We start from the raw sequence: 71,606 nt of genomic DNA, 5'->3' as shown, positions 1-71,606 counted from the left end.
CAATTTATGTATTTGTTTTCTGTGATCTGGTGCGACCAATTTTGTTGAATATCGAGATGTTGCTCGTTTGCTTTGGCGCAGAGTATTTAGCCAAGTAAGTTTTTGAAATGTTTTTGATTGTAATTGTATCTGTCTTGCCTGCTTTTCTGTGAATTTACTGAGGACAGGTATTTGGACGTGGCCTGCGTTGTCGTACCGCAATCACTGTTCTAACTTCTAACCGATCCCTCTCGCCCGCCCGTCTCTTAGTTCGGCCGGCCGCGCTCGCCGCCCATCTCGTCCCTGCTCGAATCAGACATCTCGGGCTCGCCGTCTGCCAACTCCATCTGGTCGACGACCCCCACCCGGCCGGCCAACGCCTTCGACGACCCGGCCATCATGTCGGTGGGCCGTCCGCGCGCGCCGCCGCCGGCCGCCCGGCTGCCGCTGCCCGCCGCCGCCAAGGTGCGCACCGTCGAGGAGCTCGAGCACGACCTGCTGGCGCGCTCGCCGGCGCGTCCCCCGCCGCCGCCGGGCTTCGGCCGCGGGCTGCCGCCGCCGCCGCCGGCCGGGCCGCCGCCCATGGACTTCAGCCGGCCGCCGCCGATGCGCGCGCCGCCGCCGCCGCCGGGGGAGCAGTTCCGGCTGCCCAACACCCACCTGCCGCCGCCCAGCGTCACCTCCATCCTGCCGCCGCAGCTCATGAACAAAGGTGAGACGCGGGGGGGGGGGCTAATAGGGGGGACTAAGGACGCTGTCTGACAGTCTATGTAGATCCTGATAATGCTGATGGGTGCAAGTTGCGATCGTGACGTCGATCATTATAATGCGAGCAGCATTCTTTACTAGGAATTGTTGAATCTGATTACCTTTTCAGTTTTCTTTCTTCAGTTTACTTACTACTACTTTAGATGTTTCAGTTTGTTTCGCTTCATATTTTGTCACTTGCATCTTTCCGTACCATCCCACCATCCCGGTCGCAGTTGGTGACACCGATGATGCGTCCACAGACCGGGGCAGCGGCGGCGCGGGTCGCGGGCTCCCGGCCGGCCGCGGCGCTCCCTCCCACCACCAGCACCAACACCAGCACCAGCGGCAGCACCAGCAGCCGCACCAGCAGCCGCAGTGGCGCCAGGACCAGGAGCGGCGCCGCCAGGACCCGTACGCCGGCCTGATGACCTCGCGCGAGCGGCAGTGGCTGCTTAACATCCAGCGCATGCAGATCAAGGGCAACTCCGACTACTACTTCCAGGTGAGAGCCTGGGCTCGAGGACGTGAGGGGAACGCGCGAACGGTCATCGTCTAACGGCTGTTTGTTGATAATGCAGGAGTGTTTTTTTCGTCCAGGCAAAGGTGTTGCTAGAATCTGGTGACCGAAAGAGAGTAATGACTATGCTTTTTCATTGATGACTTACCGGAACATGGCCTTAAGAATGTCTACATAGTGATCTGAATGTTTCATATTACAGTTCGACATAAATTCAATGAAAATGATTCGGTGGTTGCGAAGTACTTTCTTTTAGAGTCGCTGCAGCTACTCACATTTTTGCCTCCTCCCAGTAAACATGCCCAGGGCACCGTGTTGACACCCCTCCCTATGTCGCAGCACTTCAACTCTCGGAAGCTGAGCCAGGGCCGTCGCGACTCGCGCGGTGGCCACGGTCGGGACCAACACAAAGACCGGGACGACAAGCATACCGACCATCGGCTCTACAAGCCGCCAGAGATGGAGAACTCGCTCGGAAAACTGCAGGTCCGTGCCTGACCGACGACTGATGATTGATGGGTTTGAGGGCGGCCGCTGTATTCGGTATGCATGTCAGTGCAGACTGCAGAGGCGGGATGTGTTCCTGAAATTGTGCTTGCTGGATTTTTGTCCACCATGCAGCAGACGCTATCATTTCTGAGCTCTGCCATGTATCACCCTGTAATTTTCTGACCGTTACGTGGCTGATGTAAACTGGCACCGCTAACCTTTCCAGCGATCCCACAGGACTTCTAGTCAGAACGTGGCATGGTGCAACTATGTTGCAACTGCAAACATTTCCACCGCTAACTTGTATGACCTATGGGCCCCATGTCACTCCTACCGCCTACTTGGCCATCGATTTTGCATTATTATGAGTTTGCATAGCCCACTGCTTGCTTTTACAAAGTTGATTTATTGCTGCCTCAAAACCCTGGTTAGCTGTGCCTCTGCTGACCTGGCTACCTCACGTATGTCGTACAACTATGACTTGACAAAGAAAGTATTATTTATGCTGTTTGCTAGCTGACCTGTCATTTCCCATTTTCAACTAATCTGTTTTTTTTCTGGGTTCCTGTGTTGTATCCTCCAATCTTTTTCTCCCATTCTACCCTTATGTTACCATGAACCCGCTCCCCTGTTGACTGACCGTCCCCACCCGTTTAGGTGGCCAGTGTGACGGCGCCGCGGAAGATAATCGATCTGGGCGTCATCACTCAGGAGTCCGCTGACGGCTCACGCGACCACAAGGAGGCCAAGCGCGACCGGCAGACGCTGCTGCTCATTGAACAGGTGGGGGCGACGGCCGATCGGTCCGTTGTATGGTACACGCCCGGATAACGATGGGGATGCACAGTCGGTGTCGTTGTTGCTCGCTGAAGTTGGGCTCACGCTAGAAGCAGAGTTGGGTGTCTCTAAAGTCGCTGAGAATTATGCGAATCGGGACAAAGCTGTCGCGAGGTCTTGTGGGGTTAAAGGTGATAGCACTGCAAGTGCAACCAGACATGTGTATGCAGTGCATTGCTGGCTACTGTCATAGGTTTTTCAAGATAAACTTCAATTAAATTAATGCAATCATGAAAATTAAGCGTTTGCTGCTACTGCAGAGCTGTGCTCGTGTCTTTGACCCGTTGTCTTCTGTGCTAGCCGATTGATGAATGATTGTCGTGGTAGACTTACCTCCCTTGTCCCTCCCGCTATTCCAGCTGTACCACCAGGTAATGCTGGTGTCAGTCCCTGACATCTCTGTCCCCATTACAGCTGTACCACCAGGTGATGCTGGTGGAGGGCGCCGACCGGCAGTTGATAATTTAGCTGTCCCTCTCCCTATTACAGCTGTACCACCAGGTAATGCTGGTGTCAGTCCCTGACCTCTCTGTCCCCATTACAGCTGTACCATCAGGTGATGCTGGTGGAGGGCGCCGACCGGCAGGCGGCCGGGGAGCCGGAGTCGGAGGCCGAGTCCGCCGAGCCGGCCGGACCACGCCTCTCGCCTGAGGAGGTGCGAGCCGCCGCCAGCGGCCGGCTCTGGTCGGCCCTCAGCCGCGAGCAGCAGCTCGTCCACATACTCGCCATCAGAAAGGGCAAGGTGAGGCGGACGGATGCCTGAACACAGGGTTATGTCTCAAACTACGTGCGAGAAAATAGAGATTTGAATTGTTCTTGTTAACATAGAAACTGCAAACGAAAATTCAAAAGTTTCTTGTTTCGGCGTTTGTTTGTTTGTTTTACCTTTTGACATTGCATTTTATCGTCGCTATTTTTTACATGTCGGAACTCGGCACAGGTCCACACTTGCTAGTTGCTATTCGATGCCATCAACTTCTTGGTCTGACACGCGCCCCTCCGGCTGTCTCCGTCGCAGGGTCTGGTGCTGCGCTGTCTGCCAATCCTCAGCAGCCAGCAGTACTACCAGATCGCACTGACGCTGCTCAAGCACCTGGCGGTCGTCCTGCACAAGGACAAGCTGGACAACATGCTGCACAAGTTCTACGTGTGCATGCAGATGGTAAGTCGAAAGGTCTCCGCGGACTCCACGGCTCAGTACCTGTGTAAGACGTAATGGAGTTTCATGGTGCGCTACCAATGGAGTTCCTCGAAGGTATTGCGACTGTGTGGCAGCATAATTGGAGTGCCGATGGTACAGCCGAGCTCCCAACGGGAATGAATGCCTAGTGTCTGGCGGCTGGCTCAGTCGGAATGCTCATTGTCCAGATCTTAACTATTACCATATTTATCCAATGCGACCTTCCTTATATTTATTTTCTAATTTGCAGACTGTCTTGTTTTAATGACGCTTTCCGGGTATAATATCGCTCCCTTTATTTTGCATCAGACGCCATGAACACGGCACAACCCTGGCGACACTGTATCGTATAGCGGTCTGCCAGCGAGGCTATCACTGTCCTAATGTAATGGATTAAATTGAGCGGCGCCCGGCCCGTGGTGAACGTGACAGGACGGCTGAGCGAGTCTGGAAGTCAGCGGGCTGTCCGTACCGGGTCAGGGGGTGCGAACGGCCCGCGGTCCCAGTGACAACAGCTGGGTGGGCGGTAAAGTAATTGGACGACACCAGCAAATGGTTGCGTCGGCTCGAAGTGTGTTATCAATATTGTGTTTCTGATTCCTCATTTGTTCTACTCGGGAAACCATTGGACTAGCTGAACATTGCTTACAGAGGAGTTGCCTACAGTCATGAATGTCCTAAAGCACTAGTTTTTTTATTAGGTATTATTCATTGCCTTTTATGACGCTTGCCTTGGTTTGGACTGTTTCAGTCGCCTCATGCTGCTGGTCATTGTGACCCCCGCTGACCGCTCTTCCCCGCCCACAGGTGGTCAGTTATAGTGACCTGGCCCAGATCTGAGATCACCGAGCTGACGGGTTCCCTCTCACTGTCTTTACCCACAGGTGGTCAGTTATAGTGACCTGGCCCAGATCTGAGATCACCGAGCTGACGGGTTCCCTCTCACTGTCTTTACCCACAGGTGGTCAGTTAGTGACCTGGCCCAGGTCTGAGATCACCGAGCTGACGGGTTCTCTCTCACTGACTGTTTGTCCTTACCCACAGGTGGTCAGTAACAGTGACCTGGCGCAGATCACGGAGTGGCTCTCACTGACTGTTTGTCTTTACTCACAGCCCACAGGTGGTCAGTAACAGTGACCTGGCGCAGAGCACGGAGCGGCTCTCACTGACTGTACCCACAGGTGGTCAGTAACAGTGACCTGGCGCAGATCACGGAGTGGCTCTCACTGACTGTTTGTCCTTACCCACAGGTGGTCAGTGACCTGGCGCAGATCAGTGACCTGGCGCAGATCACGGAGTGGCTCTCACTGACTGTTTGTCCTTACCCACAGGTGGTCAGTGACCTGGCGCAGATCAGTGACCTGGCGCAGATCACGGAGTGGCTCTCACTGACTGTTTGTCTGTACCCACAGGTGGTCAGTAACAGTGACCTGGCGCAGATCACGGAGTGGCTCTCACTGTCTGTCTTTACCCACAGGTGGTCAGTAACAGTGACCTGGCCCATATCACGGAGTGGCTCTCACTGACTGTACTCACAGGTGGTCAGTAACAGTGACCTGGCGCAGATCACAGAGTGGCTCTCACTGACTGTTTGTCCTTACCCACAGGTGGTCAGTAACAGTGACCTGGCCCAGATCACCGAGCTGACGGCGGCCCTCACTGCCTCCACGGATCTGGACTCTGCGACGCCGGCCAAAACGCCGCTCCAGCTGGTCGCCTGCTCACCCGTGAGTAGCGTCTCTCCCGGCTCCGTCCCGCTGTCCTATCTGACAGTGACAGTTACCCCAGCCCATTGGTCAAGCTCTGACCATGGTTTGGTTAGGAAAGGGTGAATCAAGATAATCTTGTATTGAATGGCCGCTAGCTGTTTCCCCATTGCCTTCTTCAAACATGACGCCGCCAAAGTCTTGCTTTTTTTTTTTTGTTCGTTTCTTCCCCGGATGGTTGACTATCTGCTAAACCTTGGCGGACTTATGAACCGAAATATGTGAGTGAAATTATTTGCGGTTACTAACGTGAACCTACTAGAAATGTTAGCTAAACGGTCCAGTCGTACCATTTTTGTCGAGCTGTCGGCGGTGCGTATTGCACTCGCGATGCTGCCCATATAACCCCGCATTTGGCCTCTAATGCGTTTCTTCCAATGGACGTTGTTCCGACTGTGCCCGTCCTCTGACCGACCTCGTATGACGCGCCGTACCCCGTCTAACATCTGCCCCTCGACTCATGTAACCGGCCCACGCCATTTAGCCTTCTTGCCCAGACTGACCAACTGCTCCCCTCTCGTCCCTGACAGTTCGGAGTCTCCGTGGCGCTGCTGCTGCTACTGCGGGGTGACCAGCTGTGTCAGCAGCAGCCGACCTCCGGCGCCGCCGAGCGCTGGCGGCCCCTGGCGGCCGGCCTGACGCGCTGTCTGTCGGCGCTGCCGCAGCTGGCGCCCCCGCTGGAGCCTGTGCCGGCCGCGCTGCTGGCCAAACACGTGCCAGAGCCGCGCCTGGTGGCCCGCCTCGTCGGGGACGTCGGAGCCACGTGAGCGCCGCCCGGCCGGCTGTGAGACGAGTGACGGGGCGGCCGGTGTCGCGCGCGGCCGCCCGCCCTACTCCTGCTTTGTTACCGAGCGTTTTATATGGCGAGTGAGCGAGCCGGCCGACGCCGGAGCTGCGGTCGGCCGGCGGTGGCGACACCCGCGAGGGAATCCGTATCTACAGAGAGGAGGAGCGTTTTGTTTGCCGACACGGCGTGTGCCCGTGGCCGGTGCTACTGGTTGTCGGCGGGCCTTGCCGTTCAGTTCCGTGCGGCGGCCGGCGCCGGGCCGGGCGGGCCGCCGACAGCGACAGCCGGGTCCGGCGCCGGCCGCCACCACCGTTCCGCGCGTCCGTGGCCGCGTCGGCCGGCGGTCGGCGCGGCCGGGCTGTATTGGTTTGGCTCCTGGCGGCCGTCATTGGTTTAGGCCGTACACGCGGACACGCTGGCAATAAATGGGTCGATGGATGGATAGCGCGCTGCTCTGGAGGGACGAAGGTGGCGGGGAAGCGTGGCGGTCACCGTAAAGGCTTAGGAGAAAAGACTAGGAAGAGTTTAGAGATGTCAATCGGATACCAACTTTTTGGTATACCGATACCAAACCGATACCAACTTGGTATTTGGTATTTCAATCGTAATGTGTTTGGTATTTTGTTGGTATCATGATCCCTCACTAATGTATAAGAGGCTAAGAAATCGGTAAAAAGTTGGTATTTCCCTCATTTTCCTAAGTTGGTTTGGTTTCGGTATTTTCCTATGGTTTTGGTTGGTATTTGGTTTGGTATCGGTATTCCGATTTTCCGTAATTGACATCACTAGAAGAGTTCACATCGAAAAGACGACCCTGGGAGGCAGAACTCGCTGGATTCTGGCCACCGTTGGAGTGTCACGGTTCAAGGGGAAAGATTATCAGGCAGGATGCGAAGAAACTGGTCAAAGACTGGGTTTAGGTCAAGGATAGGTCAGTCGGCGTCGCAATGTCGTCCGCTTGTGAGAACGTGGATGCGATGGTGCAATAACGCTATAATGTGGACACTGTTGAAACGGTTCTGGATAGCTATTAGCTGGGCTAGTATGTTATTCCAAACATCTGGTATCGACGGCATTGGGATCGGCTATTCGTAGTCTGTGAATAGTGGAATAGAGGCTAATGTGCATTGGTTAAAATCTTTGACTGACTTTTGCAAAACGATTACTCTATTGAGCATCGCTATGATAAAGTGGGTGTCCATTACTGTCTGCCCGTTTTGCGCTCCCATTATCGGAGACTAACTGAGTCTTGTGGAGCCCGTTCCGACCACCGTACCACCCCGTGCGGTCTGCTCGGTCTGCGTGCCGTGCTGCGTTGCTACACGCGGTCAGCGGGGCGGGCCGCTGTGGTACGCAGCACGAACCGTGCCCAGGTGCGGGACGGGCCGTGCCATATCAGCGGGCTGGGGTGGCCCACTCCCACCGGCCCCCGCAGCTGCGGGGTACCTCTGCGGTCACTAATCGACACGCAACAGCGGTCAGTGAGGTGTGTGCTTCACACAGGTCAGGGCTGAGAAAGTTCAGTGCACAGGTTTGTGATTCATGCGAGTGGAGTGTCCGGTTGCGTCGCGGGAGAAAGGGCTCGATGCTGCGTGGTGTGAAAAGGTCACTGGTCTAAATTAGATCGCTCGAGTCGAGTGGCTGGCTGGGAAAGTCTAGGAAAGACTGAGAGCTCGAGATAGATTTGATCTCAGGAACTTCCCGCTACGGGAGTGTGAATCGTGATAGCGTACTTTACTGAACTCTGTTGATGTTTCGCGCAAACTTGTATTATCCACCACATCGATAAGTCATGTCCTGCTTAAAACTGGCTTGGATTGCTTCACCGCCCATGCGTAACAACAATGCAAAACAACAAATACTCTAGGCCATTCTTCAGCAGGCTCCACTGCTATTCGTGCAGTCACGCAAGTATTTTGCTGCGAATGCATTCCTGGTACCCTTCTAGACATGCCATAGTTTGTAGTTTTCCTGCGCCCGTTCTTCGGACTGTGAACGCATTGGTCGCATTTTCCTCGTGCCTTCATAGACCCATTCGTCACACAATTTTGCCCGAGGAAAGCGTCTCGTATTGCATAGCGTATGAGATTGGTATCCCCCGGCACGCAATAAGTTCAACGCACCCTCTTATTGACTGGAGAGTGGCGCATTTCGGCCGCGGACGGCCCCCGCCGACCAATTTGTCTGACCTTCGCTCCCGGATTTGTTGATGTGATTGAAGCATCGAGCGCTGACCGGCCGGATTAGGAGCCGAAGATTGAAAACCGGTCGTCTCGGTGATTGTTGTTCAGATGAGGGGAGTGTTGGTGAAGCCAAGCCGTCGCCGCCGGCTGGTGGCAGCAGTCTCCTGTCGAGATGACCTTGTCACCGTTCGCACTGTTCGCAGTGATATGACTTATCACTGCCGGTGAGACCGGTGCCGCCTGTGACTCGCCGCGGCTGAAAAACGCACGCACCGTGACGAGCTCTGTAAACCGGCCTTGCCGATCGTTGGGCTCATTATTTCCGCGCTGTCTGCACCGGGCTGTATCTGTACCGCCGCGGTCTCGGCAGCGGTCGTTAGATCGGCGGTCAGCCGGACCGGACCGGCGACTACACGACGGCTCCCGAGCTCCCGAGCCGCCTCCTCCGCGGCCTTGAGGGCAGCTCGGCAGCCGCAGAACGCCGAGCTCCGTCCGTCGAGCTCCGTCCGCGGCCGGCCCTGTTCGCCTTGATGGAGGCAGACTCCGCAGAGCTGCGCCGCGGGGCGGGGCGGCTCCTCTGCCGCACGGGTCTGACCAACACATGACCTTCGGCACGACACCGGCCGCTCCGCCGGCGGACTGCTGCATCCCTTCACCCCGCTGATGACAGTCATTACGAGCCGCACCTTCCAGCGGCGAGGCCGTCCGCGTGCCAGCGTGCAGGCAATGACGGATGCCGTGGTGCTGTGTACCTACGTCCGACCGGTCGCTTCTACCGGGTGGTCTGCCGCAAGATGCATACTGCGGTGTCAGGAAGCCACGGAGGTCAAATCATGAATGACTGTTTTTCAGTGTAATGGCCGTTGTAATTGATGTTTGAAGGTGTTTGAGATTTAGCATCTTTGTTGCTTCACAATAGATTTATGGGTACATAATCAAGACCATTTATCACAACGGGTCTGCAGCAATGCGCCGTGTTCCCGATGCAGACCTGTTTACTGCAACAAACACCTTTACAAATTGCCGCAAACTGAAATAACTCATGTAAGATGTGGCGGTCATTGTTGCATCACCTCCTGCAAGCGTGCCGGTTTCTTTAGTGGATCTCTCTGACGAACCAGGAACCATTTCGTGGTGTCCTCGAGATCTCGCTGTCTCTGTCGTCCGCCAGTCATATGTCCCTGATCTGGGACTTTACGGCCCCTCTGGCGGCCAGGTCTGTCCCGTGTGTGTCTGTCCGCCTGTCCGTCCGCCCACAGCCCACGGCGGTGGCCGATATCAGGGCCCTGTTTCACCGGTGATAGCAGCAAGCTGCTATCACGTTTCGCGAGCTGACGTCATGTCGTGACGCCATACTGTTGTCGTAATGGGTAGTTCCGGCGCACGATTGCCGCGACCTTGGCGGCGGCATTAAGTGACGTATGAGCCTAAAAGTAAGAGTTTACGCAGTCATGATAGTATATATATTTTTGATATATATTTTTTTCAATATGATGTATTTAAAAGAAGTTGGGTTTAGGAAAATTTTTTACATTAACTTCGAACATTTAGCTGATGACGTAAAACAATATTGCGGCAATCGTGCGCCAGAATTGCCCCTTACGTCAGCAGTATGACGTCATCACATTACGTCAGCTCGCGCAATTTGATAGTAGCTTGCTGCTATCACCGGTGAAACAGGGCCTAGGTCTACTCGGTGGCGCAGTGGAGGTAATATCGGCTATTCCGTCCGGATATAGCTGGAGACGGCCACCGCCTCCCCGAGCTCCGGCAGCGGCCGATACCTGACCCTCCCCTCCCCTCTACTCTCTCGGTCTCCGCGCTGATTGCTCTGTCCGCGCCAGGCGGGGCCGGCTGACGGAGCGGGTCCACGGCGCGGGTCGGCACGACCTCGCCACCGGGAAGTCAGGTCGGCTCTCTGTGTTTACCGGACACGGGCCGTGCCATTGTTTTATGGAAGTGGGCCAGCACGGTCACGGTCTCGTGGACGCCAACGCTCTATAAGCCGTGTGAGGTTTAGTTAGTCATTCTTACCCTTATACGCTGCACGCCTGTTCATGGCCTCAGTGCATGACTGGTTGGGGAGAAATTGGTCACTGTGCATTTCCGAGAACGCCAGTCGCCAACAAATTCTGCAGAAGGTCGTGAAGTCATACATCATTGAGGTTTGGTAGAGATAACGCGGCGGATTAGGGTCGAAATAGGAATGACCTGCCGGGAAGGTTCAGTGACCCGAGGAACTCCGCAGTCCCTCAGACACGGCGGTCGCCGCGCGGAACACGGAATTGATGCGTTATCCGCCTCCCGAGCAACCTCCAGACTTCCTTCCCTGAGTTCCCACACAACCACAGCGGCCGCCATGCCCCGTCACCGCAGACGGCACGCAGACGTTCGGATAGGGAGGAGCATCCCCGGTGCGGCCGTCCTCTGCCTCTCTCCCCTTCTCTCCCCGCCAGCTGACCAATCGCCAGACAACCGGAACCGGCCACAATCGCATCCTGTCGCCGCCACACGTGCGCTCCCTCCGCCACCCCTCTCTCCCTCCCTCCGCCACCCCTCTCCCTTCGCACAGCAGACAACACGCGACTCTCTGAGCCACCCCAGCCGCCGGCAACCCTCCCTGTGGCCTGTGTGACGTCATGGATGAGAGACGTCAGACGTGGATGTGTGACGTCATCCGGGGGCGGGTTCTGTGTATCTGCACTGTCCAAGTGATGACTCGCCGCTGGCTGGGGTGAATTCAGTGAACTTCAGCCGCGGCTTTCCTGCAGTCCCGCTAGCTGAGAGCGGGCGCCAGGTCCAGCGGCGCAGTGAGCGGCCGGAAAACGGGCAGATACCGGTGTCCTCGACGGGGGATTAGCGCGTCTCCGCCGCCGCGCACCTCTGCAGAACGCCTTTTTAACGATCGTGCCGCGTCCGCCGGTCGGCGCTGGCGTGACTCCCCGACAGCAGCGGTTCACATGGCAAAAATCCGCGGCTGTGCGGACGCACCCCGTTCCGTGCAACAGGCTGCGTCCGCCCGCCGAGCGGTGCGCTGGAATGAAGAACCGTTTTCTCAGCGGCGAGGGCAGCTATTCGAATCGAGTCGCTGCTATCATACCTCACACACAGCACAGGGGTATATGCTCCGTCCTGTATTGAATACAAGGAGGAAGGGCGACCGGGGCGCGGCCTCAGGCCACTCCCACGGCCCACGAAACATGTACAAACGGCGCATCTGATACACATGGACACACACTCGATACACGGGATGGTACGGGTGAGATACAGGGCGATACGGGGCGATACAGCTCGATACGGAGCGATACAGGGCGATACAGGGCGATGGTGTGTCGCGCTTGACACCAGGAATAAAACCCGGCAACGAAATATACATACGGAGGACTCACAACAAACCAAGCTCGAGATCGTGACTGGGCACCGCCGCCCTCCCCCTGACTAGACCTTGGCATGCTTCGCAATCAGCCAGGGGCGCACAGCCGACACTCCCAAACAAAGATCAACGACAGCGGGAGACAGAGCCGCGCTGCACCTTCCACCGCTACGCGCGGGATAAAAACGTCCGGCCACGGCCCGGGCCGGGGAACATCCGCGTGACTCACTTCCGTACTCGGCCCGCTCCATCACTGCCCGCGCGACTGACTCACAAAGCACTCATGCGGAGCGGCCGCGGGGGCGCCGGCCGCGCCGCGCGCCAATCGTGACGGCCGCGTCACTGTGCGTCCCGTCACGGCGGCGTCACGCGGCATCACACACCGGTCTCCTCCTCGGGCGGCCACTGGCAGCGCTCGAGGTCGAGTCGCTCGGCGGCGCACCGTCCTCCCAGTACAAGCCGCCGCAGCCGCTCGCCATCGGCCGATGACGTCATGTCCGTGACGTCACACTCGGTAACGTCACACAGGTCCGGCTCGCTGGTCAGATCGGAGCGCGATGCGGCCAGCGAGGGCGGCGGGAAGTCGGTCTGGGTGCAGCCGTCCACCAGCTGGGCCGGCGGACCGGGCGACTGAGGGACCGATCCCGTGGAGCCCAGCGGCGAGTAGCCGTGCCGGCCCACCTGCAGCGAGAACGTGCTGCCGCGCAGCTTGTCGAGCAGGCCGCGAGAGCCGGACCGGCTGCGGTAGCGGCGCAGCACCTCCTGCAGGCTGCCGGCAGAGGTGGCCGGCAGGAACCGGGCGGCGCCGCGCCGGGCCCGCGGCCGCTCCGCCGCCACCGCCGCCGCAGCCTCCGCCGGCGCGACGCTCTGGTATCCTTCACCCTCGGCGCCAGCCCCGCGCCGAGTGTCACCACCCGCGCAGACGTCACACGCGTCATCGTAGTCGACGACGACGGCAGAGTCGGGCGTGATGTCGTCCGAGGTGGCGTCGGCGGCGGCGGGCCGGCGCAGCGGCAGCGAGAAAGCGGCGCCGCGCTGCCGCCGCGGCGAGCCGTCCAGAGACGGGTCGCTGGCGCCGCGCGACAGCACGCCCGCCTCGCTGCACTCGCGCGAGTCGCTCAGGTTGGGCTGCGACGTCGAGCCGCTGGTCGACACGTCCGTCAGGAAGTTGACGGCCGCGTCGGAGCCGACAGAGCCGAGCCCGGCGTCGGAGGCGTCGTCGGGCGGCAGCGGGCAGCTGAGCCGGTGTCGGGCAGCGCGCGGACAGGTGGCCGGACCGGCGGCCGGCGCGCCCGGCGCCGCCCTCGGCCGCGGCCGGCCTGGCCCGTCCACGGTCCGGTACAGACGCACCGTGAAGCTGTGCGCCGCGCTCTCCGAGCTGCACGTGCTCGCCTGGCGGCAGAGCGCGCGCGACGGCGTGGGCGCCGCCGAGCTCAGCTCGTCCGTGTCCAAACTGGGCCGGCCGCCGACCGGCAGGCAGTAGGTGGCACAGACGTCTGTGTACTCCTCGCTGGTCTGAGTGCCGCTGGAGCGCAGTGTGCTGGAGGCGGGTCCGGCGGCGCGACCCGGCTCGGCGGCCGCCGCGCGCAGTACCGGCTGGTAGGTTGTCTCCACGTGCGGCGGCTCGGGCGGCGGCGGCGGCACGAGGGGCGGCGCCGGCTGCAGCAGCGAGGAGGGCCGGGAGCCGGCCGGAGCGCTGGTCCGGTCCGCAGAGGCCGACCGGCGCATGGTGCGCCGCTGCGGCAGCGACACCGAGATGGCGTGTCCGCCGGCCAGCGGCAGCCGGTCCGTGTAGGCCAGCCGGCCGTCCTGACTGGCACTCTGCAAAACACACACAGACAGCACGGTCAGAGCGGGGCCGAGCGGCGAACAGGGGGCAGTACACGGCATACAACTCCCGTACCTGCGGAGTGTTTGATAGTTTCATGGGTTACACGCGTACTCCTAGACACTTTTCTACAGCTCTGACTACACCAACCGCACATGGGGAGAACAATCACCAACCGCACATGGGGTCACACGCGTAATCGCAGACACTTTTCTGCAACTTTGACAACACCAACTGGACACATGCAATGGGGAAAACAATGCAAGGAACTGGTGACGAAGGCAAGGAAACCACGATACAAAGGGAAACGCAGGTTCAGACGTTTTCCTCCTATTACGCAACGTTACGATGGGAGAATGGACATTCAAACGCCGCTTTGAAGTGAGACAATACGACAGGCTCGTCATTCAACAAATTGGCCGATCGAAGCGGCCGCATTTCATCGCTTATGCGTCATCGTCCCCCGCGGCCACACCGCGACTGCAGGGCCTCTGCAATCAGGGCCTGCGCCTCGGCTCCCCTCGTCTCGCGGGGTACATTCTCGTCCCGCGTCTCCGCGGCACTTTACGAGCCAACTTGGTGTGGCCGCGCCGCCGGGGCCGTCCGCCTCTGATGAGCCGGCGCCGACGGGTCACAGGATCCCCGTCCACTCCCGGGGGACCCACCAGACCCGTCTGGAGGCGTCGGCCGGCCCGGGGCGGCCTGACCTGGCGGCGCAGAGCTGCCCGGCAGAGGCCGGGAACATCGATCGACCACGGAGAGGTGTGAGAGCGCCGCGAGCGAGACGTCGACTGACGAGTTTCGGGAACGATCCCAGCTTCGACCGTCAATGGCTGTATAAAGGCGGCGGCGGCGGCGCGGTGGCTTATTCCCTACCGAGAATAAACTACGCTGAACGCAGCCTGCCAGGGGCGACACTTTCCGAAAATTATTGGTAGGGCTCTAATGTAAATTTTTGCCAATTCAAAGCGATTCTTTCCACGCAACGCCATAGGCATAATGTTAAATTTCCAAAATTATTGGTAGGGCTCGGGCCCTACCACGCCTATACAAAACGACACCCATGCAGCCTGCTCTCCATATCCGTCTCCGTCTCGCTCTCAGTCTCCGTCTCCGTCTCCGTCTCCGTCTCCGTCTCCGTATCCACCTGATCCCCCCCCCCCCCCTCCGCTAGCCGCTCTGCCGGTAACGCTAATTAGCTCTGGCCGCTGGCGGACCGGCTCCGGCAGAGCGGCAGCAATTAGTGTTTTGCGCGCCTGACGTGATCCATTGGCCGTAATCGCCTGAAGGGCGGCCACCGGAGCGCACCGCGATATCGGCAGGCTCGTTTGGCGCTCCAGAACGCGGCCGTCCCGATCTAAAACCGGAGCACGTCTCAATTGGCCCGTCTGCCGCCGGTAGCGGCGTCGTCACCGCCAGACAGGAATGGACGGATATAAAGACAAGGTCATAGCCACAAATAGAAAACAATACCAGACGCTTTTTGCGTCAGCGAACAGTCTGGTGAATGACAAAAAGAGCATACCCATTTGCTTGATTGCATAGCGGCACCCCTGTAACAGAGACAACTGAACAACCGCTCCAAGCGACCAGCTGTCACGACATGACCTTGTCTGCTCGGGGGCAATATTTTGGAGCCGACTGGCGCGTCCTGTCAACGCCTCGCATGCGCCCGGCGACCCCTGGACACTTTGCTGATTGCCACCCAACCCAACAACAGCTATCTCTTTGCTACAGCTGAGTTCAATCATAGGTTAGGCCGCCATTATGGCTATGAAACCCATAACACGGCTCTTGAAATGGCCCCACCATTATGTTATTACAGCCGTTCCGTAACGATTGCAGAGTATATCATAGCCCATCATAGCCGACATACGTCATTTCAGCTACCGGTCGTAACGCGGCGTAACCTGAGAGGGCGGTTCCGACCGGCCTCAACCGTTCACCGGCAACCGAGCAGGCTTCAATTGCCACGACCCCGCCCACGGCACGACGGCAGAAGCAACGTCCCGGAACGGGCCTCTCCACACTAACGGCGCAGTCAGCCGGCCGCAGTGAACCCACAGCTCACACCCCACTGCGCCCCGCTCCTAGTCCGACACCCACTAATCCCTGCAATGGGTGCATAATTAGCCCGCTGTTGACGCGCCCTAAAAGCCCGATCATTCCGTCCCCATCCGCTCCCCACTCTCTGAGATTTCTCTAACCCTCACCCCGTTCCTCCCTAAGCACATATCTAACCCACTCCCGCCCTGCCCGTTAGTCTCACCTGGACCACCTGGTTTCGGCTGCAGACGGCCGGGTAGTAGTCCAGCTCGGCGGCCGCGCGGCCCGCCTGCTGCGGCTTGGGTCGCAGCAGCCGCGGCCGGCCCGCGCACGACCCGGTACACAGCGCAAACACAGCACAGGCGGGCCGCCGGCGCGGCTCGTGGTACCTCAGCGGCTGAGAGCCCACGTACAGCAGCAGGCCGGCCAGCAGCAGCTCGACGGCGCGCGACAGCGTCTGGTAGCACCACCAGGCCCAGGGCTGCGGGCCGCCGGCGCGCGCGCTGAACACGCCGAACGCGTCGTACACCCAGACCATGCCGTAGGCCTGTAGCACGGCCAGCAACAGGCCCAGCACGGAGACGATCACCGTCAGCCGGACGGCCAGGCCCAGCGTGGGCCGCGGCAGCCGGCGCGGCATCACGCTGCCCTCGATCTGCAGCTTGGTGACGGTGGTGCGCAGCGCCTCGGCCTGACGGCGCACGGCCGCCCGGTACAGCGTGCCGAATATGTACCAGTAGGTCACGCTGAGAGCCAGGCCCCAGCAGATGAACATCAGCTGGCAGAGCGCCAGCAGGAACCGGCCCTCGAACTGCAGGCCCACGATCAGATCCGTGCCCACGCTGAAGGCGAAGTGGAAGGCGATGACGGAGGCGAGCGCGCCGGCCGACTGGACGCGCGGCCGCATCATCTGCACCTGGGTGGCGCTCAGCAGGGCCATGAACAGGATCGAGAAGGCCGACGTCAGGCACGGCACGGGCAGGTTGAAGAGCAGGTAGTTGACGGGCGCCGCGTACAGTCCTCCGGCGTTGTAGGCGTCTGTAAGCAGGTAGGCGGCGCGCAGAGCGGACAGCACCAGCACCATGGCCGTCAGCGTCATGAAGTACGGCTTGGAGAGCAGGTGCGGGAAGGCGGCCACGCGCAGCAGCGCCACTAGCGCCAGCGCGGCCAGCAGCGCAAACAGGCCGCCCAGCGCGTACACGTGCACCGGCCAGGCCAGGCCCCAGGCGGCGCGCGCCCGGTCCCACTCGGGCATCGGCTCGGCAAACGGCTCCAGATCGTGGCCGCCCATCCCCGACACCAGCACCGGGCCCGTCGGCTCCGGCTCGGCGCCCGGCTCCGGCTCCGGCTCCCCACCAGGCTCCGGCACAGGCTCCGCCACGGGCTCCGGCTTAGACGCTGGCTCGGGTACTTCTGGCACCGACTCTAGTACTGGCCCTGATTCCGGTTCCGGCACTGGTTCATATTCCGGTTCCGGTACCGGTTCATATTCCGGCTCCGGCACCGGTTCATATTCTGGCTCTGGTTCTGGCTCTGGCTCTGGCTCCGGCTCTGGCTCTGGCTCTGGCTCCGGCTCCGGCTCCGGCTCCGGCTCTGGCTCCGGTTCTGGCTCTGGCTCCGGTTCCGGTTCCGGTTTTGGCGCTGGCTCCGCCTCTGGTTGCGGTTCCGCTTGAGGTTCTGGCTCAGCTTCTGGTTCAGCCTTTGGTTCTGGTTTTGGTTCCGGCTCTGGCTCAGGCACCGGCATCAGTGGTTTCCAGTGTTTCTTTTTGGGCGGCGTGAGGTCGCTGGGGATACTCGGCACATACACAGTCGGCGGTTCGAAGCGGGCCGGCGGCGGCGCCGAGCTCGAGAACGGGTAGGTGGGAGGCTCGAGCCGGGTGGCCGGCGGCTGGTGCTGAACCCGGGTCGGCCGCTCCGTTCCCCCGGGCCCCGCGGGGCTCTCAGTTCGGACCGGCGGGCGAGGCGTGGTGGTCAGCCGCGGCCGCGGCGGCCACCGGCGGCCGTAGCCCGAGAACGGCGACTGCGTGGGGAAGTGGATGCGGTGGCCGCCCAGCCGTTGCTCGAACCAGTTCAGTCCGCGGTTGGGAGTCAGAGTCGGGAAGTGTATCCGGTCCGCGGAGAGCGCCGGCCGCTGGTAGATGAATCCGCCGGCCACCGAGCGGCGCGTCGTCGGACCGTACCGCGGCCAGTAGACGAGCCCGGAGGTCGGCGTCACCGGCGACTGCTGTGTGGGCTGAGGCTGCGGCTGTAGATCCGCCTTCATCTGGTGTCTCCCTCGCGACCCTGACCGCGCAATCACTCCCACAGTTCTCTCCGTCGAGACATCGAGCTCGTACTCGACATGATCACCCCCGGGTCCGGCCCCGCGGCCGTCCCCTGCACCATCCACCGGCACCACTGTCACCACCGGCTGCTCGGTGCCGTCACTACCGTCACCAGCGGGGGCGGGAGTGTTCACTGTCGGTGACCCGTCGCTCCGCGGTCCGTGCCGCCCCTGCCCGGCGGCGGGCGCGGAGGCCACGGTCGGTGTCGGTGTCAGCTGTGCCGGCTGCGGCGCGGACAGTCTCAGCGTAGCGGTAGTCAGCTCCTCGTCATCCCTCGCCCGGCCGCCGCCCGCCGACGCTCCGGGTGTGGCCGCCGGCCGGCCGACCCCTGACCTCAGGTCGGCGGCGCCATGACCCGCTGCGCCGCCCGCCGCCCCCGGCCGCCACTCGGGCGGCCGCGCCGTCTGGCCGGCGGCGAGCGCGACGCATGCGACGAGCAGCAGCGCACTCCGTCGACCCGGCGTCATGACGGCGTCACCATGTCGCCATCGACGGCAGCGCTGCAGGTCGGCGGGAGGAGAGTCGCTCCGTCAGAGACGCACCCGGCGGGGTGACGATAAAACAGCGGCCACCTGAAACACACAAACAACAGCGTCAGGCTCAGACCGGCCGGCAAACGGAACGGGTTTCTGCGCGGCACCAAACCAAGGTTCGGACGACTTCCCCGAAAACACAGGCATGTCAACAACACTGAGAATGAGCGGCGTGCTACCACACCGACAAAAACACTTCAACAGAGCTGCCGCGGTGTTAGCGACGCCACCAAACACGGGGAGACATTGACGGCGCCTGGGAGAGTCGTCCGCAGCGTCAGACGCGAGAAAAAGCTGCCGTCCTTCGGCCAACAGGCGGCAACCCGGTGTGGGGCTGCTCCCCAGTGCACCGAGGCCCTAAGCTACAGCCGCTCCCTCAGGGAGTGGGGACAGGCACTCCCCGAGATGATAGCCGCTCCCCGCTGGCAGCGGGCCTCCGACAGAGGTCGACACAATTAGCATATGCCACTGGGTGTTTATCGCATTGTAACCGCACCCAGACATGACTTCGCACCATTGTAAAACAGCACGTTACACGATATATCCATATTACTTTACGCTGATGGGTACCTGATAATTCGTGCGCAGGCTAAAACGAGATAATTCTTGCTGATCTCGTTTCTATCATTATTAACCGTTTTATTTTAAATGTACAAGTTTAACTTAACTTGTTCATCTCACCAGGGGCGGATCCAGCATTTTGCCAAGGGAGGGGCTATTCCGAATCGGGGGCCCCCCATCGATGGGGGCCCTACCTACCCCCAAAAGTTTAAGCCTGGATTTCGTCCACTTTATTTTTGGGGGCCCCCTATCATGCTTTTTTTTGCAAAAAAAAAAAGAAAATGAGAAAGTCGCCCGGGGGGCGCTATAGTCCCTATCGCCCCCTCTGGATCCGCCCCTGCTAGGAGGCCTTGTATGTGAACTAGGAAGCCCTCTGTGATAGCTAGGAGGCCCTCTGTGCAGATGCGAGCGCAGGCCCTCAGTACAGACTTGGAGACCCTTTGTGTGGATGCGAGTGGAGGCCCTCTGTGGAGATTAAGAGGTCCTGTGTTGGCGAAGAGGATATCTGTGCAGGCTTGGAGTCCCTCTGTGCAGGATAGGAGACCTTCTGTGTGAGTTAGGAGGCCCTCTGTGTTGGCTAGGAGGCCCTTTGTTCGGATGCGAGTGGAGGCCTCTGTGTAGGCTAAGAGATTTTGTGTTTGTTAGGACATCTGTGCAGGCTTGGAGGCTCTCTGTGCAGGTTAGGAGGCCCTGTAAAAGTGGTCATCTCTGTGAGTATAAGAGACCTCCAAGTTATGAAAAGCTTTACCAATCTTCTAACAAAGAAGTCTTCTCAGCTAGTCTTCTAAGAAATAACTAAGTGGGTAGGTTAAAAAAAAAACTCATCGGATTTCGGCCACTTTATTTTCAGGAGGCCCCCTTTTCAGCTTTTTAACTTTTTATTTTATTTTTGAAAAAAATCGGCCAAGGGGGGGGGGGCCATGGCCCCCATGGCCCCCCCCCCTTGTATCCGCGCCTGCATCTCACTGAAAAATGATACCTTCCACAGTTTTCCGAGAGGTCCCTTCTAAAAATGACCAAACACTGTGTGAGGCGACATTCTCAGGAATCGCAAGTCGCAGGTGCCTTCACAATGCCTGCTCGCGGTCAGCGTGTAACTACATGAAACCCATCTGCCACTGTCACAACTCGGCCAAATACCGCACGTATTATCCACAAAGCCTCGAACAGAGAAGCCCTGCAACGTATTACGACCGCCAATCCCCACCCGGCGACCGAGTCTAATCCCGAAATAAAACGAAACTCCACTCTGAAGCATGCCGGTGTGAGAGGGTGCCTACATTGCCCACATTTTCTGTCGCCAGCAAAGCCTGCTGATAATTGGGCCAGCGGTCAGGAGAGCCGGGCATTATGAAACCGGCGGCCGTAGGATACGCCCGATAGGTATACCGGTCAGTCCACCCTCACTGGCCCGCATTGGCCCATGCCGGATTAGGGTGACAATCATTTTACGACGGACTGACCGAGTGCGCCCCTGTTGGTCCACTCACCCCTCAGACTGAGTCAGTGTCAGCCAGAGTCACAGTCACAGTAACAAGTCACAGTCACAGTCCCATCGGCAGAGTGACAGGAGAGGACATTGGACGAGTCACGGGTGACCGGCGACGCGACGCACCACCGGTTCCAGACCAAATGGGACCATTTTCCGCCTCCATCCGCCCATTTATTACACTATCTCGACGAAAATTAACCCCGGCCGCTCGGCAAGCTCCGGTATAACTTTCGGCGGCGGCGGTGGCACCGCGGCCGCGACAGTAAATTGAAAATCCGGGGCCGCGTCATCGGTCCGCTGCCGACATACGGCGGCGCCGCGATCCCTCCGGAGATGGGCCGTACCGCCACAAATTCCCCGCCGCCCGTCCCGAGACGACGGCAAAATATGGCACCGCTCGTCAAACGAATTTTCTTTAATATGGCACGATGAATCACAGCTCGGGAGGGTCGCTCGCGAGCGTCTATAGACCGTCTGCCGCCAGCGGCTGTCCGCCGCCCGCCGACCGTCGTGGAGACCATTCAGTGGGCACCACAGGAGGTGGGACGTACCGGCAGCTCACCGCTGTGTGCACGGGGTATAGTGAGCAGCTGGTCCCTCACAGACGTGCTGGGGGCATCCCTCGCTGCACCGCGCTGCCGCTCGGACCCGCGCGGGTCGGTGGCATGGTGTACCGCGCGCGCGGACCACCGATCGATGCGCGGTCTGAAGAGCCGCGTCCGAGCGTCAGCCGCACGTTCTGCGTTCGCCGGCTCTCCGCGGCGGTCGGTCGGCCCCGGCCCCGAGCGATGGCAGGTCAATGTGCGGCAGATGGGCCGACAGAATGGCCCGGGCCGCCCGGCCGACAGCCGCATAGGAATGGCAATCACCGCCGCCGCCGTACGCATGAAAGTGGGGAATTTTCCTGTCGCTCGGACGTGCTTTACCGCCCGCGTGCAGTTGACCCCGAGAGCAATGAACTGTGGAACCAAGAACCGAAGAAGTCCGCTGTCACGCACCAAACATAGAGACGGAACAGTAAGTTTCGCCCGGGATGCGACGGCGCCGCTGATTTCAAGGTCGTCGCGGCCGACTGCGACGGTGATTACCCACGATTAGGTCTGATTGTGCCGCTGATCTTTACGGATAATCTGAGGCAGACGATGGATAAAACGGACGCCTAATTACGGGGTGGATCGTACACGCAGACCTCACGACACGCGAAACCGTTGGTCCACGGAGCGTAAACCGTTGTGAGGTCGCAGGGCGACTCGCGCGTACGGACCTGGCTGCGGGCTTACACCACTCGTGCGCCCAGTCCCACGACCCTTACGCAGGTGCTACCTCAAGCCCACGACTCTTTCACCGTCTGACGCTCGGTCACACGACCTCCGACCCCTTGAGTGTGGACAGAGGCGCGCTTCTAGGAGTGTCGCTAACACCTCGGTGTGTTACTCTCCACAACTCAATGGATCATCTTTGCTGTGACAGGTTCCCATTGCCACACGCACCACTTTTAACCACTCCAGCCACTCCACGTCACCACCCCACGTTTACACTGACACAGCACCTTCATCGCCCGCCGCCGTGCTGACAGGGGGAGCCCACAGGCCACAATACCACTGTGTGCTGTATCAGCTGGTCAGCAGGGCGGGACGCTGCACGGAGCCATAAACAGCGACCCGACACAGCCGCCGCGCGGCCCACGGCCCGTGACAAACACCAACTTTGCGGGCGCCGCACCGCCGCCGCCGCCGCCGCCGCGACTCCGCCACCGCCGCTGCTGCAGCAGCAACTTAGTGGGTGGTCGGCACAATACTCAATCGGGCAAGTTGTGTACCGGGGCGGGGGAGGCCGAGTTGGAGACGGGGGGGGGGGGGGGAGGGGCTCGTTAGCGAAGACGAACTCGACGCACCGCGCGGCTCTCGGGCGGCATCGTTAGGCGCAGTGCAGTGGGCAATCAGGAGCACCGCAAACGGGGAGAGCGCCTCCTTCTTCCCCGCTCCGCTCCCTCCCCGTCGTCGTGGAGAAGCCTGGGATACCGACTACCGAGAAGCCAGCCGGACAGATGCCCTGATTACGGTCAACAAGAGTAAAAACACGGGCACTGGTACCGGCAAGAAAGGCATTGGCAAACGACCAGTGTGGTTGGTAGATAACGAAGATAGGCGTATTGAGGCAATCGACCGGAAGCTGCACGGCAAAAGGAGGACAAACCCGTATCGGTCAGAGGTGACGATTACAAAAGGAAAACAACAACCAACATTGTATCTATCGTAAATGAAACATCAAAGGTTCCAGGATAACAAGATAACGCGAGGGACAGAGCTGAGATATACGTGTAAATCTCGCCCATTCAATACATTGCCCAATCTGCAGCGTTGCCCTTGACCGGCGGACCGTGGGTGGGTCGTGGTTGGCCCGTAGTCGATGACGTCACCAGTCACCGGCCGGGCATGGCCCCATCGCAGGTGGGCGGCCGACCGTGTCCAGAAATGCGACTCGAACGTGTGTACGCTGCACCGCGCCGAGCAGATGTGCATTGTGCACGTACCGTGACCATTCCTCTCCGAGAGGACAGAGTTCTGACGCACGAGAGGAGCAGATAACTGACGCACGAGGGGGTCGGTAGATCTGGGACAAGTGCTTTGCTAGCCGCCTGCCTGCGTCATTCCAGCGAGACGATAAAGGGTGGCCCTGGAATGGTATCTCCTTCGTTACTCAACGGCTAATAGGACAGGGTTGCCTCAGACGGGGAGGGTGTGAGAGGGGCAGGAGAGGGTGGAGTGTCGTCTGCGGCACCCACTTTGGCTATACGGCCCATAGAGCGCCGAGAGGCCACTGGTGCCCAATGAGGCGGACGTGGGTCGGTGACCTGCGTCACGCCCTGCCCCAGTGCCCTCCACCGTCTGCCGCGCGCCGTCCGCCCCCGGGAGCGGCTCGCTCCGGCCGACGCGGAGCCAATCAGTCCGGCGGCCGCCGCAACTGCAAAGTGCCGCGCAATCCCAGCTCCGGAGCGCAGCTGGCGACCGGAGTCCGGAGGCCGAGAGCGCCGGGCCGCGGCCCAGCGGGCACTCAGCTCAGGCCGGCACACGGTGCAAACGGACGAGCGACTGACCTCAGAGGCCAGGTCGATACGAGCCGCTGCAACATCCGCCGGTGCGCAGCGGGGGCGACATTGAGTGAGCGACACCTTCTTAGAGAGATTGACCATTGCTCTTGTTTCCGGGCGGTCAAATGGTCCAAAAGCTCTCCATCTAAAGCAATTGGCGCTTCGGCGAGGGTTTATTGCGTAAGTTTCCGCATCACGGTTGCCCAAGTTTCAAAGCGGTCACCAGAAGGCTCTCGTTGGGGCCGCGATTTTCTGCTCCAGTCAGCATCAGCACAATCCGTTTTCAGCGACAGCATGCGGCTCAATCAGGGGCGCTTCCTGTCGATTGGACGAGCTTTGATCTCGGTGTGGAGCGCTCATCAATGACACGCGGCTCGGCCCACCGCCCCGGGTCCGACCGGCCGGCGGCAGGACCTGCCTGCCTCCGAGCGCTGACGAGCTTCAACAGACTGCAGGTGACATTAACACAACGTGGAGTCTGTTGCCAGTCTTGAGAATTCGGTCCACATAGCCAGCGGAAATAACGAAATGGTAACCTGAACAACTATTGCACATAAGGCTGAACCGTAACAAAGTGATTGCGTCACCGACTGCGAGCATTCCGGGGCGTATCCTTTGTCCATATAAAATGTTCCAGCTCATTTTTTTGCGCGCACCTTTCACAGCCAAGGGCTGGCGGTCTGTGTCCGTGCGTAGGGAAACTGGATACACTACACCAAACAATCTGAGACAGGGACACTGAACCCTCCACACCACTTCGGAGAATGCCGACACCGCGTGGACGGTCAACTGAACATGCGGGAAAATATTAGGCCGATACAAGTCCAGACCAACACGTTTTTAATAAGCTACCTATATTGAACAGGAATACCTCCATAAATCGACATCGACAACAAATCGACAAGGCATTGACTATAACGATGAGTTGCTATGTCATTCAAAGGGGAGCCACAAACCGGCCGCTTTTAGATATCCTATCATCCCTTTTATCATTAAGGTGAGACCGGAATCAACGGGAATATCGTGTATCCATATGACTGTTCGAGTCGACCGTTGAAAAAGGAAATCTGCAGATGTTCAAACTTCCCAACACAACCACACCTGACTCAGTTTTCAGTCACCTTTGCGAGGGATGCGAGATTTCTAAAAATAATAATGATGCACCGTAAAAACTGTGAGGTGCTAACGACCGCACTGCAGCGACCAACGAACCACTGCTCGGAACAAACAAGTCTCCGCACATCTTGTTTGATAAACAAAGACAAATTAACACGAATTACGAGTCATACGAGATTCTGGAAAGTTTCCGAAGGAAACGACATGCAGTTCTGGCTCTAAGCAGAAGCTTTTCTGCACTGCTTTTTACTAGAGAGACAGGCAAGATCATTGTTTGCCCGTCGGAGATAAAACAATGACGGCAGATGCATTTCCGTAACATTGTCGTACCTTAGGAATAAGTGTCAAATGCGCATTCCAAATAAAAAACATCAAATGGGGTTTACGATCAAATGCCTCTATTTGCAGCGTGGGAAAATAATGCAAGTCCTTGGGCAGTGGTGGAAGACATTCGTTGGTGCGTCATATATGGTATAAGGCTAAGGCTTTAGCAGAAACACGGATGTGCAAGAGATTGGTACATGAAGTAAATCCCAGACCCACAAAATGTCAACTTCCGAGAACATCCCTCTGACACAGATGATTGGTGTGACCGGCTTAAAACGACAAAGGCGACGAAGATGCCAAAGTATGTCACGACAATCTCGGTTCCGATATCATGCCGTTTATAGGCAAAGAATACCGGTTCAAACTACGGTAAATGCCAAATAACCATGCATTGTCTGTACCACAGCTCACTGCCAGTCTGTAAATACAACGTTTAATAAGCACTTAATTAGCTCATACGCCTTGTTTGTTTGAGCCGGTTACGATATCAATTTAATTTGAGATCACGATACGGCACAAGTCACGAGGAAGATCCTGCAGCCGACGAGCACGACCGTCCAACTCATAATGACATATCGTGGTCATCTCGTCATAGGCTTTGTCCTATTTTTGCCACCGCCACCGAGCTTTGGGGACAAAGCGGTCGTTTGCTGGCATTGTCTAGTGCACTATGATGGCATTCGGAGAACTGCGTTTTCCTGGAGTGTCCCATCAAAGTCATCCGTATGCTGTTTTTCACTGGCCAGCAGGAAAACTGGGAAACAATGCGCGGTGAACTTTACACTTAAAATCAGTGCAAGAGACCGTGCCACTAGCCTAGCTCGTGTCTCTGCGTCATCCGTGATTCTAGAAAGACCTGCCCTTGTCCTGACCCGGACTGAGAGACGAGTCAGTCCGGCTGCCGCTGACTGGACCAGTCGGGTGCGCTCGCCCTTGGTGCAGTACGTCGTATAGTCACACACCGTCTCTCGCCAGCGTCAGACCACCATTGGCCGCGCTCACGGTCGCTGGGTCCGACTATGCGCCGTAAGCCAACAAGTGGTCTCTGACCGGATCAGAGGAGACACGGCACGCCGACCGGTGCCATCTGACCCGCGATAAAGCCCGATTCGCCCACTAAAAACGCCGTCCACGCCACGGCTCAGCGGGGCGAGGACAACGCGCAGTGGCCGTGTGCAGTGCCCCGGAAAATGCTGCCCACTCGACTCCAAAGCGTCGTTCGGTACTTGCTGCTATTCCCACTGCACAGTGATTGTGCTTCGATCCGGAAAAAACCTGACGTCGGTCCGTGTGTGTAGCCGTCACGCAACCGGTAACGTCGCAAGAAAGCCGATCCGCACATTTTTTAATCCAGCTTCAGAGCATACGGATGGCTGCAAGCAACGCACAGCAAAAACGCAGAGCATGGTACGCAAGGAGTTTGACAGTTCATACTTTTGAAACGCACCAAGTTGCAGGCTGGAAAACCAGTTCCCAGTCAGGTCTCTGTGAAGCCTGAACGTCCGGCAGTGGTCGTTAGGTCAATGCATGCAGCACAGAGGCCCCTCGCGGCCTCCTAACCCGTTCACGGCTTTAACTAATTCGCCACCGGGTCAGGACGGTAGCTCGTCTCACCAGACGCTACCAGCGGCGTGAACATTGAGCATCTCATGCATGCATAGTAGAACCCATTGCCCTCGAATGGCGGCCGCGTATATCGCAGTCGCACGGCCTAATATGTGCGCCGGTACGGTCCAATTCCAACCGGGCACCGGAGGGTCCTCAAAGGGTGATGTATGCGACTTTTCATAGCATTATTCCGGAACAAAGCGATCGCGTTCGACTTCAATAGGCCCAAGCCGGCACATAATATGGTCCCCTGGTCCCATCGCAGGCCGCCCATCTGCGCGAGCGATACGATACTTTCTACACACTCCGCTTGCTCAACTGCAGGTTCGCACTTGCAGCTTAAATAGTTCGAAACAACATGCCATCAACGGACTAGCAACCCGTGGGTTAGTTTGTCCTCTGAACCTTTTCTTGTTTTGTTCAACAAGATTCAGACTTTTAGAGCAGTCATCCAATGACGGACGGAAAGTGGAAACCTGATGCGTCACGTAAAGAGGCAGTTCCACTTAGCACGCAGGACCTCCGTCCCTGTAAATGTGGCCTGCCGACGAAGACCAACACTTCACTCGGCCATCCAATCCCGCGCGTCCACTACAGGGGCTCACCCGGATCAGCCTACCGCTGAGAACACTTCCTTCCCGTCATGTCAGCAGGGTGACACGCGGCACGTGCGCCGGTCACCGACTCGGCGCCGGCCGCACCCAGGTCACGTACTCGACTCTCACGGTCACTGTCGGCGCGCGCGGACGCCTCTGTCGGAAATAAACTGGACAGTGGGCGGCGGCGGTCGCCAGTCGGCCGGCCGGTCACGCCCAGTCGGGGTGGGGTCATCGGTCGACCCGGCTGACCTCGGCGCGACCCGGTGGCCTTCCGGTCCCGGTGACCCCACACCGATCGACTGGTCGGCGCCGGAAGGTCTGGGCGATAGGTTGGATTAGCTGTGTTTGTGGCCGGGTCCCGCTATGTCATGTGACCGTTCAATAATGCCTGACGGAAACGGGTGTCTTGTGACCAGTAGTACGCAGACTTGTGATCAGCTCAGTTGAGCCGGCTCAAAAATCAGCTCAGCTCATGAGCCGGCTCAACATTTTGCCAAATTGTTGAGCTGTGAGCTGAGCCGGCTCTGTAATGCATTGAGCTGAGCTGCTGTCTGAGCTGAGCTGAATGAGCTTGAGCTGAGCTGAGCTGAATGAGCTTGAGCTGAGCTGAGCTGAGCTGAGCTGAGCGAGCTGAGCTGAGCTGATTGAGCTGAGCGAGCTGAGCTGAGCTGAGCTGAGCTGAGCTGAGCTGATTGAGCTGAGCTGAGCTGATTGAGCTGAGCTGAGCTGATTGAGCTGAGCTGATTGAGCTGAGCTGAGCTGAGCTGAGCTGAGCTGATTGAGCTGAGCTGATTTAGCTGAGCTGAGCTGATCCAGTTCTAATTCTTTTCAGTTCATGCTTGGAAATTAACTCAGGATTTGATGCTTCAGCTATGAGCTAGCTATGGAGTGAGCAATTACACTGCCTTCGTGATCGCACTTAAAAATATCAAAACTCTAAAGAAATCAATATTAATCACTAATCAAGCTTAATTTATTTCATCCATGTTGCATGGAAATTGGAAGACCAGGGTCTTGGCCAATTTACAGGCTAATACAGCCAGTCTCAAGTTTCAAGTCTGACTGCAAGATGAATACCTACTGTCAGGCTTTGATGCTTCGCCTTGACACTCTGCTCCGCAATGTACAATTCAGCATTCTTCACTTTGTTATTTAAGCAGTTATTTAAATTGATTTTATCGATAAGGGTTCTTACCTCTGCATAAAATATTTACAATTAGGAATTAGCAAATGTTCCTCTTCGTTGGTTGAATGTGGGCTAAGCAACCATATCCTATTGAAAGTGGGGTGGGGCAGAGGCGCTAACTGGAACTCTCACCTTCTGATGTCCATAATATGGGAAAAGCTCCCTTATTCACACGCCGACTATGAATTCTAATTGTGTTGACATTGCCTTGGTTGAGATCAGGGTGGTGTTTGGTTTCACTCAAGGTTTCACTGATAACAGCACGCTGCTATCACACGTGTCAAATGGGGTTTCCATGGAGATATAAACAAACTCTTATCTCCAAGTTCCAACACTACCCCAAAATGTAACGTCAGCTCCTGGCAGGGTGCCAAGAGCGGATGGCGGCGTGGGCGTGCTGCTCTCGGCCGTGAAACACCGCCTAGTTGAGATGATTCCATGGCGTTTTTTTCGTCTAGCAGATTTTCGTCCGACTTTTCTTCGTCTGGCATTTTTTCGTCTGTACATTTTTTCGTCTGTAAACTTTTTCGTCCAGACTTTTTTCGTTCGTATATTTTGAACTTATATGTTATGTTAACATCGCGGGTGCACACTCTGATAACATGTGATAACACTGCCAAGAACAGTCCATTTCATGTACCTAACTATAGTCTGAGTCCAAGTAGACGCACGACTCGCAAAGTCTCAAGGTCTTAATGAGCTTATCTCTTTTGCCCATTGTGTAAGTTGCCTCGCTCCTTGTTAGAGGAGACTTACTTATGCGCCAAGAGTTGGTCTGTTTTTTAACCCTCGCCCGTATTGGTGTTTTTCCAGCCGCGAACGTATAAGGGGGCGGGGGTCCGTTGGACCCCCCCTTGCCGTTTCGTCCCTGATCGAGCTAGAGCTTCGCGGAAAAAACGAGCGTGCTGCCCGCGACGAGAGGAAGCCGATGATACCCAATTTTAAGGTCCTAGGTTATCGGTTGACCTTCCAGGTCAGGTCAATGACCCAAAAGTCGGGAAAATCGGGACCTGTTAGAACGTCGTAAAACGTGGCTGCTATGGGGTTTTTCGGGGTGCTGATCACGAATATCATGTTAGTTATGATCACTGATGATGTCTTTATGCATTGAGGCCAGGTCGGGTCAGGTCAGGTCAACCAGTAAGGATTTTGCCGGGTATTCGTAGTAGCCTCTGACAGCTTCGAAACATGTTACCAAGGCACCAAAACTGCTTCGTAAATGTTCAAATGGTTGCTAAATTCGAATTCAGCTCCAAAAACTAGCCTAGAAACATGTAAAACTCGAAAAAGTGAACCGAGGTCATCAAAGGTCAATGACCTGACCTGACCTTCCGGTGACCTTGACACCCACCCTAATGCATGGGAGCAACATCATATGCCATGTTTGAACACTTGAAACCACAAAAAGACTGCTAACGCGCGGCTAATGCGAGCCGACATACGCCGAATCGCGATTCCGGCCAAACATGGTCTCGAAAAGTAGGTCACAGGTCAAAGGTCATTAGGGTCAGGGTCATGAAATTTTCAGGATAGGTGTAAAATTGATTATCGCGAGGGTACTGAAAGTTTCGTCGCGATCGGCCGCTTTTTACGCGAGTTATTCGCGAAAAACAGAGGGGGGTCCGTTCGACCCCCCCCCCCCCCTATACGGGCGAGGGTTAAGCATGTCCGATTTAAAAAGAACGACTGAGCGATCTAAGCGTGAATTTAACTGAGCGGAAACTGAGCTAAGCTGAATTGAGCGGAAACTGAGCTGAGCGGAAACTGAGCTGAGCTGAGCTGAGCGGAAACTGAGCTGAGCTGAGCTGAGCGGAAGCTGAGCTGAGCTGAGCTGAGCGGAAACTGAGCTGAGCTGAGCTGAGCGGAAACTGAGCTGAGCTGAGCTGAGCGGAAACTGAGCTGAGCTGAGCTGAGCGTGAGCGGAGCACAGCCGGTTTGAGCGGAGCGTGAGCTGAGCTGAGCCGTGTTAAACTGAGCGGGAGCTGAGCGGGAGCGGATAAAACGGAGTTGAGCTGAGCGAGCTCACTTTTTTCTTGAGCTGTCACAAGTCTGGTAGTACGAGTATATAAAGAAAGAACCAGTACATTCTTTGCAGCGCATAAGCTGTTCTGAAACCCAGACAGGCATCACGAGTCGCCAGACGGTCGCGCCGCCAGTTGTTTATCGAGCGACACTGCCATGGACTTACTGTGACATAGGAGCGCACTGGGAGCGAAACCACAGCGCTGTGGCTCATAAAAATCCCCCGGAACGATTTTCAGCGGTGCCGTTAGCTGCCGGCTGGCAGTGTGGAGGCTCGTGATATTGATTGACCGTCTGCCAGAGAGCCGCCGGCGGCTGTCTGCGGGGCCGGGGATCGTGACTGAGCCGAGACTCCCCGGCTGCAGCGGCAACAAACGGCCGCGCCGCGCCGCGCTGAGCTACGGCCAGCCAGTGCTGAACTACGGCCGGCCCGCGCTGACTGAGAACTGTGCACGGTGCAGCCACCCGGCCGCTCACTGCGCTATCTGATCTCAGACCGAATGATTGTCGGGCGGAGCGATCCATCGTCAGCGGCTCTGGCCACCCTGCGCCGGATCAGACCCCGTCCGTGACCCGGGTCACCGGAAGGTTACTCCACCGGCGGGAATCCAGCGCCCGGCCGGCACGCCCAGTGTCGCAATGACAGAGCGCTGAAACAGAATCGGAAGGCACCGGACGTAAACTAGGCACCGGCGGCCGGCAGGTCTAATCTCGGGAAATCCGAGCCGATTGGAGCTGACGGCTGACCTGCAGTAACTCCCGGAGGCCGGAGCGGCCATGTCGCGGGGCCGGCGGAGACGGAAGCTCAGATAGCACTCGTGGAAGGACACGCCACTGCCCACCCCCCTCGTCACGCACTGCTGTGTGCTCCCATGGCCAGTGGCCGGACAGCGCCGTGCAAACTGTGCCAGGCACGCGAGGGGACGATCAGCCGCCTGGGCCTCCAAAGCAGAGAGAGCCACGGGCAACAAGGATTCTCTTCTCTGAAATCACAACCAGTCGGACGCTGTCCTGAGCTGACATCCCACGACTCATCAAAGACCAACCGTAACCATCTGCGTCGTGGTTCCGAGGGTACCATGCCGGCCGTTCCACCCAGCCGTCGTGACCTACAGGGCCAAACCCCTGCCATGCACGCGCTAACTCGTGGCCGAGGATGGTCGTGTCACGTGCCGTCAGCACTGGATCGGATCGTGACCCGGGTGATATCGTTGGGGTGAAAATGACCGACTGACGGCTCTAGCCGTACGTACATACATACGTGGTGCATTGTTCGTATATATGGTGCATGACACAGGCAGTAGGCACCTCGCGATATGGGACCGAACGCGTGCACCGGTGCAGGGCCACACCGCAAGTGGCAAAAAAGGTGTGCGAGATATCTTGATAAGGGTGACAAAGAAGGCGTGCAAATTCCTTGCCAAGTACGGAATCACGGTGAAACAGATGGAGAAGAGGCCGAAGAGGACATAAATCAAGGAGGAATCGATGTTGGCCTTTCAGAGGGGCGACAAGTGCAATCAGCGGAGAAGTGCTGGTGTTATCACCTCTGCTGTAACTACCCGGCCTAATTCCTGTTTACTCTGATTCTTGTGGGCAACTCCATATGCCGTGACAGTCTGATCAGACTCAGACAGAGCGTGACATTTTGGTCAGACTCGTCACGGTGCACTTAGCACGGGGCACACCGCAGTCAACACCGCTGACCGCACCCACAGTCGCACCCCGCTGAGAATCTCACGGCATCCAGTTACCGAGATCCTGGAGAGCCGAAACTCCAGCTGGAGTGGACAAGCCGTCTCCAGCAGAGATCGCCAGCCACTGAGAATGAGATCACAGCCAGTCTGGTAGAGCGGGGATGGGGTACCCCAGGGGATAATAAATGCGTCATGAACCGGTGAAGACGGTGGTCCGACGGGAAGGGGGTAGTGTTGCGGGAAAATACAGGCTATATCAGAGAGGCCTGAAGGGTTCAGTGAGCTGGAGCGAGTGGGCGGATGGTGGGTGGAAAGGCCGACATTGTGTCCTGACCGCCACCGGAGAACGCGAGATCGGGAGAGCTGAGGAGAGCCGGGACGTGGCCTTTTACTGAGCTGTGAGCATCGCGGCCTGTCCTGTCCCCGCTGGTCAGCAATTGATATCGTATGCTGTCCCAACTAACCAGTCAGTGCGGGCTGCTTGACCTGTTGGCTGAATGTTACCACTGACCGGTCAGTTGGGGACTTTCCCAATGACCAGTCAGTAGCGTGTGACCGTCATATCTAACGATGACAGGAAGCAGCCTTAGTTAACACTGCCCCTGCGCCGAGTGCAGAGCTGCACGCCTTGTGCAATGCAATATTGCATGCCGAAGTTCGAGCGCACCGGCAAAGCTAAAAATGGACACAACAATGAAGTAATCCATGGTGAAACGTGACTCTAATCCGTAAACATTTGCATTGTGCACTTGCATGAACATGCAAGCGATTGAGTATCGTGCATGCATGACCACACAGGCTGTTAAATCAGTGTTATCATTCAAGAATGAAAAAGTCACGTTTTATTCATTTCGTATGTTGAATTTAGCGCATTAGAGCATACCGAGCATACCTACCCCAACAGTCAAGGAGTAGGTATTTAATTCCCAAAGCATTCTAAAAATAAATAAATAAATAAATAAAACAACTAAATAGAAAAAAAACAATGGCCACCCGATATTGACTCTCATGATTCGTTGTAGGCTGGAACTCAAGGAAAGTTTCCCAGGGTTTTTAAAATATCCGAACAAAGATTACCCAATTGCTTCGATACCATCGATTAATTACGGAAAGGATCGTGCCTTGTAGCTTAGAAACCGAAACACCTATCAAATATTGCATTTATCAACATCAAGAAAGACAGCGGCCTTAATTATCCAGAAAATCGCATTCGGAAAACAAACTACTACGCTGAGACATTTGTCGGAGCCATCCATTATCTGTATCTCGATCAGAACCAATCGGACCATTGGCAGAGGCCACGTCAGACGAGTGAGTCACCGAGTAGGTAGCCGCAGTCGAGAGGCCGCTCCAGACCGGAGTGAAATGACTGGACAAATTCCCACGGACTTCCTGCGTCGTGCGCTAATCGGGCCGTCTTTCCCAGCCGAGCGCCGATTTTGAACGGCGAGCCTACAGCTAAACAGTCTCGTTTGTCTGTGATGGAAAACCACGAACCAAGAAATGAAGCAAAGGCCAAGGGAAAACATCGTAGGAATCATGAAAACGCTATTCCAACTTGCCAATTATTAGTCACGTACTCTCGCTGTTGAAAACAATTTTACATAATAAACGAATTGAGATAATTAAAAAAAAAATCCTTTTCCAATTTCAATTGTTCTTATTTCTGCTTGCACAAAACGATATTGATATACCCGTGCCTATGCATGGCAACCTTATATTATATATCAAACCGTGAGTAGGTATAGAACACATCTTTTAAATGTCGAGCCGATAGGCGAGACGTTTAAAAGATTTTTCTACCTACGAGCGGTTTAGGTAATGATTTTATCCCGTACCGTACCGCCGATATGTTTCGGGCGCTTAAAGGTAAAAAAATACATTTTATATAAAAAAATACGACATAATTCAGACTAGACGAAATATCTACTAGACATTTAGCAGTTTGTTAACCGTCTAGACGTTTAACAAAGCAGTTAAACGACATCTGATAATTTTCTCTCTTTGCACGTGAAACAATTGTAAACACTGTCTACGGTGCGGGATAATCAACTATCAATTATCTGAAATTATCCCGCACCGTAGACAGGTTTACTATTGCTTCACGTGCAAAGAGAGAAAATTATCAGATGTCGTTTAAATGATTTGTTAAACGTCTAGGCGTTTAACAAACTGTTAAACGTCTAGTAGACATTTTGTCTAGTCTGCAATATGTCGTATTTTTACATGAAACGTATTTTTTACCTTTAAGCGCCCGCAAGATACCGGCGTAACGGGATAAAATCATTAAACCGCTCGTAGGTAGAACAAATTTTTCAAACGTCTCGCCTATCGGCTCGACGTTTAAAAGAATTCTTCTACCTACTCGCCGTTTAATACCTAAATAATGTCCCGTAACAAAACGTCCTATACGCAATATGTTCGCATATAAAGTCGCTCCTTTTAACATATACATAAATAGACATCTTATGTCGAAAGTTGTTATACAAGCCCGAGCGGCAGGCGTGCATCAACATGAAAGTTCACGATATTTTGATCCGTTGGAATACCTGTGATAACAATTAGCATGCTTCATCACTTGTACCCAAGGATATAAAGGATTGGCACAACTGCAGAGTCTCCGACCAATTGACTCCCCTTCAAATCTCTGACACGTTCGATCCCATACCTGCCATGCCAATGCATCACCCGCTAAGTCGAAAGAAACATCCGACTCCCGACTGGAAAAAATGCCTCCACTACGCTGAAGTTCTCGGCGGAGGTGATGCGCCGAAATTTCGGCGCAAGGGTTTATGCGCCGAAATTATTTTACCAAGCCATGCTTCATGCGCCGAAAATTTTCAAGGCTTACTGATGGCTGCAGGCTGTAGCCACGCACTTTTCATCGAGGGGGGGGGATGGCGTGTGTGTGTGACTGTCTTCCAGTGACTACTGTCTACAGACGGTTGTTGGCACGGTCGACGGGATCGGGCAGACAAAAGACATCAGCAGGCCATGCGGGACCGAGCACCAGGGTTCGCTATCACAAAATATCCTGACTCACAAACTCACTGGCATGTTCCATAACGTAACCTTTATTTTGTTGCTCGGCTCTGATCAGCAGTAGTGCCCAGCCGGTGACTGACGCCTGACGGGGCCTTCAACAGGCGTGGTGCAAGCACGGCCGATGGGATCGGGCAGATACCAGGCCACGCGGGACCGATTGCCAGCGTCCGCTCACAAACCACACGCCGGAAATACAGGAATCACAACGGTCAATACGCACACGATAGCATACGTTATCTGAACTAGGGGATCCGACAATCCATAACCTCACTCTGGATCGTTGAACTGTTCCCGCCGTGGGAGAGTCGCAATCAGGTTCACTGAACATGACTTAAATACCCTGAGACGAGCACGAGACAAGATAAGTGATATTTAAGATGTTTAACTCCCGAAGACATTTAACCCTCGCCGGCCGAGGGGGGATTGGTGCCACCCCCCGGACGTTTTTTTCGCGATTTACGCCGAAGTACGCCGAAAATTTCGGCGCAAGCCGTCGATTTACGCCGAAGTACGCCGAAAATTTTCGGCGCAAACACCCAACTACGCTCGAGTTCTCGACGAGAGCGTGCATTTTTTCCAGTCGGGACATCCGTGACGAGCGCGGTGCGCCCGACTCACCTTTCTCAGTGTCCTCTCTCTGATGAGCCTCCTGCGGGGACCAATCCGGCTGTATCTGTGCAGCTCTCAGCCCGTCAGGAGACGGCAGTCGGTTATCCTCGCAGACCGGCAGCCGACACGCACCCCACGGAACGAACGCCACCGACCAACTGCCGCCGCCGGACACTGGAGTCGGTGGCGGACACACTGCGCATGCGCCCCGGCTCCTCGACTGCCGGCGCAGGCGGAGGCCCACGGAGACGAGCGGTGGGGTAAAGGGCGGCACAGCTGGACGAGAGGAGAGGGGTGATTTTAGAGACGCCGCGGAGAACGGAGACGACACCGTTCACAGGGCGGATGGCAGTGATGGCACACAGACACATGGGGAGATGGAGGGTTCGTTTGCCGGATACACACAACACATTGCCGGATACATACCCCCTGTGTCACACAGACACAGGGGGTATGGAGGGGATAGTTTACCGGACGGGATGACACACAACACATTGACACACGTCTGAACTCCTCCGACACAGTCATAACAGAAGAGTACCCCCAGGCGAGGAGGGCGGCAATGCTCAGCTGAGCGGTCGCGGTATAAAAAACATCAAACAAACAACGCATCGTGTCTGCTATACGCGAGGCTACAACTCCAAATAGTCATCAGTCGTCACAATATTATTTTGCAAAGCAGAACAGTACGGTAGGCCGAGCATGTGATGGCACTTCAAAATGCCGACACGCCAACCCGGCGACGTCAGAAAAAATAGACTGTGTTTGTGTGGCTTGGAGGTGACCGGTGATAAAATGGAAACGGGTGAGGGCAGTAACAAAGCAAAACGTTATTCGCGATAGAGCAACCATCATATAGGTGGGTCTTGGTAAGAGATGCATAATGCAAATAAAATAAAACAATATCAATTGGTAATATAAAAATGGCGCAGCCATGGGTAAGTAAGCTGTTAGCCTACCTAAAGGAAGCATATGAACGGACAAAGCTGAAGAAGATTTTACAAGTTGACACCCTACGTAGGTAGAACACTGAAACTTTTGCGCATTGCCCTCGTGTTCCCATGAACATTGGCCTCTCGGCAGAAAATATGATCACCGCGCTAAGCCGGTCATCTGAAGCGGCCTCTCGCATCTGGCCATCCTATCTCTGAGGTGCGGACAAAAAAAAACGTCATAATGAACGGGATTAGCGCCCTCGGGCGGCGCCTGCCCGTGAAAGAGGACCCCTCTCCGCGGCGCCCCCCCCCCCCTTCCGGCGCAGTCGCGAGGGGACAGGCGGGGACGGGGTGCGAGGGATGGGGGGGGGGGGTGACTAGTGCCCGCTCCGATTATCCTGACGCCGTTACCGGCCCGTTGTCGCCGCCTTTGTTCGCAGAGATGCGATCATGAGTCGTGAAGCGGGACGGGAGAGGGGCGGTACTCTGGGGAGGCACGCGTGAGGGGCTTTTTGTTGGGCATCGACTGTGCTATAAATTAGTTTGGTAAATAATTTACCGTCAATGATTTAGGATTGGCATAACTTCGTCGAACTACGCCTGCCACTGGCCTATTCACTATGAGCAACTGTATTGCTTTTTATAAAAGAGTGCATTTTATATTCCTCTATGCAGAATAGCCCAAAACCAGAGTGGATTACAGCAAGAGTTGAGCATGAACAGATTGAGCGCTCCACAGTGTATATAAATAGAGCGCTCGTTTTTCGCTCCTAATAGGATAAATAGGTGACATGAAGTGTTGCCGACAAATTGCACCTATGCAAGGCAGTACGGGCGAGAGACTCAGCGCTGCTGAGCCGAACCGCCGCCGCGCCGCCGAGCCGAGCGCCGTCCGCGGTCGCGGGACGCTGGCGTCCCCTCTGACCCGGCTGGCCGGCCGGCGCGGCAGGGCGGCTCCCTGTTTGCGTAGGACCGGCCCAGGTCCGGGCCATTGTGTGGGGCACGCACGTGCGCGCCCGGCGTGTGTGTCTTCCGGGTGGCTGATCGTCCTCAACGCGTCTTATTTTCACCCCCTGTCGCCGTATATAAACTAGCTGTAAACACCCCCGGCCCTCACTTCACCTTTCGACTTCGACGGGGACACTGCGCTGCCCCTAGCTCTCTTCCCGGTACGTTTCGCTGCCTTGTCCGCCAAATATAGTGAACTAGAAGACAAAGTGTGTGAGAAGCCCGAGTGAGAAGTGAAACAGTGCGCGGTCTATACACAGATGAGATATTCGACGGAGATGCGGCAGGCGTATCGGTTCCGGTGACCAGGTCTACTGACTATCCTTTTTTCATCCTAAAACATTCCTTAACCCGCGAGTTGCTGGGGGGGGGGGGCGTTAAACGCCCCCACTTTTTTCGCCGGGACATAGCATAAAAACGGCGCGCCGCAGGCGCGCCAAATTTTGGGTACCTGTAGGGAATTTATTGACGTTTATTGTGACAAAGTTTCAAAAAAATCGGTCGGAAAATTTTTGAGATATCGAGGTTTTAGTGACGTCATGATTTCTGAGTTTTCGACCAAAAACGGCATATGTTCAAAAAATCATATAAAATCACAGAATAGACATACAGACATGCCGTAAACGCCATTAGACTGCCAATACCATGATCAATCAAATGGCTATCTTCGATTATTGATTATCGTTCCGCATTTTCCATAATCTTGAACTGAATCGTGGCAATTTTTCGTGACTACTTCACGACCATGATACATGCATTTCTTAAATTGAACTTTTTGAGCCAAACACGTACACATATGATAAAATGAATGTCACCATCGTGTTCTACGCCCCAAATTACCTATAAAACATGTGTCACAGGCTGCGAATATCAGTTTTGATTTTCGGGGATATGTGCCTACCCGGTTGACCTGACCTTGACCCTGACCTATGCTTGACTGACCCCTACATGGAGCTGACACTCTTGTAGGCCTTATATGATGGATTGTGCACCGTTTGGACAGAGTTAATGACGAGAGGCGCCCATTGCGAAGTCCTGAAGTCCATGCTACTGAAAGCCCGATTTCAGGTGTTTGACCTGACCTTGACCCGACCTGTGACCTCAAAATTCAACTTTAAAGTACTCGTCTGAAGCGTCTCGTCGCGCTCTTTCGTTTGCCGCCTCGTGCGTTTCGCTGCGCCTATTGGTTCTCGAGTTATCGGCTGGGGGCGTTTAACGCCCCCCCCCCCCCCCCAGCAAACGGTGGGTGGCGAAATACCCCAGCAACTGCCGGGTTAAACTCTCTAAGAAGGGGGTTCCTTTGTCGTCGGCATCCGGCGCTCTATATTTAGGCCCTAACACACTCCCTGAGAGGGGGGTTCCTTTGACGTCGGTATCCGGCGCTCTCTTATTTAGGCCCTAACATAAACCCTAAGAAGGGGGTTCCTTTGCCGCCGGTATCCGGCGCTCTTTTATTAGGTCCAAATATACTTCCTAAGAAGGAGGTTCCTTAGTCGTCGGCATCCGGCGCTCTATCCTGTATCCAATATTTAGTTGGATCTTAACTAGGCTAACGTGATAGGTTATAACATTTATTTTCCCAATTTTCCAATTTAACCATTTTCCTCCTGGATCTCGGTCACCAAACAACCGAATGCTGTGCGATGCGCGATTAAATACAGTCCACACCATGAAAGGAGATTCGAACGAAAGCGTCGCCAACATGAAGCATGGACAGTAGCGGCGGAACACCCTCAATTAAGGGGGGCACTGCCGACTTTTGGTCCCATTTTTTCCATGCAACGCCCATAGGGCTAATGTTAAAATGCCAAAATCAAAGGGGGGCACGGTGCCCCGGTGCCCTCCCCGTTCCATCGCCTATGACGTGGAATGTGTGCTTTTATTCGTGCCTTAGATGCGGATTTTGCGGAGCTTTGCTGCGACAGAAATATAGCCAACATAGGCCACAAGACCGGCCTATCTATTTAACATTTCAACCGTCCCTCGAGCACCCGCGCCGAACTGAGTCTGCATTTTTGCATGCGCGCGCGACACTATTCCTCTCGATAGATTGCATATTTCCCGGGGGAACATCAAAGGCCTTTTGATGACGCTCGGTCCCGCGAGGCAGAGCATCGAATATCGACTACCGGTGACAATATGTGTGAAATATTCCGGCCTCGCTGCGACACTCTCCGAACCTCGGCCAGAGAACGAAGAAACTGGCGACCGCCACCGTCCGCTGCAGAAACCAGGACTTTTCTCCGGACGTGTCCCAGCCGAGATCGGAGAGCGCATTACTTACCCCGTCTCTGAGTTATCAGATCGGTATGCGCGATGGCCGAAATCCCAGGCCCATTCGGCGCTTTATGCTGGCCAGAGACAATGCAGAGGGGAGATAGCGGACAGAAGGAGGACCGGATCGAGACTGAGCGACGCCACATAAAACGTACCCGTTATGACCTTGTAGCCACGCAATGCGAGGCTTTGTTACCCGTGCTACCTCAGTGAAAGTTGGGTAATCACCGGCTTAAGGGCTTCACGTTACCGGCCATATGTTGGTCCAAACTGACGTGCAAAGTAGCCGTATTTTACAACGAAATTAAGTGTTAAGGATCCAATAAATGCTAACGATATTCAACAGCTTTTGCAATGCTCAGTGACGCTGAAAAAAAACTAACGGTTTGAAGGACAATTTAACTTCCCTAAATTCTATATAAGTTTGGTAAAAACGACGATTTTGATGAATCTTTGACGGTAGGTAATGAATGACACATAAGGGAGTGGGACGAAATTCAATTTATGTTTTTTTTATCAGGCGTTATACCTATGTGTGGTTTCCATATCCAAGCACCGAGCATTTATTTAATAATTATAAGTATCATATATTTATGCATGCATGATAAGCAAACCATAATTATTGCTGCCTGCAATTATGGAATATACCTATTACCTATTACTACATAATACATATACATGTATATGTATTTACATATATGAAATATACATATACATGTATGCATGTTTACATATACATGTATTGCCCACCTTTCACCCTTGCGATAAGCGGCATAAACTAAGTACCGAGCGTCTGGCCTCACCCCAGCCTATACAGGGTGATCCAAAAAATTTGGAACCCCTAACTTAAAATGTCTATAAGTCCGAAAGTATTCACTTTATTGACAAATTGCAAACACCATTAGAAAGAGTATTAAATCTTCTATAAAATCACGTCAAATTGGTGCATGTATGTTGTAAAGCATTGGCACACTATTAGCTTTTGGAATGAGCGTCAGAAAACTGAGTGAAACGAAATCGCCAAATGTTAACAATGCACTGAAACAAAAAACACTCTATCTGTTGTTGTTTTTTTTTTGCGAATAATACCACATCCAAGTTCAATTTCATTACATAAAAGTTAACACAGAAGCACACGGTAGAACAGATACACGCATCCTAGCTTCCGCTCTTCATCCTAGCATGTGCTCTCCGTGGGCCCTCACGCAGGCCTGCAGCCGCTTGGGGACGGCTCCGACTGCGCAGGCCAGCGGACTCTGGGACAACTGGTCCCAGCAGGCCGTCAGCCTTTCCTTTCCTTACAATAGCACGTGAATGAGCTATTTTTTCATGAACCTCTAACATGCGACATGGTCAGAACGGCAAACATTCAATCACTGATTTGCGCATAATGTTCAAATCCGTTTCACCGAGTTTCGTGACACAAATTTTATAGGCATAAGTCTAAGATAATATTTATAGTAATAGTTAAGTACAATCAACTTGGTGTTATAGAAAATTGAACGTTCTTTCTAATGGTGTTTGCAATTTGTCAATAAAGTGAAAACTTTCGGAGTTACAGACATTTTAAGTTAGGGGTTCCAATTTTTTTGGATCACCCTGTATATGGCCCAGTGAACTTTGCGACATCGTGTCTGAAAAGTTCCACCGGCGGCCCTCCCCAAACGGCTGTCTGCCGCCGAAGCACCTCGTTCCTGGGTGTACCGTCTCCTCTGCTCCTCTTGCCACCCACCTGGCCCAGCCGGCTGACATTTGGGCCCTCCAGACGCCACAATCAGCCCGAGTGGTCCGCATCGCGGAGGGTCTGTCCCCGCCGCCGTGCGCGGCTCGCCGCCTCCGTCTGTGATCAGCGCGGCGGGAGCGTCAGAACACAAACGACATTTAAAGGTGACCGAAAGGCCAATGCGCCATCGCAGGCATTTCGAGGGTATTTACAGGTTCCGGTGGCGGTGACTTTTAATTGAGCTTTGCATTGAGCTCTACGGGGCAACAATCAGAAGTGCAAAGGTGCATATCGAGGTCAGACAGAAGTCGAACGGGTGTCCGTGACAATAACAAACAATTTAACTGACATCTATTACCCAGATGTCGGTATACAACCAGTAAAACGCCTTTTGGGGCGACTAACGGAGCGAGCGAGAGGGTGAGCCTTGCACGTGCGAAATTTCGAGGGGTACCTCCAACTGACTTGTGCACGGCACCCTACTAACCGGTTTCTAGCGATGTGCCAAATTTGAGCACAATCGGCCCAGCCGTTCTCGAGATCTGGAAGCGGCACCCTGCACGTGCGCACGTGCAAAATGGGTCCCAACTGACTTGTGCACGGCACCCTACTAACTGGTCCCTAACCGTGTACCAAATTTGAGCGCCATCGGTTCGGCCGTTTTCGAGATCTGGAAACGACCCCTGCACGTGCGCACGTGCAGCAGCACCCGAACTCTGGCACATGGATATGCAGTGCCTAGTGGGTGCCTACCTACATGCCAACTTTCAGCGCAATCGGCCAAGTGGTTACCGAGATATTGCAACAATTACAAAACTGACATCTCTTCGTTTTGCACGTGGCACGTGCATAAGGGGTCACCCACATGCATCGGGAATAGTCCAATACTTGGTAGAAGGAATGAAGCTACCCTACAAAAATTACCGCGTGTAAATCGGTCAAGTGGTTGCTGAGATATAAGCCTCGCAAAAGCGTCCGCACGGCCGGCCGGCCGGCCGCTCATACTCAGAAATTTCCGTTAATCTTAAGGCCGCCCCACACTGGAACTTGCATGCGGGTTGCGGGTTTGCGGGTTTTTAGTTTGCGAGCATAATACTAATTCATAGAGTGATTAGACCGCTACCTTATGGTAAATTCATGAATGCAAGGAAGCCGGTACACCTTCAGAAACTTACATATAGTCGCAATACCAGCGCAACGAACCAAAATTCGACTCCAACGAAAAACCCGCAAACCTCGCAGAACTCGCAGACCTCGCAGCTCGAGGAAAATCGAAAGTTGACTCAAAATCAACTTTTGGAATGCGATGCAAGGTCGCTTGCAAGCTAAAAACATGCAGACTCGCTTGTTAGATGGTAGTGTGGGTCACTCAGCTTAGATTGTATTATTTGATTTTGAAGAAACCCGAAAACCCAAAAACTCGCAACCCGCATGCGAGGTCCGGTGTGGGGCGGCCTGGAAAGACTACGCTCGCTTCGCTCACTCCGTAATTACCCATCGTCCCAGCCGGTCACACTTTCCCCTTTCACTCAAAAGCCGTCTCGTGGGGTGTCATTCATCCCATCCAAACAATAGCCCTCGCTCTACAGCGGCGCCGTTCGTCAGTTTACAGAAGCGCTATCCCGGCCGGGCTGAGCGCAAACAGGCGGCGTCATTCACCGCATCTACCGTCGTAGCTGAGCACAAACAGTGGCCTCTTGCACCAAAATCCTCTTGCACCAATGCTTGGATTATTTTGCATCGTTTACCCAGTCCAAGTCTCAAATGTAACAATTTGCGTGCAAAATTTAGCAAGCACATGTAAGATGATGTATTGGGCTATTGCAAACAAATTTACCACCGTTAGATTAGCTTATTCTGAAACCTTTTTTTCGATTTTACCTAGCTAGGTAGTTTGGTGCAAGAGGCCTCAGATGGCGTCATCCACCGACCGAGCGGCGTCATCCGCCGTCCCGTGTCCGTCATTACGTATCGATGACGGTCAATAACCCGCCGTAATTGCCGCCGGGTCGGTCGATTGAGCGCGGGGTATAACAGCGCCACGCCTGCTCCACCGCCGGAGCTCAGTGACCCGCGGGAGTACCCGAATGGGGACCACCCTGGCTCCTGCGACGACAATAAAGAAGATAAACTCTACTACATGAGTCAGAGATCAATCATTTGACGATACAAAGATCAAATGCTGTAAGCAGTTACCGCTGGCCGCCGGTAATCATGACTTAGTTTGGTGTGGAGGAACCTATTCAAGCATTCAACTTCGAGTTCGAACTTTACCCTCAACACGTTACCTACTTGTCAATACAATGATGTTCGATATTCTGGGTGAATGAAAATTAATTCAATAATCGGAACGTCTAGCGAAAGTGTTGCTTTAAATCAGGTTCACGGTAAACTGCTCATTCAGGAATCGTTACAAACGCTTTTCTATAAAATCATAAAGATATGCTTGCTGGGTATTTTCCTTAGGGTGTTGGGATTTGCGCTACTTAGAAACAAAACAATAATTAGTAGCTGGATCGATCTATCTACGAATTGTTTGGACGTTTCACAACAATTGTCCAAACGAGAGTGTTCACGATGGACATACCGTCTCCAGTATTGCAGGGAACGTTTAACCAGAGCCGCACCACTGCACCAGTCTAGCAGTACTGAGAATCCTCGGCTGGGCTGATGTGGGCCGTATATTTTACACGGACGACGCCTAACCGTGACACATCTGTTCTCCGCAGCACGGCTGGAAGCCAAGACCGATGGCCTTTAATCTCGGTATCTAATGCGAGCAGCGCGCGTGTGAATCCGATGCCGGCTATTAGCAGATTGTGTTTGTCGGGCATGACCAATGGCCTGGAATGGCTGGACCCGAGGCGGAAGACAAATTCCTGCATCAGCGAATACCATCCTATTCGTTTTACATATGCACATTGCACAGTGCTTAGCATGTGACAAGTTAGCTATACGAAAGGCTATAAGGCGTTTAAATATAAGGCTATAAGGCTGAGGCTTTAGGCTATAAGGCAAAAGTTGTAGGGCCCACCATGAAATGCCCTTTTCTCTTTTCACAAAAATTACATGTATGGCTTAGCACAAGGTTAGATATCACATCACGATGATTTTTCCTTGCAAGTATTATCATCACCAAACTGCAAACACATTGAATAAAATAAAAAAAGACATATCTTGGCAAATAAACAGCCACTCATCGTCGCCAAAATCAGACGGATAGCATCATAGGCAATAGAGATGAGGTCAGGGCAATAGGAGTTCCACAAAACGCCGGTGAAATACAGGGTGCCGCTTTGTTATCCGTAGACCTAATTGTATTCAAGCTCACTAAAGAACGATTCGTTCGAATAAAAAATGTCAACACCACCTTCGACTGCTCGTAGCAAATCAACTTATACCTATTTTAGGCCAGTATTACCCCTGCGAAAACGTTCAGTGTCCCCTGACAGAAATAGCGCCTGACACTGACACATTGGCGGCATCCATAAGTCAGCCGGCGCCGGCCGAATTCTATCCGCGGCGGCTGGTTTCTCTGTATGGATAGCGCGCCGTTGATCTATGAGACTCCAGCTGCATTATTACACCAGTGTCACCGACGCCACGCGTGAACTCCTTCAAGTGCGACCGTTTGAGCGTTAAATAATCGAACCGTCGCAGGGCCGAGCTCATTCAAGTATAAACCTAAAGAGAAACCGTACATCAGGGTGCACATACCCTGATGGCGACTGTCGGTTTGTTAGTTTTACAACGGCTATAACGGCATGGAGTCAATGTCCATTGTCCAACCGCCAAGCGCCAGCTATCCGTCCTGGCCAACAGTGTCTTGAAATGGACGACTGGAACTATCGCAGGCCAAGCCTTAGGCATTTTGAGTTCAACAGGTCAGGATTGTTCAAGCTTTCGCATTTTGATTTTGGCAAGTCATATTTGTATTCAACTCAGCCATAAACCGAGACCTATGACCAGTCTGCCTGACGGGCTTGTCTATCTAAGAAGTGCGACTCTACAGTCTACAGACAACAGACATCGGATTATGCTTGAGCGTTTTTTTTTTCTCTTTCTCCAAGCCTGGGGCGCACAGCGCGGTGCTGAATTGCGGCGCGGCGGCCGGCCACCCAGGCCGAGTGCGACTGGTTTCGCCGCTCTGCCGCCGAGAGCCGAACGGTCGCCTCTGTCGCCGTCCGTCTGTCCGGGGAGGGAAGCCGGGGAGCCGGGGAGCCGGGGAGGGAGCCGGGGAGCCGGGGAGCCGCGGGGCGCTGCGAACGCCGCACTCACACGCCATGTGCGCCACAGACGCCGCAGACAAATGCGACAATAACACGTGATGATGGCGCGAATCCGATTAGGTCGTCCCGCCGCTGATGGCCCCGCCGAAAACAGACACAAAATCTGAGCAGGCACATTCAGGATACGCTGAATAAGAGATTGATGGTCTGTTTGACGATATGTCTCGGAAGCACACACTTTAGCTAGTGCTAGAAATTAGACTTACCTATTGAGAAAGAAAAAATGCTGATGCGTTTCTTTAGCTAACCCAGAGGCGGATAAAAATGTCTCTTCCCAGTCTCGGGGTTTCGTCAAGTTGTCATGGCCGTCGATGTCGTTTTACATATACAGGTTTCTGTTGAATATCAATTGAGTTTGGCAAAAACATGTCTGAAGTCTGAGAAAATGGAAGAATAGACGGTGCCACGCGAAATGACTTTTTAGTTAACATCACTTAAACAGTCTAGTGTCTTATCGGCCATTATGAGAGCTTTCAAGCAATATTTTACATACATATGCCCATTTTACCTTTATACCTACAGCAACAGCACCTTTATACCTTTATTACCTACAGCAACACTTTTGTCCTCGCTGAAAAGTCCACTTTTTGTAAATCCGTTCAAAGCAACATTCGAAATCAATCAGTGTTCACTGTTCAGTGTTAGCATGCTCCCTGCGATTCTATTATCGGCTGGGATTCCGTATCGGAGCAGATGCTGCCCATACCAAGGGCCGTCTTCCAATCTGAGTTGTTTACCGGGAACGGGTCGGGGCGGCAGGCTCTGTCTGTGCTCTGCAGGACGGGACTCTCCCCACCCTGTAGCCGGGTCTGGCCGCAGAACACAGTGCCAACTCAGCGCTGCGGCGCACACACGCCAGGAACTAATCGCAATTTACCGCGATCAGAGCGCACCGTGATGAAATTGTAGTTGGCCTTTGATTTATCGGGCATAAATTTGCGGTGCCCTCTCGGCCGGCGGCCGTGGCTCGGCCGGGTCCGCCGGGTGCCGAGCCGTCATATGACCGCCGTAAATCAGACGGTTAGCTGTGTGATTAGAGCGGCGACTGCACACGCCGCGCGGCTCGTGCTGTTGTCATGATAATGCCGCGCCGAATGGCGACCATTTTGGCGCATAATCAGCTGCGCTGGCAAATCGCAGGCACGCATAGTCTCTTTATTACGTGATGAAGCTCGCGCACAAACCCTATTTGCGAAGGACATTTGTCTTCAGTTATAACTTACATGACATGAACAGATGGCTCAAACGGGAAGCGATCGTTGTATTGTATGGTGCAATGCATGCCCTGTTACTTGGGCAAATTGGTAACAAGTAGCCACTATCGACTGTTCCTAAATAAGCAGTCATGACCATTGATCAACATGGATGTGTGACACACACATTAGCACACACAAGAAGGTTGTTGTGGTTTAATGCAAAGTAAAAGATAATAGAAACCAAGGGTGCGGTGTCGGCATTGTTCCTCTTTGAAAACGATCAAGCCACTGGCTACCTACAAAGAGTTGCAGGCGCCATCGGCAGTTGACACATATGGCAGCAGCAGATCCGGCAGAGACGCTCCGCGAGTGGGGCGCTGATCAACGTTTGGCAGGGTAAAGCCAAGGACATCTCAACGGCCAGTCTGCTGTCTGTGACTGGGTTTACGGCCGAATAACGTGCTATGGTGACAGGGAGGCCCTCCGCCCCGGCGGAACGCGCCGCTCCAATAACGACGTCAGCAATTCGGCACGTGACAGACGGCACGGGACGGCACGTGACCCCACCGACAGACGGCAGGGGAGCGCACGTGACTCCGGGGGAGAGACGCGCGCCTCCCGCCAGAGAGCATCCAAAACAGGAAGATGAGGGATTCATTGCGACCGGGCGGAATGGAGGCAGGGGAGATTGCGTCAGTCGGAATAAATGATGAGCACTGCGTCTGGAAAAACGACGATTGTTATGATAATAGTTGCGATCGAAATAAATTGTAATAATAGTCTCGGCCGAAATAACACACATGAATCCCATGGGAAGAAGAGCAGCTGATAAACCATTTTACAGCCTATCTGTACCTACACCTGCCTGTCCAATTAATTAACACAGCATTTCATGACTAATGTCAATTAATTGATAAATGATGGAGTTATTAAATAATGCCGTTATTATGTGCGATTTGACACATTTTAACGAGGAAACTGCCTTCATCATTTTTTAGAAACAATCCATTATTGGCCTCGAAACAATTGGATGACAAGTTTAAATGGCTCACTATCACCGCCACAACCACAAAGTGGCAACTAACTAGTTAGACACAGAAACTCGTCAAACTCTCGCAACAGTGAGATTAGTTCAGACTCGGTGATGACTGTTTTGCCCTGTTTTTGTCCATTATTGCGTTTGACACCGTCCTGGATGGATCGCCGCGGCATTGGCCCGGTCATAGGACCGTTGTCTGTCACTGAGGCCGGTGGTGCGGTCCGGGAGGGCCAGGGCGGTCGGCCGACTGTGGCCTGACACCATGACACTCGCGGCCGCGCTCTGCCTGCTCTGCTGGCTGACGGTGATAAAGACGCAGCTGATCGACCTGGAGCGAGTGCTACAAGGCGATACCGCCACAACCACTTCATCGCAGCTAGAGGATACGTTTCGAGGTAGTTCCGCTCGCAGGTCCTCGCAGCTGGAGCGTGCGTTTCAGGACAGTGCCGCCACCTCGTCTGAACGAGAGTCCAATATTCAAAGCAGCTCCGCCACCTCTCTGCAGCTAGAGCGTGCGTTCCAAGGCAGTGCCGCCAGCGGCAGCACCACTTCCTTGCAGCTGGAGCGTGCGTTCCAAGGCGGTCCCGACACCTCTTCACAGTTAGATCGTAAATTCCAAGGCAATACCGCCACCTCTCCACAGCTAGAGCATGCTTTCCAAGGCGGCTTCGTCACCTCTTCGCAGCTGGAACGTGCATTTCAAGAAGGTGCCGCCTCCTCTCCGCAATTAGAGAGTTCGTTCCAAGGAGGTGCCGCCACGTCTTCGCAGCTAGGGCGTCCATCTCAAGGCGGTCCCGACACCTCTTCGCAGCTGGAGCGTGCTTTCCAAGGCGGCCCCGTCGCCTCTAACTCTGAACCACCTTCAGACTACCTGTCAACGCTATCACCTTTTCGCAGTTCACAGGAAAGCGCTGAACCTATTGCAGTGTTTCAACTTCCATCCGCAAATTTTCCCAACGACTCTAAGACTAATTTGTTAGTCTCCACAGACCACCTGTCGTACTCCACGAGCTGGCCTTTGGTATCCCCAAACCGTCCTATGATCTCCACGGACTTTGATCAGCATTCCAACGGCTCATGGGATGTCCTGGACGGTACCAGAAGCTACGAATCGACCCGGGCCGCTCTGGGTGCTACTCCGCTCTCCTGGGAGCTGTCGGACGTGCTGCCGCTGACCGCTCAGCTGTCGGTGCTGCGGCAGCTGCGGGAGCAGGCTCTGCTGCCGACAGCCGCCGACGGCCTGGGTCTGACGCTGTGCGGCGACTTCCCCCCGGAGCCGGCGCCGGGGCCGCCGCTCTGGGACGCGCCGGTCCTGGTCCGCACCTGCCGCCGCTGCCAGGGCCCGTTCCGCGCCGAACTGCTGCGCGACCGGCCGATGCTGCCGCGCGCGCTGCTGCAGGGCGCCGGCTGCCAGTACTGGCCGGGCGCGCGGCCGCTTCCGCACTGGTCGCCGCGGCCGGCGGTGTTGCTCGGCCGGCTGGACTGCCGCGCCGCCCTGCTGCGGCCAGAGCTGGACCGGCTGCCGGACGCGCTCTGTCTCCAGCTGGACGGCCGTCTGCCGGGCAGCGCCGAGCGCTCCAGCCGGCTGTTCCGCAGGACGTTCGCGCTGCGGGCGGTGCGCGAGATCGGCAGCTGGAGCTCCTCGGGAGGTCTGCGGGTCACAGACTATAGCACGGGAGTCCAGCCCAACGGCCACATCGTCACAGACGGCACCCCGCTGCGTGTCGCCTTTGTACAGTACACGTCCAATCAGTACAACTGCCGCAGGCCCACCCCCGAAAACGGCACCTGCTCCGCTGTGGGCGTGCACACCCAGATGCCGTTGTTCCGCTTCATCCAGCTGGAGCTGAAGCTGCTGGAGATGGCGCAGCAGTACAACACCACGCTGGAGTTTGTGGACACGGCGCGCCTGCCGCCGCTGAAGACGTCAGTCCGCCTGCCGCGCTCCACGCTGCGCGCCGTGGGGCTGCTGGCGTCCGGCGGCGCCGACCACACGTGGCCCAACAGTGCACTGCAGTCGGCCATCTACCAGCTGCCCGTCTCGATGGTCGACAACCGCTACCTGGTGCCGTTCTCGTTCGTCACGGTGCGCCGGCCGGCGCGGCTGGACGCCTCCCAGCTGCTGAGACTGCTGTCGCCGGGCGCGTGGGCCGCTCTCGGGGTCAGCACGGTGCTGATGGCGGCTCTCCTCGTGGTGATGCACCGCCTCGGCTCACAGGGAGTCCGCTTTAGCGATGCGCTGGCGATGTTGCTGGGTCAGAGCGTGTCGCTGGGTGCGGAGCGGCTGCTGGCCCGTCACCGGCCGCTGGTGGGCGTCTGGGTGGCCATGTCGCTGATCCTGACCACCGCCTTCCTCAGCGACCTGATCACGGCGCTGACGGTGCCGCGCGATTACCCTCCGCGCACCGCCCGCGACCTGGTCCAGCAGAACTACCGGCTGCTGGCCGACTTCGGACACATGAAGACCGTGTACTCTCACTCTCCTAACCCACACGTGCGCAAGCTGGCCAGTGAAATGGAGATCGTCTCCTCACCGGACAAGATCCCGCAGGCGCTGCTGGGGAGACGCACCGCCTACACCATGGCGCTGCCGGCCGTCTGGGAGACCGTCGTGGGTGTGATGCGACGCTCCAACGGCTCCGCGCTCTTCGAGGACATCAACATGGGCGACGAGGCGTTCGGTGTCACCCTGTTCGGCAGCATGTGGTCCAAACACCACCCGCTGGTGGAGCGGCGCTTCGCCTTCGCCAACCGTCGGCTGGCCAGCGGACTGACCAGCGGCAGACGGTTCGAGGAGCAGGTGCGCCACTTCGGCCTGCGCGCCCGGTCGGACGCGTGCGTCCGCGGCCAGCCGGCGTGCCACTCGGGCCGCGTGGTGCGGCCGCTGAGCGTTGCCAGCATGCACGGACCGCTGCTGCTGTGCGCGGCCGGCCTGCTGCTCGGCCTGCTGACACTGCTGCTGGAGCTGGCAGCCGCCCGGCTGGCGAGCCGCCGACAGCGCGTCCGCCAGGACCCCGTGCAGGTCGGTCCGCTGGCACCGCTGCCGTCAGCGACGGCAGGGAACGGACAGCCAGGATCTGACGGCGTGTCGGTGGTCGTCCCCTGAACGCCAGTACACAGGACACATTCCTGAGACGCCGACACTGTCCAGCGACTTCGAGAAGAGACGAAGCTGATTGCACTTAGACGTGAGACACGTCAAGCTGTTGCACGTCGGTTAGAGTGCGGATTACTCAGAACACATCTGCCTTTTTTTAAATAGGTCACAGGGAGGACTCTCAGAAAACGTGTCTGTCGTTACCTGCTGAACATTGAAGTCGCACAAAACTATTTGAAATGGAACAAGCCACCTTAGATGGCATCGCGAAGTGCGATGTAGCTCGGTGTCACTTGGTGTTTCACCATGCGTGATGACTGATGGCACTCTTTGCGTTTGCAACGTAAAATGCATCATGGGTAACTACTGCAGCACATGCGAATGCCTTACGGGCTCCAAATAACATTGAAACTACAGTAAATAAGTGCAGCTCAGTCTCCCGCCACTGAATTAGAAGTTGAGCACCAGGTGCGGCACTGACGGGATTCATTCTTTGAAATGGCCATGTTTCCATGCCGGCCGGCGGCTGGCGCAGCCACTTTGCCAGCCACGGCCCCGTGCATTGCGGTAACTGTCGGACACGGTTCACCAGACACTGGCCGCCAGCAGATACCAAGTCGGAGCAGCCGCGGATGATACATTCTGCCGAATGTTGGGTGAAGCCAGGCGCGCCCCTTAAGTTTTACATTGGAATGAAGCGCTTAGGTAGATTGTACACTCGGGGGCAGATTGATGTTCCACAACTCCTTATCCGCCGGGTTCCTATGGCTCAGCATTGGCAGCAGCCGCCTGGTACCGGTAGACTGTGCCGCTTCACTTACTTGTCAAGCGGCACAGCCTACCCACACCGTATGCCACCGGTCTGGGTCGGTGGCTGTAAGGCGATGTGGGCCGCCTGTGACGTCAGCGCAGCGGTGAGGGCCGAGCCCGGAGGCATGGCTCGGGTCGGCGCGGCGCGGCGGCTGGCGAGGGCTGGGGAGTGAGGTGGGGTGGGAGCACGGACCATCGTGCGGCTGAGCGAGTGTAGTTAACTTTCGCGTCTCAAGGCGCCAATTATTCTACCTAACAATTGTGCTAAAGCAGTTGTTAAAATGTCCTATCCCCAAGACAGCGCCTATCATCATACTGGCCATGCACATTACGACACACTTAACGTGACATTGGGACAGCCGATAGAATTTATATCACACGTGCATCGAGTTGCGGAGCTACATTGTTTTTAACAGATATGTATTAAGGCCTTGATTGAGCTCATTGGTGTCTATTATTTCGCACAGCAATCGTCCAGAGACGTGGGAACTGGGGTTTTTGGATAGCGCGGCGTCCCAAAGCAACTCTTACCTATGTTCCTCTAATGTGTGGTCGCAGTAACCAATAGCAAACCGTTCCATCTAGGAACAAATAAGTCGCGCACCTGGGACGGTTCGAACCGGGTTTCTCCAACCGGTCACCCGACGACGCTAAGCGTGTATCCACTGAGCTGCCGAAACCAGCGACCACCCGCCGCGGTCAAACGCGATCAAATGTCACAATACTGTCATTGGCGGTCAGTGGGCGAATGTCATTTTGTTTTGTGCGGATGAGGACCATTCTCGGTAGCTCAGTGGATGAACGCTCGTGTCGTGAATTGGCCGGTGGGAGAAGCCCGGTTCGAACCCCCCTGAGTGCCCGACTTTTTGGCTCCTAGTTGGAACGGTTTGCTATTGGAGGCTGCGACCACATATTAGAGCAACAGTAATAATCGCTTTAAATTGGAGCGTTGGCTGCGGCACTACTCATAACCCCCAGTTCCCACGTCTCTGGACGATTGCCGTGCGAAACAATAGACACCAATCTGCTCGATCAAGGCCTTAATACTAATATGTTATACAAAATATAGCTCCGCACCTCGATGCACGAGTGACATAAGTTCTATCGGCTGTCCCATTGCCACGCTTCAGTGTGTCGTAATGTGCATTGCAAGTATGATGATAGGCGCTGTCTTGGGGATAGGACATTTTAACAACTGCTTTAGCACAATTGTTAGGTAGAATAATTGGCGCCTTGAGATGTGAAAGTTAACTACACTCGCTCAGCCACGCGATGTCCGTGCTCCCACCCCACCTCACTCCCCAGTCCTCGCCAGCCGCCGCGCCTCGCCGACCGGAGCCATGCCTCCGGGCTCGGCCCTCACCGCTGCGCTGACGTCACAGGCGGCCCACATCGCCTTCCAGCCACCGACCCAGACCGGTGTCATACAGGTGGGTAGGCTGTGCCGCTTGACAAGTAAGTGAAGCGGCACAGTCTACCGGTACCAGGCGGCTGCTGCCAACGCTGAGCCATAGGAACCCGGTGGATAAAGAGTTGTGGAACATCAATCTGCCCCCGAGTGTACGTTCGCTTGGTTGGTTAATTTAAAGCATAGCATAACTAAAATGATGTTGAGCATAACAAAAACAATATAAATAATATACTAAACATAACTGATGTACTTGATGTGATAAATCTAAGATGAATAGATTATATATCGCTACTGAGGCGCTTCTCCATCATATGAATAGGTGAGCATCTGGCGGCGCGGCGCGGCCGCTGGTTCCGTGTCGGACGTGGCGCACTAATGTCTGACTCTAATGGGGCGATTCTCGGCCTGCGATGGCCCCCAGGGGAGTGCTCGGCCCGGCCCAGCCCGGAGCCGGCGCACCTCTGACGGAAGGAGCTGGGGAGGGAGGGGCAGCCCCGACACCTGGCGACGAACAAAGTTCGGTGTCATTTTAGAAAGCTCAATGGTAGTTCAGGCAAACTTTGAACGCTTCGGAACAACTATCGCCAATGCTAAACAATTCTGCTGTCGATTTGGAATTTGTATTAAATGCGATTGGAGGGCTTTGACAAGCTCCAGCGACTAATTGAAAAGATTAACCCTCTAATGCCCACACATAGTTCCACGGTTCCAAAAATTAACACCTTGTGACATATGACTCATTTTGGGTCCCTTGTTCGAAATCTGATGTCAAATATTTTTTCGCAGTTCAAATTTCGGAAATAAATTTTGTATCAGATATGATACATTGGGCATTCCACTTGCTAATTTTTAGTGGTATCAGACCACACAGAAGGAAGTGAAGACATGGATGAGAAAATATATATTATCAAAAATTTCAGTGATAAAAGTGGCAGTTACAATGTGTAAAATGCCAACAAGACATCCTTTACTGTGCACCTTTTATCAGAACATTTTCTTAATATTTCATTGGCATTCTTCTTGTATCAAAATGTCCTTTCAGTCGGTGCTTACTGCTTAGGGAACAACGCTAATCATAGGCATCTATTTACGAGTGCCTTTTCATCCTTCAATTTCCGCGATACAGCGCGTTGCACTTGTGCAATTTTTTCATAATTCAGACATGTGGGCCATGCTTCTCAAACGTAGATGCGTTACGCATACTTGATATAGAAATGAAGACATTACAGTTGGCTCGCGGTAAGTGGTTGAAGTGAAGCAGTTCTGATGCAAAATGCTGGACAGCCTGCCGACGGACCGGGATCAATGCCAAAGACGATGTTGGTTTATCTTCACGATAGCCGGACAATCCCTGGTGACTGAAACCCTCAGCCTGTGAATCGTCAGTTACTACTTTGACTGGTCGTGCGGTCCTGATGTCATCAGCGTCAGTACAACAGCCGCGCACTGACCAGTGCAGTAACCGTTGTACGTGTCAGACAACAAAGGTACAGGTAACTGTGTACCGATCGGCAGGAACTTGCACAATGTTCATTGACCTCATATGGAGGTGAGCATACGCATTACGCAATGCCGTAACTTTTATTCTTATGGTCAGTACAAAAGTAGTATCCATGTTTTAGTACAATCCTTTTTGTTTAGTGACACTCAGCTACCATAGTTGGCGGCATATGTCAATATATGACAACAAATGACATACCTGGCAGTGAAAATGCTTGCCAGGTGTCAGGCACCTGCTGGAACCTGGCAGCAGTGCATGGTTGCCTACTTCTTAGATAGGAAATCAAAGGAACCACGCCCTTCGGTCCTGAGTCTGTCTTCATGGCGAGCCCGTTTAGCGAGCTTCCTCTGAAGATGACGATATAGTTTTCCACTCCACATTCAATCTCTTACTACTGGGATGAACGGAGGAGATCTGAATCGCAAACAAATTGTGAATCGTTCTCCAATATGAATGAAAAATGCTGGCTGGCTGCTAATGCAAGTCTTCATCCATGCCCAGCTAACACATAGACCCACAAGACATAAATAAGCCCGTCCACAACCCCTGTTGGAACATCGAAATTGTGCAAGAGACCGCTGAATCCTCCTGTCCCTAACATCAAGTCTCAATTTTTGGTTTCACGAGTATAAATGCTCGCACGGATGGATGATCGTTCCTTGAAATCAACAAGCTTGTCATCGATAGCATGTCATTCCTAACGTGGTTTTAGAAGATATGGTCTGCTAGTGTCCTGCAGATCAAAAGGTTCACTATTGTCATCGTCAAACAGTTGCAAAACCATATTCCTACGAGCGTTAGAAAAGTCGAGATGTATGAGGCATAAGGCCACTCATAGAGAGCTAGATGTTAGAAGATTGACAAGGATGAGAGGCGGCATAAGCGTACCAATATCGTTATGATATTTTAAGTCTGGAGCGGAATACATAGTCTGGAGCATCTGGCGCAAGAGGTGCGAACTTCACAAATTTATGCATCTTGTACCATCGTCATTTGCAATGACTCACAGGCCATTGCAATGCTTATCACCGGAGAAAACTATGGTATTGGCACACCGTATGTTGCAGCGGCGAAAAAATCATAGAAAATATTGGAGTGCTATGCCCACTGTATCATATCTAGTATCCCCAAAAATAGGGGTCCATATCTTTGACCCTGAAATAGCTGCGATGTTTTGCAACATACTATGATATATGTTGAACATTTGTCTCACAGTATACCAAGTTTCTTTCCAAATAACTAATTTTTTGTTTTCTAAATGCTTAAATTTACACTTGCATCTCAAATTGACTTTCAGCAAAGGACAAACTGACCCTCTTCAAAATCACCTGGTGGGAAACTGAGATATCATTACTTAAAAATTTTGCCACCAGGTGGTTGCCAAGACGTACCACTTCTGATACTGCAGGGTTTTCAACAGTTTTCACCTCTATGATTAGCAGGCGAATTTTCTGCAAATTGACTTACAGATATGATACCGGGGGCACTAGAGGGTTAAAGAAATTAAATAGTCGGCATCAACTGGGCAATAGGCTTTACACAGAATAATAAGAAAGCACATCCTTTCGCACTCTGACATTTTGAAGACTGAGTTCGATCGCATTACAAACAACCAATATCGGTGCAAATTGGGTGCAAATAATATTTGGTCTACATAGTGTAGAGGCCAAGGCAATAGAAAACTACGTAGAGCCCCATCGGCGTTCAAACGTTGCATGATTCATGACACGCAATTTGTTGAATCCCACACACTGAAAAATGTGCGGTTGTTCTAAATGAATTACCACTTAAAATAAACACGCTTCGCATATGCCGACGAACAAAGATTTTAAAACCACACTAAATACATACGCCTGTAATGCAATGATTTATCGACGCGGACGAACCAATTTGCTTGACAAGTTCGCTGAGGTAGAATTAACGTGCGATTTATTATGATAGAGATACGATTGACCATTCTTGAAGCTCCAGTTTCTGACGAAATAGTTTTTAGGGAGCCGGATCTACAAGAGTCATCGGCTATCAACGAAAAATCAATATTGAGAGCCAAAAACTCATGACCATTGCTTAACTTGCTTGTCAGAACCTCTCGTTTTCCAGCTCTGTGCCCAGTCCGAAAATTGTTCAGGGAGACTCTAGACAATGTCCAGGCACATGCCAGTGCACACAACCGCCATGCGCCTGGCTCTTATTCCCTCGGTGCTCACCAAACGCCTTTCATATTCGGCGATTGCCCTATTTATTGTAATTGAAGTCTGGCCCGGCAGCCGGTGCGGGTCCCAGAGGCTCCTCAGAGGTCTGTTCCGGACCGGGAACGGCCGCTCCGGAGCCCTCCAGACGCGCCCGGAGCCATTCACGGACACCCCCGCCTTGTTCCGGAGACCGTTTGCATAAATTTGCCGATGTGAAACAGCCTTTAGCATTTTCCAGGGGCTATGCCGACGGTGATTAGGGGCGGCATTACCCGGTAATGTCCGTAGGGCGTTGGCCACCGCCTACTATCCTTTGGTCCCTGCAGAACATGGGAGACTCGTAGAGCGGAAGATGTGAATGGGTGCTGCTATCTGACTCGGCAGACTGCCGAATCTGTGAATAATCGCACTCTTCAACTTGCTCTGAGATGTTCCAAGAAAAAGTGAGATAGCGCCTGTTCACTGGCTGCCTGCTCTGAAGCTGAGCTTGCATCGCAGTTTGCACTCTCGGCTGCTCATTAAATTCGCGCACAACTATATCGCTAAGAGCTGTCGCTCAGAGGCAGTTGGCTGTTATGTTGTCAGTTCAAAGCAGACTACCGAAACTCCGGACAACTCCAACTTGCAGGTCGAGCACCGGAGTCATTATCAGTCGAAAATTTCACCTCTCGCCCAGCCCAGTAGGTACTCCAGCCTAGAGAAAATATCCAGCTTTGTGGAGGTACGATATCTAGTCTGAGTACGACTATCAGCTATTCAGTCTTGCCTATGGTGATGCCTAGCTGATGTGCACTATTCACTAAATAATAAACAATCAATATAAAGGAAAATTTGCTTGAGAGAAACTTGATCAGTTTTGTTTCTTATCAGGTTCCACTGGCTGCTGCAATCGCATCAAAACATCACGCTTCATGGCTAATTTTACATTACAGCATACCTACACCTAAAATTGGGATTAATGTTATATGTAGTCTCTTCCAGGCTTCATCTGAATTATTTTGTATGCAGAGCGAACCAGAGACTACACTCAAAACTTTTTTACTACCTCCTGGAGGGTTCATTTTCATCAAACCAGCAAGATAAGAGTATATTGAAAGGGTAACTCTTTGCTACCATTATGTGCATGGTAACGGTACGTGGTTAATATGAACTTATTCGCCAGCGAAGAGTATTATTACCATGCAAATATCAATATTACTCTCGCGATCTAGAACATCACGAAAACTCTTTCCTTCTGGGTATCGTGACTCGTGTACAGATAGTCGTTTCATGCGTGGATCTTGTTTACCCTCGTGAAGATGATATTTGAAATGGAATCGCTCAGCCAATCAGAAACGAGATCGGCCGTTTGCGGTTTGAAGGCCGCGCGCATCTGTCAGTTTTCGGCCGTTGGTCTCCGAGAGCGGATGTGAGCAGTGTCGGTGCCGCGCGGCGTGGCCGTTGGTGATTGTGCTTGCGTGTTGTTCATCGCCTATAGAGCCTCTGTGGACATTTTATTGTAAGTACCGATGTGCTAGAGCATTGCATGCCGTTGAGTGGTGCTAATTTGACCTGGTTAACAGGACCCCGTGCACGGCCACGTGGCCTAGGTTGTGAGTACGTACATTAATTTTGTTGTGATGCTACAAGTTTATGCATTTTGTTGGTGACTTTGAAAAAGCCTTGCACTGTAGTGATCCAGTCTCATTATCTCACGCAGACGGGCTACCACCCAGGAACGCCGTCGCTCTCTTCAAATATTGTGCGCTGTGCCTTATCCAATATGAGGGCGCCGAATGTCTTGTATTCACATTCAAAGTGCATTCAAGTTGTATCGTGGTGTTTATTTACCGCTTGTGCATTGCTGAACGCTTCGTATAAATTCGTATGCATAAGTGAAGAGTCTCACAATGTTCATGGCTGGTGTGCCCCTCGTATTGTTTGTACGGAAGCCAAATATACATTGTTGCTCTTGAAGCATGTTTTTTTAGTTGGTGAGCTCCGGTTAACAGAAGCTTCGTGAAGCTTCTGAAGCAAGCGTCTGTGAGTCTGTTACCATCCTCTGGGGGTTTACACTAAAGGAAAGAGTAAACATTACCATGTGACAAAGGGTAGGCCAGAAGAATATGCTCTCTGTAGGAGGGTAAAGCACAGAGTAGATGATGCGTTACTCCCTAGAAAAGGGTTCCGTTTAAGATTTACCCTTTCAAAGAGTGTAACCCAAAAAATGTTACACTCCAGACAAGAGTAAATCAAAAGAGTTTACCATTCAGAAGATGGTAAAAAACGTCTGTGTGTCATGTTACCCCTCCCTGGCGAGTTTACTCTTCATGAAAGAGTAAAATTTACCATCTGGAAGGTGGTAAAAAACGTCTGTGTGTCAAGCTACCATGCTATGGCGGATTTACCCTTCAGGAAATGGTAAAAAAAGTTTTCAGTGTAACCGGGCTTTTGCAATATCCTGGTCTAGTCCTTGACATTCAGGTCTGGTGGCTCCGGTGGTTTACTGCTCGGGTTTATGCCTTCATTTTGCATCCGTACCGGTGCTCGGTGAGGGTTATGACCGGATTTGTGACCGGACCAGGCCTGTCGTGGTCCGGTGTCAGCTGCATGCTGATCCAGTCATCTCCTTAGTCAGAGTGATAAAACTCAGAAAGTGTCATGGTGCGTGACACGACACCCCAAACACGAGCTATTCTGTCTTGATTGTGGTGCCGCAATGTCCCCTGAGTACTATGGCGTCAACTTGCCACTAAAGTTGTGCATTTAGGGGGTTGACGCGGGACAATAAAGCACTGTGATGCTTCAAACATAGACGACCTGCCGTCTTTGATGCAATGACTGCGAGTTGACTTCGGGAGTGAATATTTGATACACACGACCAGCACCTATTAAGTGGCTAGATTAGTGTAAAACCTACTTATTGCGGCGAGAGATTAGCGATGGAGCATAGCTGCAATTATCGCACAGATACATACATAAAGTGCTTTATTCTAAAGTAAAATCTGTGACTCTATATCGACTTGATATTCTATACACTCTGCTCTTGAAGGGAATGTCCAGCTCGCTTTGCAGCAATAAGGCTGCGCTGTCCGATTTCTGCGGCAGAATTGACACACGGCTGGCGTGGCGCCCGCGGCGATACAGTCGCGAAAATAGGGCGAATCGCGCCCTCGTCTCCACCGGGCGACGGAGCGCGGCGGAAAATCCCATCACCACGCGGCGGTGCCACTCGCTCAGATTAGATGTGATACCGCCGGCCGTTCTGAGTTCGGTGAATCGAGTCAGAGGCGGAGACGGAGACGGAGACGGAGACGGAGGCTGTAGCGGTAACATTCAGTCAGCAAACCAACATGCAGATTGTTCTGTCGGAAGCTAAACAGGTGGGCCAAAGGTGAGTTCAGGAAAGCTGGTGTTTTCAGTCACTAAACTTTGAAACATAAAGCTCTCCTTACTATTTAGCTTTGTGTATTTTGATAAATCTCATATAATTATCTCCTAATCTCCTATAATTACTAATATTATTACTAATTATTACTACTTATTAATATCTTATAGCGTAGGTATTTAGGCATGATGCAACAATTGGAATTCATGTGACCTGGAAGCTTTAACTCCTAACTCTAAGACGCACATTTAGCGCAGTTGTACATACATAGTCACACTCCATTCTCCCAGAAAACTACCATGTGGAGCCACAAAGCACAGCACCTGCGTCGCACAGCCCTGAATATGTAAATTCACTCGCCACCAGCCGACTCAATTCAGACGTTCCTCCAGCAGGCAGCCGTTAGCTCAGGCGCTATCACCGTCCGCAGCGGCACAAAGCTATGGTAACGAGGCAGCTCTGAGGAGCGTCTGAGCTCTTTACGGCGATTACCGCGGGGCAACGGGAGCCGCGCTCGGCCGGGCTCTGACCGCAGAGCGTGGGGTAATCCGTCCCCAGTGCGTCTGGACTGCTCTAAATGACGGTCACCGGGACCGCGCCGGCAGCTACGGACTGACAGTCGTCTGGGAATTGGGAAAGCTAGAGGGACTCAGGTGATGGACCCATATCAAAACGTCACTTCAGGACAGTCTGGCTCAGGGACAACATATTATCGGTAGATTGATCTATTCACAGTAGAAATATTTGCTCTTGGTGAAATGAAAATTTCAAAATTTGTACCACCGAATCGAATTTCTTTAACTGACTTCACTTTTATCCTTTCCAACTTGTCGGCCTCCGTCAATCCAAAAAGTAAGCTTCATCGCGTTTTACAGCCTTTGGAAGCGCTATCTGTTCAGCCTTCACTCAGATTGTGTCATGACCTGCCACCAATGTCAGACCTTTCCGACCAAAGCTGGCGAGCGGGCGCCTTCGATCCCGATCAGAGTGATGTATCTGCTGTCGGGAGGTGCTCTCCACTCGGGGACACGTGCCGGGCCGCGCTGACGAACGACAGCCGCCGGCGAGACCATGTCGACTTTTCAATTTTCCGAGTTAAATGGCTTCACGCTGCTCTGCCAGACGGCGCAAAACTTCGGCAGGACCTGACACGCCGGGCTGCGCAATTTGCCGGCCGGAAGGGGCTGAACCGGCTCGGAACTGCGGCCGAACGATCTCGGAATGACGGCGGCCCGGAGCCGGGTCGGAGCCGCGACCACTGATCGACCCAGCGGCGGCTCTGATCTGTCCATCAGCGGCAGTTTCCCCGCCAGATCTGCATCTGGTTCCCGTGTCTGGGGCAATATCCCCGGCGAGGGAAGAGCAGGGGACCAGACGCGGCATTCCTCATCACATCAGCGGCCCGCACCGACGCGATGGTTCCCCCGCTGCTGACTGACGCGCTGACAAGGAGCGGGGAGCTGACGGGTCCGCAGCGCCGCTCGAACCCGCCCGGGCCGCGCGACCCGGAGCCGGGGGGAGGTGTTTTACGATCGGGCCCGCGGCGTGTCCCGGAGGTGGGGAGCGCTGCCCAGAGGTGGCATCAATCTGCCTCCGGCCACAATAAAGTCCCGGAGCGTGAAACGAACCGCCGCCAGCTGTCGGCCGGCCGCCGCACGTCCTCGATACGCGGGCGCACGTAGGAAGAAACGGGAGAGGTGGACGACCAAAGACAGGGGCAGCAGAAAGTGGTATCGGTTCCACTACACTTTCCATTCCACTCACTTGTTCGCTGCTACGAATGAACGTCCCGCCGCATATCTATACAGCGCGACGGAGAGCGCCGTGGTGGCCACCGCTGCTCGCTGGAGTGATGCGGCACAGCCTAACTTCAGGTGTCGACTGCCAGTGACATCTATCGGCGGGAGTGGTAAAGTAGAGGACGGCGCCCGGCGCCCGGCGCGAGGATATGTTGTCTTTGCTGTCAATAAGGAAATAGTGTCTCTGTAGAGCATTCACTCATCTTTCAAAAAAGTCATGGCTTAGAATTTCCTTCTTTGTATTTAACCCTCGCCGGCACAGGGGGGGGGGGTTGATGCAACCCCCCTAAGGTTTTTCGCGAATAACGCGTAAAAAGCGGCCGATCGCGACGAAACTTTCAGTACCCTCGCATTGATCAATTTTACACCTACCCTGAAAATTTCATGACCCTGACCCTAATGACCTTTGACCTGTGACCTCTTTTCTGTGACCATGTTTGGCCGAAATCGCGGTTCGGCGCATGTTCGGCGCAACACGGCTCGCATTAGCCGCGCGTTTGCAAGCTTTTCGTGGTTTCAAACGTTCAAACATGTTATTTGATGTTGCTCCCATGCATTAGGGTGGGTGTCAAGGTCACCTGAAGGTCAGGTCAGGTCATTGACCTTTGGTGACCTCGGGTGACCTCGGTTCACTTTTTCGAGTTTTACATGTTTCTATGCTAGTTTTTGGAGCTGAATTCGAATTTAGCAACCATTTGAACATTTACGAAGTAGTTTTGGTGCCTTCGTAACATGTTACGAAGCTGTCCGAGGCGGTTGACACGTATTACGAATACCCCTCACAACCCTTACCGGTTGACCTGACCTGACCTGACCCGACCTGGTCTAAATGCTTAAAGACATCATCGCTGATAAAAACTAACACGATATTCGTGATCAGCACCCCGGAAAACCACATAGCAGCCACACTTTACGACTTTCTAACAGGTCCCGATTTTCCCGGTTTTCGGGTCATTGACCTGACCTGGAAGGTCACCCGATGACCTAGGACCTTAAAATTGGGTATCATCGGCTTCGTCTCGTGACGGGCAACACGCTCGTCTTTTCCGCGAAGCTCTAGCTCGATCAGGGGCCAAACGCGAGGGGGGGGGGTCGTACCAACCCCCCCCCCCCTTGTGCCGTCGAAGGACTCAAAATGGCCTGTGCCGGCGAGGGTTAAAACTGAGGTCTATTCTGTTAGCGCTAAAAATACCCCAACTTTGCAGTTTGCCCATCAAACGACAAACGATGCAAATCCATTGTAGACACGAGGATCGCACATTGTAATGAAATCTAACTTTGATCTACTGCATCATTGTGCCGTTTCTAACCTACTCGCCATATGGAACCTATCAGCAAATTCAGCTTATTTCGCGTGTCGAGCTCGTCGTGCCAATAATGAACGACCCGGATAGGTAGGTGGCACCAGCAAATCTTATTTCGAAGTCAGTTATCTGGTGTAATAAACTCTCAGCTGAGGGGCCGCTTTCTGCCCTTCCGTCGACATTTACAACCGTACTCTCTGCGCAGCTCTCGCCTCAGATGCCCCTCCCTGGCGGTTTTACACACCTAACGCGCCACTCGGCGTCTGATTCGCGGCTCGTTTCGGCCCTCGATGGCGTCCGTCGGCCGGCCCGCGGTCATTTGTGCGCAATTAGCTGCCACCATCGGGCCGCGGCGGCGGCGGTGGCGGCTCCTCAGCGTTCTCAGCCACCGCCGACACCGTCTCCTCCTCCGCCACTGATAATCAGACTGACTGGGAGGAGGTCGGCGCCGGGCTGCCTGCAACGCCCAGATTAAATCAAACCGCTTCTGCATATCAGATGCGTCATCAGATGCATCATCTCTCGCATACATTATCACTTTTGTATGCAAAGAAAGGCGACAAAAGTGTCAGTGACATCCTGCACCCGTCTTGAGCACTGTTGTTATGGCAAAAATGTAGCGGCTTGGCTTAGCAGAGATGACATCATGGCCAAAGGGCCCAAGAAGGTTTCCTCACTAGCCTCGAAGCCGGGTCGATAAGTGCCGTAGGCTTTGCATTTCTTTTTACGTTACAGCTTTTAATAACTTTCATAGTAGCTTTACTTATGAGAAGGTAGGTGGCAGACAAACTGTATGGTTCACATTAAGAATTCGACCATTATTGCAGGGAAGAAACTGATCCAACTTTGGACTACCGGTAGAGTATGTCTTCATATCATTTTTGATCTAGTCATTAAACTCGGATAAAATTCGCTTCAGGTTCCGTCAGCTTATTGATCAGGTTGACTCTGACTTTTGATTGAACATGAGGCACAGAAGTATGCCTTTCAATGAGCCTCTCGTCCAAATCTCCCGACAAGTACACGACATTCGTTAGCTTCAGTTCTCCTCAAAAGCAGCGCCACTTCCAATGCTTTCAGCTCCGGCCTAAAGGAGCCGTTTGAGGCCCTTCACTGGCTGGTTTTGATCGGCGCTTTGTCTGCCCTCTCCGCTCCCCTCCCCTGCGTTGGATGAGGCTCTGGCCGCCAATGGCGCCGACCGCTCTGATTTATTTGTATCGGCTCAGCCGAGCGCGACGCGGCGGCTCAACTCTTCTGTAAACTCGCCGGAATTGGCTCCCAGGGGATTAGTGGGCCCTTGTATCGACATGGCGGATCACGCGGTCGGCGAGCCGCTCGCGCTGGTCTTGGGCCATCACAGCCCTATTGTCCTGGGCCAGGGAGCTGTTGGCCCTGGGCTGAGGCAGCCCACAGCCGTCGGCATGATTTACGGATGTTATATGGCGACTCCCTGCCTGTGCGTTGCGTCATACGTGTCTGTCAAAGGGCTATGTAATGTAAATAGTTAGCGCCTGGCTCTTGCAGATAGCTGCTGGCCGGACAGCTTGGATGTAGGATAAATAGCTGTCGTGCACTTTTACATATGTTTGTGTCTTCGCTTTTCTCATTTGCGTTTCTAGGACCATATGACTGGTTAACAACGCACATGCATAACTGTTTTGATTGGGGATAATACACATATGAAACTGAAATGTCTAAAAATTCATTTCCAGTCCGAGACACTGTTAAAAGAAACTCAAACAAAATCACACCAGCGTTATGTAAGCGCGCATGTGTTGCACAATGAGAGTGGTGCGGGTGCCACGTCAGGCTTGTCTCTCAGATCACGTTTGCCCGCCGAGTGCCAAAACCTGCTGTGGCTGTAACTCTGAATCCTTTCCATGTGCGAGAGCACCATTTATTAAATGTCTGCTGATAAACTTTTCTCTCGACTATCTGTTAGCGGATCTGTAATTTGTAACAATACAATGGCACTGATATTAGACGGAGCTCTTCGGATGAATTTAATTACAGTAAAGTTGAATTATAACCTAGGAAATGTGGGTTTCGTGGTAATCCCTGACACATTGCATTGCTACACAAAGTGCGCCATGACTAAACGGTGCGCAATAGCATCCTCTAGTGCAGGTTTTTTATGGAACACCTCCCCTCGTTTTGCTGCATTACCTTAGTTATTATGTATTGTTGACGATGATACCTCGTGAATTCAATAGAGATGTTACTCAGCTGCTTGGTGTTTTGTTTATTGCTTACTGATGTCCATGGTTTAAAATAGAGAATGATATGTAATTTGGTGTTCTCGTTTTATTCCAAACCATGTTTAGCACGCCATTAATTTACAAACACCGAAGTCTTTGTGATTAATTTTGCTTGTAGAGCTTTACCATTTTTTTTTTTATCATGATAACCGTTGAATTTGCATGCAGTGGTCATCGCCAGTTGCGTCAGATGCGTGTAGCTTTCTGCTCTGTCTACAAATATTTAAGTGTCATAACTTTTGCCTTTGACATTATTTTTCCCCCATACCTGCGGAATTTACCGCGGGAAAACCGGGTCAGTGGTTGCGGCGGCATTCCGGCTTCCATCAGCCGCGGGGTCGGCCGGATATTGAGGGCTACCGGCGGGCATCGGAACGACGCGAAATGAGACACGGAGGTGCCGACCGGCCGGCCCGGATCGGATCTACCGGGCCGGGTCCAGCCACAGACCCGCTGCTACCAGGCCTGCAGGAACCAGCCACAGACCCGCTGGAACCAGACACAGATCTGCTGGAACCAGCCACAGACCCGCTGGGACCAGCCGCAGACCTGCTGGGACCAGGCACGGATCGGGCCGGACCGTGCACTGAGACCGGCTGTTACCAGGAAGTCTTCAGCTGGTGTTTGAATTCTATCTGTATGAGAAGCGTTCCTGCAATGCAGTCTTATCATTTAATATAACTGCGTCTAATAAATGTCTTACTTATTCTTTTTAGATTGCTCAAATTTCCGGGACTTCGTAAGGTAGTTGCATGAGAGAAATTAACCCACGAGCCGCTGGGGGGGGGGGGGGGGGGGCATAAAGTTGCCCCCCCCTTTACGTTTTGTGAAATATCTCCAAAACCTGATGAGCTACGAACGTGAAACTTGGCATAGCTTTAAATGAATACCTAGGCCATGTTTGAGGAAAGTTTGGTGGTTGTAGCACCTTAGATGACGTCACAGTGACGTCATAAAGTTTTGCCGTTTTCCGATATGGACCGTTTCTGATGACGCTGAGCATGAAACTCAACTGTAAATGAACTAAACAGCACCTGCTGTCATCCTAAAACATCTAACTACACTTCCATCTAGTTTCTGACCAATAATCGGACCTTTATATTCGGTCCCATATATCTGATGTATCGTAAGGAATATGAGAGTCGCAAATCTATAATTTCACTTATGACGTCACTGTGACGTCATTTCAAATGCGATCAACACCAAATTTGGACACAACCTCGATTAGGTATTCAGGAAGATGTGTGCAACGTTTCGCTTCTCTGTCTCTTCGCGTTGCGACGATATCGTCGCAGAAGTAAAGGGGGGGGGCAACTATATGCCCCCCCCCCCAGCGGCCGGCGGGTGGCGCGGAGGCCCAGCGGCCGCCGGGTTAAAGAAATACTATATAAGAAATACAATTTTAGAGCACTAATGCACGTTGCACTCTAATCACACTTCCTATCAGTATTCTTGGGCCGAACAACGTGCCTTGCTCCTCACTCCACAAAGCTAGGCATCAGTATGCAGACAATGGGGTTGAGCCTCCGCAATCTTGAAGGCTAAAATCAACTCTGCCACCGACGAAATTTTCTGCATGAGCGACTTCCACTCACAAACATGATGCATTTTCCAATTCCTTTTCATAAATGTGATTTGCTAAAAACCTCTGCCATCTCCTGTAGGTCTGAAAGGCGCAGCCGAGCGCCGGTTGTTTCCATTTATCGCCGCCGACTGCAGCCGACCGGATTGGCAGGCCGTTTAAATCGGCATCAGCTCTCGCATTCGGCAGCCGAGGAGGTACTCATCGAGTTTAACTAACGCGACTTTGGTGAGCGGGCGCCATCGACCCAGCTGTTGATGGAGCAGCGGCTGACAAACAGGCGGCCAAATTGCGGGCCGCTCTGTTGCTGTAAATGGCGCCGCGATACCATGAAATGCCACAGCTAACAGCGGCGACTCGGCAGCTGCACCGCTCAGCGCAGCCCGCCGACAGTTAGAGGTCTTCTGTTATTTCTACCAGCATAACTATTCACTCATTGTACTGTATGTAGAAGGTATTCGAGAGGCTTCTTGCATTTATATGGATGCGTTCAATATTGTCTTACCTATTAATAACACGTCCGAGCTTAAGCGTGACCTTTTCGCAAAACTAATTATTGTGCTAATGCTCGCGAAATCTTTCATTCTCGGTAAACATTTCTTATGGCTGCTCGTCCACCGTCGTCGAGGAACTCCTTAGCCGTTACAGTGCACCGTTTTTATCCATGAGCGGCCGGTGGTCACTATGCTGTGTCGCCGGGCGCTGCGGGTGACCGGTCCCGGATGGTCCATTGTGTCGGTCACTAGGCTCCGGTCACTGAGGCCCAGCCGTCACCAGGGCCGGGCATTACGCGGCATTGTGCGCCCGTCTGGCCGGCCCAGTTAGAGTCGGGCCGCACTGATCGATCCCCGTCCGGCAGGATGAATGGGTAATGACGGCAGAGCCGCCCCGAGCTGCCAGTCGCCCCGAGCTGCCTCCAGGCCGCCCCGGGCCGCCCCGAGCTGCCCCGGGCCGCCGCGCCCCCGGCTACCGCCGCCTCTGGCCGACGTCGTTACCCGCGGCGGTCTGACCCGGTGATGACCGGTCCCGCTGTGAAGGCACCGCTCAAGACGGGCGATGACGGCACGACTAAGGAGTAAAGACGATGATACCTAGCTCAGAAAGCTGTCCTTCATGACTCGCATCAGCTCAAAGCAGAGCTGCCGGGTCATTGCTGCACATTGCCTTATTCTGCTAACTTTATTCTGTTTATTCTGTTTGCTTTAATCTGTTAGTCTGTTTACTTTCCAGTTCATAATTCACCATCTTTATTATTCAATATCTTTCTTGTAACGCTGATAGTCGGTAATTTCGTAGCTTTTCTCCTGCATGTGTTACATATCCACCGCATGGAAGTAAAGCTTGGAATTACAACCCAGTCGTCAATTTTTTCAATATTACCCGTCAACCTAGACACTGGCGCTAGCGCTGGGCGGGACCGGTAGGGTGCGTTTAGGGCTCGAGCCGGAGTCGGCCGGGCCTCGTGTCAATGAAATGGCGAACCGTCCGTCGCTCTCGACGGCCAGGGGAACCGTTCGCGAGCCCTCGACCGTCACGGAAACGTTCAGCGTTGTCGGCTCTCAACCGCCACGGTACCGTCCCCGGCTCTCGACTGCGACGGAACCGTCCCCTGGCTCTCGACTGCGACGGGACCGTCCCCGGCTCTCAACCGCCATGGTACCGTCCCCGGCTGTCGACTGCGACGGCACCGTCCTCGGCTCTAAACTGCGACGGGAGCGTCGTCGGACAGATGGCCGCCGAGGGCAGCGCTGATGGATGACGCCCAATCCGGCCGAAATGGCCCGGTGACGAGATGCAGCGGCAGAGGCAGCGCAGCGGTGACGGTCGGACGCCGGACTCGGGCCTGGGCGCGACAACTGTCTGCAGTAATACTAACAGTAGCATCATCGGCGGTGATTGACATGTCACCGAGTGGCCGTCACTTGGTCAGTCAGAACATGGGCCAATAAACAGTCAAAACTATCTGGAGCTGCATTTAGCTCCTGGACAGAATCATAATCACTTGCCATGAAGTTGCATATGCTGGGTGTGAATTACCTACCATCTATGGTGCATTTTTTGCTTTATAACCCGCGCCCCGTAGGGGGGGCCGAAACGGCCCCCCACTGTCCTTTTCCGTCGATATCTCCTAAGCGGCTGGAGATATCGCCACCAAACTTTCAGGACCCCTCCAGGGATCAATTCTAGACATTGTGACTATTTTTTTCCCAGAGGCTATGATAGGTTGGCCATAAATGACGTCAGAATGACGTCATGTTCCGCCATTTTCGACCGAAAAAAGACCTTCGCGAGAAGAGCTGTCAGGCCTACAGCTTTGAAGATATAGAAAAATAATCAAACATAAAAGGTGTAGAATTGACAGGGCTACAAAACTGCTGTCTCGGATTTTAAAAATTTTTGAGTTTAAACCCCCAAAATTCAAAAATGCAATTTTTTGGATATATTAGCCAAAAAATCAAAAATGTTTTTTGAGTTTCGAAAAAACGGAATATGTGTGATAGTACCTATCGTCTTCTATCCACATACCAAATTCCAGATCGATATCTCGTTTTTGGCCAAGTTATAGCGAAAAAACTGTTCAAAAATAATGACATCAAATTTTCAAACTCATTTTTTGGCAGTTCTAGACCACGTAGGGCAAAAAAAAGACCACCATTGGACTCCCCGTGACGAGCTGCATCGAATGAATACCAATTTTATGCAAAATATCAACTTCGAAGTTTGACCTAATTTGACCTGACCTTGACCTGACCTTCACCAAAACGTGACCTTAGCTGGCCCCAAAGGCTGCCTGACCCACATAATCGCATTTGCCATGTAAAATGGACCATAAAACATGTATCACACGACACATTTATATTGTGACCCCCAGTGACCTGACCTCTGTGACCTGACCTGGTATCAGTGACCTCAGATAGCGAAGCATGTGTTTGACGAACAATGTATCATCGATGGTTTTCAATAACTTACCAATTTACTAGATTTCACAGCACATTTCTTGAAATGCCTGTGAACGGTGAAAATCTGACCTTTGACCTGGCCTGTGACGTCATCGGTTTGACCTAGGTCAATGAAATTTGGTCACAAGGTAGTTCTCCGGTGGGGCTATCGAACACCGCTTGAATTTTGAAAATCGGCCGGTATTTTTTTTTAGATCTGGGGGGGGGCCGAAACGGCCCCCCTACGGGTGGTAGGGTCCACCGGTAGCCCGACGGGGCGCGGGTTAACCCTCGCCCCACTGGGGTCTGCGTACCTATAACACGCCCTACTGGGGGGGGGGGCTATTCATAGCCCCCCTCCTAACTCCGAAACTACTGGGTCGATCGTCAAAATTCAAACGGCGTCTGATAGTCCCGGAAAAACTGTCGAGCGAAACCTAATTTCATTGACCTCGAGGTCACCGATGACGTCACAGGTCAGGTCAAAGTAAACATTATTAGCATTTTGGCTTCTTCACGTTTTGGGCTCTGGCCGCCGTCTTACAAGTCAGATCAGGCTCATTTTTGGTTCACACACTCGTGAACAGATGCTCTAGATACTCTGAGGGTCCCAAACTTGTACTTTGATTTTCAGGTCAAGGTCAGGTCATCACAGGTCACGAAAATATTATATCATCCGTCGGTCACGTGACAAATGTTTTCTGGTCCATTTAGGCCAAACATTTTCGAATTTGATGTCGTCTGTGTCATTCGAGGTCATTTTGAGTCAAATTTAGCTTAGGTCAGGTCACTTTCAGGTAAAAAAAGGTCAAATTTTGAAGTTAAAATTTTTCAACAAAAAAGGTGTCTATTGGATGCAGTTTGAGCTCAGGAACACGATGGTGCTATTTATATTGGCGTACGATGTCAAATTTGTGCTGAAAAATTGATTTGA

General features: G+C 53.8%; 2 protein-coding genes across 2 annotated transcripts in view; one reads left to right on the top strand and one right to left on the bottom strand.

The window, feature by feature from the left end:
• LOC122385214 (protein PAT1 homolog 1-like) overlaps positions 1–6,542 on the top strand; it is a 19,221-nt gene extending 12,679 nt beyond the window's left edge. Inside the window, exons 4-11 of the mRNA XM_043373335.1 lie at positions 250–691; positions 990–1,231; positions 1,586–1,732; positions 2,393–2,518; positions 3,117–3,314; positions 3,591–3,734; positions 5,360–5,479; positions 6,049–6,542. Of these exons, the coding sequence (XP_043229270.1) occupies positions 250–691; positions 990–1,231; positions 1,586–1,732; positions 2,393–2,518; positions 3,117–3,314; positions 3,591–3,734; positions 5,360–5,479; positions 6,049–6,285 (1,656 nt within the window). The 3' untranslated portion in view covers positions 6,286–6,542. The remainder of the gene's footprint in view (positions 1–249; positions 692–989; positions 1,232–1,585; positions 1,733–2,392; positions 2,519–3,116; positions 3,315–3,590; positions 3,735–5,359; positions 5,480–6,048) is intronic.
• A 5,061-nt stretch (positions 6,543–11,603) lies between these two features.
• On the bottom strand, positions 11,604–36,087 carry LOC122385213. Its single transcript, XM_043373333.1, has 3 exons — positions 35,955–36,087; positions 15,959–18,631; positions 11,604–13,682 (listed from the first exon to the last, which is right to left on the bottom strand). The coding sequence occupies exons 2-3, from the start codon at positions 18,524–18,526 to the stop codon at positions 12,237–12,239; spliced, it is 4,014 nt and encodes a 1,337-aa protein (XP_043229268.1). The 5' UTR covers positions 18,527–18,631; positions 35,955–36,087; the 3' UTR covers positions 11,604–12,236.
• Between the last annotated feature and the right edge of the window lie 35,519 nt (positions 36,088–71,606).

The sequence above is a fragment of the Amphibalanus amphitrite genome, unplaced genomic scaffold (assembly GCF_019059575.1).
Source record: "Amphibalanus amphitrite isolate SeventyFive unplaced genomic scaffold, NRLGWU_Aamphi_draft 000211F_arrow, whole genome shotgun sequence".
NCBI classification, from domain to species: Eukaryota; Metazoa; Arthropoda; class Thecostraca; order Balanomorpha; family Balanidae; genus Amphibalanus; species Amphibalanus amphitrite.
Note: the sequence above shows the minus strand (reverse complement) of the source record. Positions and strands in the feature narration are given on the sequence as shown.

Bases quoted from the DNA above. Each gene is read 5' to 3' on its own strand.
- LOC122385213 (XM_043373333.1), bottom strand. From the start codon at position 18,526: ATGACGCCGGGTCGACGGAGTGCGCTGCTGCTCGTCGCATGCGTCGCG. The intron at 13,683-15,958 runs GTGAGACTAACG...TGTGTTTTGCAG, and splicing joins GCCGAAACCAGGTGGTCCAG to AGTGCCAGTCAGGACGGCCG.